This window comes from Canis lupus, unplaced genomic scaffold, assembly GCF_011100685.1.
Source record: "Canis lupus familiaris isolate Mischka breed German Shepherd unplaced genomic scaffold, alternate assembly UU_Cfam_GSD_1.0 chrUn_S2046H2245, whole genome shotgun sequence".
Classification (NCBI taxonomy): domain Eukaryota; kingdom Metazoa; phylum Chordata; class Mammalia; order Carnivora; family Canidae; genus Canis; species Canis lupus.
The window spans coordinates 1-56,045 of record NW_023330923.1 but is presented as its reverse complement, the minus strand read 5'-3'; the positions used below and the strand labels follow the sequence as shown (position 1 = coordinate 56,045).

At 41.2% G+C, this 56,045-nt stretch overlaps 2 long non-coding RNA genes across 3 annotated transcripts; one reads left to right on the top strand and one right to left on the bottom strand.

Annotated features, from left to right (window-relative positions):
• Positions 1-34,417: 34,417 nt before the first annotated feature.
• On the top strand, positions 34,418-35,181 carry LOC119878898. Its single transcript, XR_005387224.1, has 2 exons — positions 34,418-34,541; positions 34,820-35,181. It is a non-coding gene; the product is annotated as an uncharacterized LOC119878898 (long non-coding RNA).
• A 2,672-nt stretch (positions 35,182-37,853) lies between these two features.
• On the bottom strand, positions 37,854-44,174 carry LOC119878897. Of its 2 annotated transcripts, none has more exons than XR_005387223.1 (3): positions 43,975-44,174; positions 38,548-38,775; positions 37,854-37,986 (listed from the first exon to the last, which is right to left on the bottom strand). It is a non-coding gene; the product is annotated as an uncharacterized LOC119878897 (long non-coding RNA). The 2 variants fall into 2 exon arrangements; XR_005387222.1 differs by lacking the exon at positions 43,975-44,174 and adding an exon at positions 41,482-41,997.
• Between the last annotated feature and the right edge of the window lie 11,871 nt (positions 44,175-56,045).

Below are 56,045 nucleotides of genomic sequence, written 5' to 3'. Positions count from 1 at the left end.
ATATTCATTCTATTGTGCCTGCTTCTTTTCATTTGCTCTTTCAGCTTTCACAAATCCTGCCATTAGAGAGATCTATGACTATTTTTTTCATCTTTGAGGAAAAAAGAAAGATTTCACCTAACCTAGTGCTAAGAAAGAGCCAAATTTGTTTTGTCTTATTGACCCTGTATCTCACCTAAGACTGTGTCTCTTGGTAGAAAATGGTTCAGCACTAGCGATAGCATTTCCATCCCTTTCTCAGCAGAGGGCAAAAGAAGTTTCTTCAAGAGCCCTGGCCAGCTGTGGCCATTACCTTTAAGATGGTAGATGCCTCATCTTGGAAACATTTGAATAGAACTGTTTGTTTGTTTTCTCACATGAGGTCTGTTTTAAACTTAATAATCCTGATAATTTTAAACAAAATAAAAATTCAACATAGAAAACTGAGAATATGTAGAAAAGTATAAAGAACAAAATTAAAAACTCTTATAATCCCTTCAGCTAAAGAACCATTAATAACATTATGGCATAGTTTTCTAATTATTATGAATCAATTTTTATGTATCATACACACACACACACACACATACAGTACTTTTTAAAAAGTAGTACTTTACCAGAAATGCTTTTCGTAAACTGTTCTGTTTGTTTAAAATACATTTCTCCCATGGATTAATAATTCTAAAACCATCAGAGAAATAAGATTTAACCAGCCTCAATCAGGGAAAATATCTTACTCTTGCAGATAAAACATTTTACAAAGCTAGAAGGTCTCAAACCAAACATGTATCAAGCTCCTTTTTGAGCAGAGTCCTAAAATTACTGTTAAATCAGAAATCCAGTAGAGAAGCGAGGAATGAAACCATAAATTGTAAAACAAAGGTGTGGTGAAGAGATAGGGCAAGCTTGAAAAAGAACGATAAATCAAATAGAGGCTGGATTTCCTGGAATTTTTCGGATCCAAGCCAGAAATGTTGCTTTGTCTATCCGTGCCTACACTAAACTCCCGTTATCTGCTGCTCCTTTACCAAGATGAGGGCCTTACTTATTATCAACGCTGGAAATGAAGTAAAAGGGAAAGGATCCAGAGGTGGAACCCCTGACATAGGGAGTAATTTGTTTAGATCCCGAGTGTGGCAGTTTTCAGGAGAACAGATGGGGAAGACAGCTGTGGTCCACTGTCTCCATCACTCTGAGGATGGGAGCAGGGCCCTGGAAATGAACATTGACCACAATACTGACAGTGGTGGTTCATGTTGAATCTAGAAGTACCATTGCTGTAAGGAGCATCCCTTCGTGGACAATTCAAATACTGAAGACTGAGAATATTTCTGCTTCTCTTACATGTTAGAGCAGCATCTCTAAGACTTCTGATCCTTTGGAAACAGCCTTCATGATCTTTCCATATGTACTTATCATGAGCACGCTCATTAATGTTTCTTTAAACAAGTCACTTTGTTGGAACTCAAATACTTTATGTTGAGTACAAAAAAAAAAAAAAAAAATCATGAATTTAATGGGAAAACAGAATTGCCACAAACGGAATGGTAGGTGACCTCATGAATTCTATGACAACTATCACCCACCAAAAATAGTATTTAGTTAGGGATGGGTGCTGTTGTTTGTCAAAGGGTCTTGAGCCTGAGGCCTTGTTTTTTAGGAAAGGGGGGGGGGCGGACACAACACGAGTAATTGGAATTAACAAGTGTTAAAAACATTACAAAAAAAAAAAAACATTACAAACAAACTCAGACTGCCAGATGACTTCCTCAGAACTGCAAAGGAATTCAGTCACTTTCACTTCACTATGTGATTCAATGTTATTTATACCAGCTAGGGGATCCCTGGGTGGCGCAGCGGTTTGGCGCCTGCCTTTGGCCCAGGGCGCAATCCTGGAGACCCGGGATCGAATCCCACATCGGGCTCCCGGTGCATGGAGCCTGCTTCTCCCTCTGCCTGTGTCTCTGCCTCTCTCTCTCTCTCTCTCTGTGACTATCATTAAAAAAAAAAAAAAAAATACCAGCTAGCTTCCCGTCAGTGGTGTACACGCCTCTCTAGAATAAATACTGTGCTAGTGGCTGTCCTCTGTAAAGGGGGTAGAGAGAATATTCCAATGCCACTTGTAGGCCAACCTTACCGGGTACTAGGAATTGAGGACTTATGTAAAACCCTGTATAGTCCATAACTAAAAGATCGATCGGATAGAAAATGCTCTCATATCTTGTAAACGCTCCTGTTACTACCTGTAATTTGCTTTTGCCCTACCTACCCCCCAAATTCACATATTGAAGCCCCAACTTCCAGTATCTCAGAATGTGACCGCATTTGGAGACAGGGCTTATAAAGAGGAAAATAAATGAAAATGAGGACTTTATGGTGGGCCCTAGTCCAATATAACTGGTGTCCTTATAAGAAGAGAAAATGAAGACACACATTAAGACACATGTACATGGAAGACCATGTGAAGGCCCAGAGAGACAACAGACACTTATCACCCAGAAAAGAGACCTCAGGAGAAACCAACCATGCCAACACCTTGGTCTTGACCCTCCAACCTCCAGGTCAGCGAGAAAATAAACTGTTGTTCGAGCCTCCTAGTCTGTGGTACTTTGTTCTGGCAGCCCTCACACACTAATACATCTTCCAAGTGGGATGAAGTTTAAAAGAGATTTTGTACTACCCCCAGGAAGTATATATACCTATGCTGCCACACTTCACACAAGTGATTGTGTTAGCCATTTGTCAAGATAATTTCTTTTGTCCCTCCTGCTGATCCCCACCAAGATCAGGAATTTTTTAGTTGACTACTTTATCCTCAGAATCTAGCAGGGTGATTGACACACAGTCTGTACTCAATTAGTAGTTTTTGAAGCAACGATAAGAGCCAAGGGCATAAAGTAAAAGAAGAGAGCAGCTAGATTAACATCTCAGCCAGGTCATTCAAGCAGCTCTGAGACCTTGTGCAAGTTACTGAATCTTAAGTCACAGTTTATCTGTAAAATGGCTAGAGCAATATCTACTTCATGGTGCCGTTTTAAGGAATCAGGATAGCACAGCACCTGGCACATAAATGCCTAATAAGTATTAATATCATTATAATTATTCTAAGATAACAGAAAAACCAAATTTATTTGTTTAATTGACAGAGAATGGAGTGTTTAGGCAAAACTAGATCACAAAAATCATTGGTTTCTTTACTTTTTTGTGCGTACGTCTTGTAGGTTTTTATTTTTTAAAAAAATCTTGAGGGATCCCTGGGTGGCGCAGCAGCGTTTGGCGCCTGCCTTTGGCCCAGGGCGCGATCCTGGAGACCCGGGATCGAATCCCACGTCGGGCTCCCGGTGCATGGAGCCTGCTTCTCCCTCTGCCTGTGTCTCTGCCTCTCTCTCTCTCTCACTGTGTGCCTATCATAAATAAATAAATAAATTTAAAAAAAAAAAATCTTGAAATCCTGGGGCACCTGACTGGCTCAGTTGGCTAGGCATTTGCCTTCTGCTTTGCTCATGATCCCGAGGTCCTAGGACTGAGCCCCATGTTAGGCTCCCTGCTCAGCAGGGAGTCTGCTTCTCCTTCCTCTACCCTTCCTCCCCTTTAAATGTTTTTAAGATTATTTTGTATTGGGCAGCCCCAGTGGCTCAGCGGTTTAGCGCCTGCCTTCGGCCCAGGGCGTTGGAGACCTGGGATCGAGTCCCACGTCAGGCTCCCTGCGTGGAGCCGGCTTCTCCCTCTGCCTGTGTCTCTGCTCTGCCTCTCTCTTTCTGTGTCTCTCATGAATGAATGAGGTCTTAAAAACAAAACAAAAAAAAGATTATTTTGTATTTAATGGAGAATTTTGCATCCTTATCCATTGTTAAATGTCCATAAAGTATAATGATAATGTAAATCATTACAAAAACTTCAGATTATAACTGGTTTATATAAGTATTTAGACAAAACCCTTCTGTCACAAAAAGAAATGCAGGCAGTAAATGTCTTAGAATCGCCTGTGATCTAAAAGCAAGTGTGGGCGTGTGGGTGTATATTTCAGGAACATAAGACACTCTTGGGTCCTCTGAATATAAAGGGTTGTACTTAAAAAGGGAGACTAACAAAACTGGAAGTTCCAGTTTAGCTTTAGAGATAGGTCTAATGACAGCCTTTCATGCAAGAACAAATCCTGACAGTCAATTGGACATTTTGTTTGTTGTTTTTGCAGGAAAAATAAAGGTTTTTCATCATGTATTTGTACCCGGGAATCAAACTGTTACAAAATGTCATGTTCATATTCTTGATTATTTATCATCTCTGGGACTAAAATGGATTTTCTACCATCCTACGAAAAGCACACATACACACGTGCACACACATACACACGTGCACACACATACACATACATGATACACACAAAATATGTAATGGCCTATTTTTAGCAGAGATTCACTATACTCTGAAAAATATTCAATGTGTGTTTATTCACTTATTTTGAAATAAACCTTGCCTTGTAGAATTCTTTGATGGAGTTTCTAATATATTCTTCAAGGCACAATGCCATTATAACTAAACTGTGTCATGCCACTGTAGATGCTTTTAGCTCATTTGCCCAAAGCTTTGCAAAACAATCTATAATCAATTACTTGCTGTATGTTAGGAGGGAATACAAAAAACTTATGAGGTTAATCCCTGCCCAAAAGGAGTTTTCAATATAATTAGGAAATATGATATCCTTATAAAACCAGCAGTGACCATGTGAACAAGACAGGATTTTGTACACACGTACAAATTGCATTTATTCTGACTTTATATAAATGTTGGGCCCCCCTTCCCCATCCTTTTCTCTAAAAGGGTTAAGGAAGAAGAAAATCATACTTTCTTTTCATCTTGCATTACTTGTGGCTTGACCAGGTGAATGATCTTCTATGCCTTTCAAGGATCTTTCTTTGAATGCGTTTTGTGTCAAAGCCATACCATTGAGTGAAGGGCTCATTCTTTCCACTGAAAGGGGTGGAAACAGAGCAAGATTTAAGTAAGATGCTTCCTCTCTCGAGATATGAGCTAAGAAATTCACTTGCAGGTCTGTTTCTTGATGACCTAGAATTTAAACCTGAATCTCTACCCATTGTTTCCACATGAGAAATCTGCATCCATTGTCTATGGTTGGGATACATCCCCACATATGTTATTCTCCCTATTTTTTGACTCTCATTTGCAAACCTGGAAGGGTGGTTTCTGAGGCTCAGAGAGAATAAGAAAACCTTTCGTCTGCCTCCACATGGCATTCTTTAGAGCCCCTGGCACAATGCAGAAACCTCGAGACTTAGCTGAGCAGATGTCTGTATTTACCATGTTCTTTAGGAAAGAGTAGAGAAGCATTCATTTAGGGTGGCTTGCTCTCCTGACATGATGTGATGTGATCTCCCTAATTAAAGTCTAAATGGGGACACAGGTGGCTACACGATTTTCACAAAGGCAGCAGGACATTCTTCATTACGTTTGGAGTTTCAGGTTCTTTTGTGTAAAAGAGACAGAGAGTATAGATACTGCATCCTACCATTTTAGAGAGGCAAGACAAGAATTCATGGGGACCATAGGCTGTCAGCATGCAGATGCACACCTACGTTGGTTTTGTGGTTCTTCGATTGCCTTTTTATTGTTAGTGATTAGGTGAGTTGCTTAGATAATGATGATTCGAAATTATTTTTACTACTGTCATTTGAACTCTTTCCTGAGTGCAGAAAATAAAGCCTTTTAAAAGCATTTTGTCCTAGCAACGTGTTTTTCTCTTAGAATTCTGGTGGTTTGCCTGTACATGTAGGGATAACATTTTACGTTTGAAGCTTCCAAACAGAAATGTAGAAAAAGTAGCTCTTCAGAAATTCCATCAACTCATTTTGCTTAGTCTAATACATAGAGACATCTTCAGTCATTAAGAAAAATACTCTTTAATAGAAATATGGGTAAAGGACAAAATTAATACGAATGGCCAATAGACAAAATAGCCTTTACTTCAAACTTAAAGAAATGTAAGGAGATACAACATTGACATATACTTTTCACCAATAAGAACTTTTAAAATATCTATCAAATGCCCAGGGTTGGGGAGTTGGAGTGAAAATGCCAACTCTTTTGTAATACTGGTAAAATTTAGATAGGTACAAATCTCTTGGAAGGCATCTCTGGCAAAATACAATCACCTCAAAAATCTACATAAGCTTTAACTTGATAGTTACATTACCAGTAATATATCTTGGGAAGATAATAAAATAAATCCTCAAGAATATTTTATAGGACTATCACATCAAATACTTAGAAGTTTATAAAATAAATCAGGTTATAGTCATACATTAATATACCGTTCAAGCATTAAAAAAAAACAATTTTTAATTGCATATGTATTTAACACGGAAAGATATACAGAACACAAGGCAGATTTTATTTTATTTTTTAAATTTTTATTTATTTATGATAATCATACAGAGAGAGAGAGAGAGAGGCAGAGACACAGGCAGAGGGAGAAGCAGGCTTCATGCACCGGGAGCCCGACGTGGCATTTGATCCTGGGTCTCCAGGATTGCGCCCTGCGCCAAAGGCATGCGCCAAACTGCTGCGCCACCCAGGGATCCCCACAAGGCAGATTTTAAAAACCATATTACAGGATCCCTGGGTGGCACAGCGGTTTAGCGCCTGCCTTTGGCCCAGGGCGCAATCCTGGAGACCCGGGATCAAATCCCATGTCGGGCTCCCCGGTGCATGGAGCCTGCTTCTCCCTCTGCCTATGTCTCTGCCTCTCTCTTTCTCTCTCTCTCTCTCTATCATAAAAAATAAATAAATAAATAAAAAATAAAAACAGATTACAGTAGAAGCTATAGAATATTATTCTAATTTTATAAGCCTATATATTGAGAGACACCTGAAAGTATGTTACTCAAAATATAAATAGTGATTATCCCTAGGTGCTAAAATCTCTGGCATGGTTTTTGTCATATTCTTAATATTTTTCAGCATTCTTAAAATCATTACACTGAACATGCTTTGCTTTTATAATTTGAACAAGAAAGCAGATGATCTCCCCCCACTTTCAGGAACATTCTTCTTTAAATTAATGAGAGTGGTACTTTTTCAAAATGGAAAACACCTCACCTCTTTCACACTCTGTAAGGCACATGCATCTTATAATTATGTAGTTATTTTTAGTAATCAGTGTGAGTCTTTATGTCTGAGACTCTGTCTGACAAGAGTAACCAGTAACAGGTGTGCTAGGTGGGGTGACCATCTGTTTCTCTTCATAGAGATTTTCTTCAGAGGCTCGAAAAGGATTTAAAACTATATTCTCATTGGCTGAAAAGCTAGAAAAAGAAAATTAATACCTTTCCTACAATTCAGCATTACTTTCTGTTGCTTTTTCCAGTGAATATATATTAGAAACAACCAACGATGCCCTTTGCAAGTTTTGCAAATGCAGGCTTTGATTCAGACCAAAGTGTCAAAGTGTACTTGCCAAAAGATGTTAATTATAGCGTAGGTTAAGGTGGAAAACAGCCATAAATGCTAAGTCCTTTCCAGAAAGTCCCACTAGTGATTAAAGGTTTGTTTTATACTACAAAGTTATGGGGGGGTCTCTTGGAGTCAAGCAGAGAAAATCTCTGTTTTGTCCTCTCTGCTTTTGTTATTTCCTTCCACTGGCTCAAGAAAGAACCATAGCAGGTAAAATTCAACAGAGGTATTATTTTGTGCTTTTAAAAGGGATCACATGATAGCTCTCCTACTTGAAAAAAAGCCATATATGTATACAACCATTTTGGAAGACAGGTTGAGTTTCATACAAAACTAAACAACTCTTACCATGTAACCCTGCAAACATACTCCTTGGTATTTATATGAATGTTTAAACACTTAGGCTGAATGGTAACTTACCCAAATGAGTTAAAAACTGCAAGTGAATGTGTACAGCAGTTTTATTCATTACTGCCAAAACTTGGAAGCAACCAAGATGTCCTTCAGTAGGTGAATAGATAAACAGACTGTGGTATGTCCACACAATGACAAAAATTAATGAGCTTTCAAGATATAAAGAACCTTAATGCACATTGCTACGTGGAAGAAGCCAATGTAAAAAGGCTACCCATTATATAATTCCCAGTAAAAAGGCTACCCATTATATAATTCCCACTACATGAGAATTTTCTGGAAAAATGAAAATAATGGAGATCATAAAAGTCAGTGGTTGCCAGGAGTTTTTTGGGAAAGAAAGAAGAAGGGACAAAAAGGTGGGTGAAGCACAGGGGATTTTTAATAGCAGTGAAGCTATTCCATATGATACTATGATGGTAGATACATGTCATTAGACATTTGTCAAGACTCATTGAATGCACAACAGAGAGAAGTGAAACCGATATGTGAACTATGGGCGTTAGCTAATATGGGCTCATCACATGTACAACACTAATGCCAGATACTAATAATGGGAGAAACCACAGAAGGAGGAAGCAAGGATAAGTGGTATTTGTGAATTCTTTGTACTTTCCACTCAAATTTTCTGCAAACCTATAACTTCTCTAAAACCAAAGTCTTTTTAAGTCATTAATGACTTTTCTGTGAACTTCTGGATCCATCATAGAGCTCTGAAAAATATATGTAGTTTTGCTCTTAAAGGTACTGCCAAACCTGGGATATGGCTTTGTGTCCTACAGCATACAGCATATTGTATGAACGGTAGAATAAGAATTACAATGGGTGTATCCATGCATTATATATATGCAAGTTATTATATCAATTGTTTCACGTGATATATTACAATATTCTGGTCTCGAACCATATTTTCAAAAACTTCAGCCCTGAATTACTTTAAAAATATCTTAACATTTTTTGTATTCATCTCAGAGATTTCCAAGGATGAGAAAGAGGACTTAGAAGATCTACAGTGTGACATCAGTATGTGTAGATACCTATGTAGTTTGAACAGGGAGAGCATATAGTTTTTGTAGCTAACATTTTGTTTTCAAAAACAACTTGGCTGAAAACTCCAGTAGCCATGAAAATGCACCATTCAGATCTCTTGCTTCAGGATACATAGTTGATGGACAGCCCAGCATTCCACATCCAAGCTGAGGACACACTTGCCCTGGGCTGTTCTCAGCCAGTGACTAAGCACAGAGGGCTTGATAGGGCACACCTATTGCTGCCAGACATGGGACTCATTTACAATGCAACTTCCACTCTAGGACTCACCCTTGGGATGATACCAAGACTCACTTAGACCCCTACAGTCTGAGACTTCTCAATCCTCTTTCCTTCCCTTCACCTTTCATGGGGTTAGACCTACATTGTTGTTTGGTATCTCTCTCAGCCTCCTCCTACTTCCTCCCCTTTGTCCTGCACCAATAAAAACTTCCTCCTTGTCTAATCCTATCTTGGCATCTGATTCTCAGAGGACCTAAACTAATGAATACAAAGGCCAATCTCTGACACTCGGTCATTCTTATCCTTTGGAGCATAATCATGTCAATGAAAACCTATCAAGCTTTCACCTCAATATTTATGAATTAAACTCTGATATCCACAAACTGCAAAGCTCTCTGTGAACAGAATCACATATTCCATGTAATTTTTTAAATTAGATGATTATCAGTTTAATCATATGTGGTTTGTCACACAGTTCCCAAGCCGACATTGTATCTTCGGAATTCTCATGAGTATGACGAATAAACATAAAAGAGAGATTTCAATATAACACAAGGTTGCTTAGTGAGCATCATTGTTTCCTTACTTACATGTCATTTTGTTCTTTTCATATAAAGGCAAAATTCTCATTTTATAAGTTATACATTTTCAAAATTTTTTTTCAACTTTTATTTTGAAATAATTATAAACTCAAGGCAAGCTATAAAAATAGTACAGAGAGGTGCCACACAACCTTTATCTAGCTTCCTCCAATAATGAAGTTTCACAGCAAATTTTATACACAACAAAATATTTCAAGTTCTAGTTCAATGGCCAATTTATTTTTCATCAAGCAAAATGATATTTTTCAATAATTTTAACACCCCTCTGGAATTCACTCTAACTACCCAATAGGGCACTTTATAGAGGCAACCACCTCTCACCAGGAGCGCACATTTGAGCAGAAACTACTGGGCTTCTCTAAAATTTTGAATTCACTAGGTTTGGGGTAGAGTACTAGAAGTTGCAATTCTAATAAGTTTCCAGCTGATGTCAATAATGATGGCTAAGACAGTGCTCTCTGAGAACCAAAGGATGAAAACCACAGAGACCACAGCCAATTCCATGTCTTTAGAAAGTAAGGTGGAGCAATCCTGAACTGAGAGTGAAAACACAACTTGCAAAACTAGGTGTTTTATTATCAGTAAATGTGTGAAAGAGAAGATCAGTAAACAACAAAGTCCATCCAACGTGCAAAAGTTAGTATTTTCAATGAAACAGAATTACTAGAAAGTGACAGTGACATAGAAAGTAGAAACCTGATTAGTTGAATTGCAATCTGTCTGAAGAAAAAAAGCCATCCACAGAGAAGACATGGATGCCTTTTTTCTTCCAAGGGACATTTATAGTGATTCTGCATTATCAGAAGAGAGAGACCTTGACTAATTGATATGAATAGTCAACCTGGAATATAACCTAAAGTGCTCATTCATGTATCAGACTTGATCACACTGACCCTTGAGAACACTTAATTATCTCTTTAAATAGTATATTTGATTTGCATATAGAAGAGACATGGCACTTAACCTATCTTTTCCAGCAAACTTTTGATCTGCTTGGAAATATTTTTTATATAATTAACCAAATCAGCATTACAGACTATATCTCAGACTCAAAGGAGTTTTGTTAGTTCCTCAGCTACATCAACTCTACAGACCCAGATAGAATAGAATTTCTTAATCTGTAAGAGCTTATTGGTTTGGTCAGTTAGATTTTATACATACACGTGTATCTCATCTATATTCTATACATCCTGAAAAATTATCCATTTTAAACACATGAAATTTTCCTTACCTACCCAAACAGAGACCAACCACTATGTTTCCAAGGTAATTACCAATGTGAATATTGTCGAGAACAGTGAAGGGTCTGAGATCTACACTCTACTTGCTAGCTCACAAGTTAGCTGCTGTGGTATCATGGATGCTGACAGACAACAGGAGAGCCCCAGATCAGACCTTAACAACAGCAATAACAGGGCAGCGCTGGGTGGCTCAGTGGTTTAGTGCCACCTTCAGCCCAGGGCCTGATCCTGGAGACCAGGATTCAGTCCCATGTCGGGCTCCCTGCATGGAGCCTGCTTCTCCCTCTGCCTGTATCTCGCTCTCTCTCTCTATCTCTCATGAATAAATAAATAGAATTTAAAAAAATAAAAAAGAACTGCAATAACAGTGGCTAGGGTGTTAGCATTTTGGTGCGATCTCTCTGAGACCCTTCTCCCACAGGACAACATGAAGAGGACCAGGTGACAGCTGTAACGCACAAGTGGCTATGTTATAGGAGAAAGACTCTGAGCCTAGAGAGCCAGAATCTTTTATAAAGGGCAGTAAGCCGGACAGTCCTTACGCCTGGAGGGAGGAGTTATCTTTGTTAAACTGGGTATTACTCATGCTTGCCTGTTGCTCTAGAAGTTGATATTATCCCTGTCTTTTGGGCTGTAAGGAAACCTGCTCTTTGCTACAAAGGGCAACACTTTGTCTTTTTCCAAGTGTGTTCACTATGCAAATATCTTTGAGACTGTCCAGAACAAAGATCCACAGAGGACTGTCTCCCAACAAGTCTATATAACAAAATTCTCAGTCCTGAAAGCATTAGCTAATAGATTAATGGTTTTCTTCTAGAAATCTTGTCCTTCCATGATGCTATTCATATAAATTAGAGCCAGGTAAAACTTACTACTCAGGATAGTCTAACCTCTAGATAAAAAGGTAGATTTGTTACAATAATGTAATATAAAATGGCAGAAGTATACTTTTTTTTTTTTCAGGTCATGCTCTTCCAAATACAGACGCTTTTTCCTTTGATATTTCTAATGTTCCTATTGTTGCAAGTTTTCATAGTAATTATTTTGTTTCTGTTTTTCTTGCCTTTAAAAATGGTAGAAAATATTCTGATGCTAATTTTACCAAGCAAAATGACTCAATAGCTTAGAGCCACTCCTGAATCTTCGGCACTTTGAAAGGTTAGTAAAATGTTACATGGCTTCTTTATTACCATTGTGGTTATAGTTTTCTTCTCCCTTCTGCTTGCTGGGTTTTTGTTTATGTCATGCTACAAAATACTTCTGATGCTCCCTTAATAACTTGTACCAGACATAACTTCTCCTATCAGAGATCTGAGAGGGTAGTTGAAAAGAAAATCTCTATTGTCTTTTATGATAATTGGAACATACGGTCTTGTTCTCTTTTTCTCAATGAGATTAGAAAATGGGAATTTTATCTTGTTTCATTTTTTAATAGCATTAGCCATTTTATAAAGAAAAGTGTAAATCTTAAAAAAAAAAAAAAAAAAAAACCGGGGGTAACCTTGAAGAAATTCATTGTCATATATGGTTATACTCTAAGGGAAAAATGACGATCATTTCTAATTTTTGCAACAGTAATTGTCTGTGGCAGGTTCATTTGATGTGGATATTAGCTTTGACTCTCAACTAGAGGTCAGTTATTCTTTCTTTATAAGCAGGCTGCTCACTGTAAGAATAAAAACAGTTCTGCCTCTTCAAAAGCTCACTATTTTGAGGGGCAGGCTTTTGGTTTCATAAGTAGAACCAATTCTGGCTTGCGGCCAGTTTTGTCTCCTTCTACACAAACATCCAGTGGTTAACTTGGATCACAGAATGGTAATGTGGAGGATGCATTAGGGAGTTCCGGTGCTTTTCACCAGTTTTCATGGAATAAATGCGCACGCTTCAGGGTCTCATCATACCAAGAACAACAAAACAAGGGCAAAAGACACAATTTTCTTGGGAGGTTTTGTATTATCTGTCAGGATGATAACGCCTTATAATTTGTTTGGAAAATGCAGGCATGCCATCTATAATATGTCTTTGTTTTTCTTGGTTGAGAACCACTGCTAGTTTCAAGATAAGGGAATAAGCCTGGATGGGCCAAGATCATTCAGCTGGCTGGTGGCAGAGCCAGGAGTAGGAGCAACTTTTCTTCCCTCTCAGAGGTTTTTCAGTAACTTCCCTCCTGAGGCACTGGCTAGATGCTCAATTGCCCCTGCAGTGATCTACCCTCCTTTTCATACCTGTACTCTGGGCAGAACTTCATCTGACCAGTTCTTAGCCTCAAGCATAAATTAGGCAGTTTTCATTAATGCTTAAAGGTCATTAGGGTGCCATTAGCAAATTAGAGTTTTAGTTTAACTAAACGCGTCCTAGTAGCTTAAAAGAATTTATGTTCCTCAAAGCACATTAAACCAGAATTGAACATTTTAATTTTGTGATTTAACAAATAATTCAAAACTTCTGTCCACCTCTAAATTATTTAAGAACCTACACTTTTCATTTGATAAAAATTCCATCGTATTATTGCTTCACATATTCACCTTGATGTCCATTAATGAATCACTGATTGTGTAGTCATTCATCTGTGTCACATACTTCTACTGAGTGACACAACTTGAGAATCAAGAAAAATCCAATATTCCCTGAACATGAGACTCTCAAAATCAGGGAAAGAATAAAAAAGACATACACAAAATGTCACTTGGCTTGAGTGGGAGTGCAGACAGTCATAATGTATTCTCATACTGAGATCATCAAGATTATTAATGAATATTAAAACTGTGTATTTCAATAACTGCTTATTAAAAAAAGATTTTTATAGTTTCTAGGAACCTACATGTATATCACCTCCTTTAATTTTTAAAACAACTGTGAGAAGTAGGATATATAATGCTGCCATCATTTTATGGGTGAGGTGCTCAGAACTCAGAAATTTGGCACCTAGTGTATTGCAATGGATTAGAACTTCTGATCTCTCCCTGGTCAATGTCCTCTGAGCAGGGACTCAAACTTAATGCAGGCTGTAGTCTCAGGCCATGTTTCTGGCCTCAGAATCCTTTCCTCTTTTGCCTATGATGGGAAGCCAGTGAGCAGTGTAAATTCACTTTGGCCTCCACCACTTAAGCCTGCAATAAAACTTAAACAAGAAAGTAGCCCATTGTATGTTCCTGGCACCCTTGATGAAGATCAGTTGACTGTATGTGTGGGCTTATTTCTGGACTCTCTATTCTATTCCACTGGACTGTCTTTATGCCAGTACTGCATATATATGCATTTGACCAATGAATGGACAAAGAAATGTGACATATACATACCACAGAATATTTATTATTCAGTCTTTAAAAAAAAAAAAAAGGAGGAGGAAATCCTGCCATTTGAGACCATGTGGACGGACCTGGAGGACATTATGTGAAGTGAAATAAGACACACAGTCCCAGGACAAATGCCTGATTACACTTGGAAGAAGTATCTAAAAGAGTCAAAATCAAAGAAGCAAAACTACAATAGTGGTTGCCCAAGGCTGGAGGGTAGGGGAAATGAGGAACTAATATAAAAAGTTCCAGTTATAATCAGTGAATAAGTCCCAGAGATCAGCTGTACAACACAGCACCTATAATTAACAATATGGTACCATGTACTTCAAAGTTTGTGAAGAGAATCGATCCCATGGTAAGAGCTCTTAGCGCACACAAACACACGCAGAAAATGTAGCCTAGATGAGAAGGCTAAAGAAGACAGTCTTAACCCGACAGGTTAAATTCTCAAAGACCAGAAATCAAAGCCAAAACAAAACAAAATGAAACACAACAAAAACTATGTCTAAGACACATTGCTAACTCTAGGTCCTAATATTCAGGCAGAAAAGAACTTTCCTCAAATGCACATCCCATCCTCAAGCTGTAATCCTTTTTTCCAAAGGAAAATTGCCCAGAGTTTGGCTTTATTCTATAGCTCTCCATCATTTCCTAATTAGCTAACTCCTATCAACACCGCTTACAAGTTTCTGGTGATGGGGCGGGGGGGGGGGGGGGGGGGGGGACGACACAACACTTCTTTCCTTTCTTATCATCTTGTAGAACAACTCAGTGAGGAAATTCAAGTGAAAATGGTAAAATGTGTAGACAAAGAATCAGTATGGGACTTGTCTTGTCTCACTTCCATTTCACTCCATACATAAAGCTTCCTCAGCAAACCTCTTTATATTTGAAATTTTCCTTAAGTGATTTGAGGGTTATTCATGAGTATTTAGATAAACTGCTCAAGTTAAGAATTAAGTAATTCCAGTATTTATCTATGTTGATTAGCCACCCCAGAGAGTTAAAGAATCATTTATCTTTCAAATCAAACTATATTTAGAAATCTTTCAACACTGATTAATATTCTGTAATATAAGCAGTTTCTAAGTTTTACACATAGATTTTTAAGGACCAGGGAATGTTCTGAAAATATAATAGGTGATCATATATGTAACCTCAATGTTCTCGACTGGGGGTTCATATAATAATGAGAGTGGAATATGGGGCTCCTGAGTGGGATAGGGGATCAAACCGACTCAGTGGGGCCCAACTGGGACACTCCAACTTATGTACTGTGTGATCTTGGGCAAGTCATTCAATTTCTATATGCTTCAGTTTGCTCATCTAAAAGGATTCACGGGGGGGGGGGGGGGGGGGGGTGAGGAATCCCTGGGTGGCTCAGGGGTTTAGCACCTGCGTATGGCCCAGGGCACGATCCTGGAGTCCCGGGATAGAGTCCCACGTTGGGCTCCCGGCATGGAGCCTGCTTCTCCCTCTGCCTGTGTCTCTGACTCTCTCTCTCTCTCTCTCTCTCTCTGTCCATCATAAATAAGTAAATAGATAGATAGATAGATAGATAGATAGATAGATAGATAAATAAATCTTTAAAAAAATAAAAAAATAAAGGATTCATGGGATAGAGAGATAGAGAGAGAGAGAGAGAGAGGTAGATTGATTCATGGCAGTGCCTGGGTGGTTCAGTTGGTTAAGTAAGCATCTGTCTTCTGCTAGGGTCAAGATCCCAGGGTCCTGGGATCAAGCACCACATCGGGCTCCCTACTCAGCAGGGAGCCTGCTTTTCCCTCCTTCAGCCTGCTGCTCTGCCTACTTGTGCTCTACTAGCTATAATTTTCAAACAATGGGTTTTATACAAGGTAATATAACTTTCTCCAATACCTAAGTTCCCATCTTTGTACCCTGCTGCAATACAACAGTTCTCCCAGGTCTTGGGATCCTCACTATCTGCTTCCAGACTGCTCTGATGCCACCTGTCCATGTAGGATTAGAAAAAAGAAATCTTTGAACATCAACTAATAGTGAAGACGTGGGCAAGGCTTACTCTATCTGTGCTTCTTTTGATATTTATAAAATAAGATCAGACTACATTCCTAAGGATACTCTTACATTATCTACAGTATTAAAACTGCCTGTCGAATCTGATGACAACAACTCTTACTACATATAATTTTGTGACCTCTGAAACTAGTACACTGCTGAACATGTAGGTAGTCAATACTATTATATAGATGTTTAAATGAGTTCTTTCCATCTCTAAACATTTCCAGGTTTTAGTTGTATGCTTCTGACTTATCACAAGATGTCCTAAACATCAGGCTCTTCATTCCCCTGAAATACCTCGGTGAGCATCATTCACATATGCCAACCATGGTGCTACCAGTGTGCCCAAGAATTTCCTGGATGACAAGGCATTCCCTTGCCTTAATTACTCTGTTAACAGTGTCAGCATTTCTGCCTTCTGTAGTGATTCATCCTAACACCAAAGAAAAAACAGGTCTGAAACTGAAGATACTCTTTCAAATATACCTAACAGCAATACATCATGAGTCACAAATACAAGTACCCAACAAGTAAGGCAGGTAACATTCATGAGTGAATTAAGCAGAGAAGAAGACAATACGGAGGACTGGGGACTACAGCAAACTGAAAAGCAAATACCCTATGTAAAAGAGCAGCTAGGGCATCCCAGGTGGCTCAGCGGTTTAGCGCTGCCTTCAGTCCAGGGTCTGATCCTGGAGACCCGGGAACCAGTCCTATGTCGGGCTCCCTGCATGGAGCTTGCTTCTCCCTCTGCCTGTGTCTCTGCCTCTCTCTCTCTCTCTCTCTCTCTCTCTGTGTCTCTCATGAATAAATAAATAAAATCTTTAAAAAAAAAAAAAGAAGGAAAGAAAGAAAAGTAACATAGAAAGAAATAATGCTGCATTAAATGGAATAAACAAAGACCAAGGACAGAAACCATCTGAAAATGTAAAACAAAACTAAGACAACAAATAAGGGAAAAGAGATAGAATGAAGCAAACCAACACCTCCAATTTCCAAATGATACTTGTAATTAATGCAGAGGACAGGGAAAATTAAGAAAAAAAATTTTTTTTCTGAGCTACAACAGAAAGGGCCTACAGAAGGCCGATCATGAAATATATCCTCTATTTATTGCACCATTATTTATAAAACAACCAAATTATGGTAGCACCCCACCCCAGTGTCTATTGATAGATTGATAAGGAAGATACAATATAAATGGCAATGGAATATTATTCACTCATAAAAAAGAATATACTCTTGCCATTTAGAATAACACAAATGAAGTGAGAAAGTATAAAGCTAGGCGAAATAAGTCAGAGAAATAGAAATACCACATGATCTCACTCATGTGGCATTAAGAAATAAAACAAACAAACAAACAAAAAAAAACAAAAGGAAATAAAACAAACAAACGAATAAAAGGGAAAGGAGAAACACAAACCAAGAAAACATTCTTAACTACAGAGAACTGATAGTTACCTGACAGGAGGTGAGTGGGAGGATGAATAGGTGAAATATGTGATGGGGATTAAAGAGTACACTTATCATGAAGAATACTAAGCAAGATATAGAATTGCTGAATCACTATATGGTACACCTGAAACTAAGAGAAAACTGTATATGAATTATACTGGAATTAAAATAAAAAACAATAAAAAAAATTTAAAAGATAATTAACCCTAGCATACTACTCGGTTCTCTTGTATGTCCTAACAGTGCAAGCATGGATAATTCATTTTCAGCTTTCAGAATCAATCTTACCCAAAAAATGCAAGATACATGTAATAGAAGATAATATAAATTTTTCCAACCACATGGGTGGCTCAGTCACTTGAGTCACTGACTCTTGATCTCAGCTCAAGTCTCTCAGGAGTCATGAGTTCAAGCCCCATATTGGACTCCATGATGGGCATGGAGCCTACTTAAAATAATGTGACGTGGAATCAAAGAGAATAGCATATGCATATTATTTTAAATTCAGAAAAAACCACCTAAAGCATTGAAAACTAAAATAATTAAAACTTGTTTAAAACATCCTGAGATTCAGAGATAGATTACAAAAGAGATTTGGGAGAGAGGAATCTAGAACCAGGCATGGGAAAGTTTATCATCCATATACTTAAGTACATCTCTCAAAACGTACTAACCTACTTTCGGGCTTCCCAATATTCCTTCCTGAAAAATATAAAAATGGCCCATTCTTTAATACCAAATCTTCTTCTATCTATGATCCTAATTAAATGATCCAGAATGAAGAAATCTTCTTTTCTCCTTTTATGATCTAATAACAGGCTTTTAACTCTTCCTCAAGGGGAAAAAATGGTTTGATCTTAAGGAAAAATACAAATACTAGAGATATGAGGTAATATGATATAACTTATACACCTTTCTCTAATATTTTAACATTCTGGCATACACCCTTTAATTTAATAAAAAAAATTCTACCATGAATAAATAGGTAGCAGTCATCCTAAAATAACTAAAAACACAGTCAGAACTTGGTGAGAGTACTTCAAGTTATTGAAAAGGAAACTAGTAAGTGCCTCTACAAATCATAGCTTTTGTTTTGGTTGAGTTTACTTTACTTTGAATAAAACTGGGCCCATTAATACTGGAAATAGTTGTGGAATTCTTTACCTGAAATCCATGGACCTTCTGAGTATTTTCTTAAGACACAAACCACAGCTCTCAGCAGATTCTTAGATTAGAATACTGTTAAAAAGTTAAGAACCACTGAATAGTGTATTGTACGCTCCCTAATTCATAGATACATTTGTAACAACAACCTATCCTAAAAACTAATATATGTACTTTATTTAAAAGCCAACCTTGTTATAGAAATGTAGGGCAGTTTACTATATACACACACTATTAATAATAATAATAACATTAATATTGTAAATGACAAATAATCATCAATAACCAAGTTGACGTCTATAAAAATCTAGCATGAAAGATGCAACAAGTGATAGAAAAGATTAAACTACCACTTCTTCAGACTAAGGATTTCTTCCTGCCCAGATCAAAGAGAATCCCTCTCCAATTTAAGTGCTGTAGCCTGAAGACAGAAAAACAAAATTGAAAGACACTTTACTTCCCAATATAAGCACCAAGGTTAAGGCTTTTCTTTTCTTTCTTTTTTTTTTTTTTTTATTTTTTAAGACTTATTTGAGGAGGACACAGAGGGAGAGGGAGAGTCTTAATCAGATTCCAAACTGAGTGCGGAACCCAACTGAGATGGGGCTCGATCTCACAGCCCTGTGATCATGACCTGAGCCAAAATCAAGAGTCAGAAGCTTAAGCAACTCAACACCCAAGTACCCAAGGCCTAGTTTTTCCAACAGATCGTAATCATCTGAGCAAGAAAGAACAGCTCCAAAACATAATGAAGACTGCATTCCCTAAAAACTGAGGCTCTCCTGAATCACACTCTATCTGATAGGTGTCTACAACAATGAAAATATCATGTTCAGAATTCATATTACTGTCATGTTATTTTGGTGTGCAACCAAATTGCCAAGCTACTTATTAAAAGTAATTCAATAAAGCAAATTTAAATATCAGGAATAGTTTTTCTTTTTTTTTTTTCCCAGGAATTGCTTATTAGCAGAACTCTTCTACATTGCTGGCGGGAATGAAAAATGGCATAGAGCTGCTTAGGAAAAGTTTGCACTTTCTCATAAAATTAAACATTTACCGGGCAGCCCCGGTGGCTCAGCGGTTTAGTGCCGCCTTCAGCCCACGGTGTGATCCTGGAGACCCAGAATCGAGTCCCACATCGGGCTCCCTGCATGGAGCCTGCTTCTCCCTCTGCCTGCATCTGTGACTCTCTCTCTCTGTGTGTCTCTCTCATGAATAAATAAAGAAAATCTTTAAAAAAAAAATTACTTAAACATTTACCATCTGACCCAACAATTCCAATCCTAGGAACTTATTAGCAAGTGAAATGAAACCTTAAATTCACCAGAAAGGAAAAACAACCGCACACAAACGTTTGGGGTAGCTTTATTCCTCATTGCCAAAAACTGGAAACAAATGCTTCAAGTGGTGAATGGATAAACATGCTGAGGTACATCCAAATAATGGAATACTGCTCAGTATCAAAAACAAACAACCAACACATCCTTCAGCAGGGATGAATCTCAAACACCCTACACAACAGGGAAGAAGCTAGATTCAAAAAGGCTACATACCACGGGGTTCAATCTATATGCTATTCTGAAAAAGGAAAAATTACAGAAACTGAGAACAACAGATCAGGGATTGCTAGGGGCTGGGAGTGGAAGAAGGGGATGAGTACCAAGAGGCAGCAGGAGGGACATTTTTGAAGCTAATGGAATTGTTCCATGCACTGATAATAAGGGGAGCAAATTTTAGCATGCAAAAATTTAAAAACAGGAAAAAGAAAAAAATTGTATCTAATACAAAAAAAAACCTTACAACAAAATCACAATTGAAATGCCAAAAATATTGAATACTTCCTTTAAATTTTCTGGCTAACCCATAAAAGCATTTAATTTCAACTTCTGCCATTTAAAAAAAGAAAACCATCTATAAAGTATCTCTCTACTTTTAACCCTGAGTAACTAAGTCAGATGCTTGTGTTTATGACTTTATTTAAAGTAGGACCAATTGGGGCAGACCCGGGGGCGCCGCGGTTTGGTTTGGCGCCGCCTACAGCCTGGGGTGTGACCCTGGGGACCTGGGATCCAGTCCCACATTGGGCTCCCTGCATGGAGTCCGCTTCTCCCTCTACCTGTGTCTCTGCCTCTCTCACTCTCTGTGTCTATGAATAAATAAATAAAATTTAAAAACTAAATAAATAAAGTAGGACCAATTTATTTGTTTGAGATATCTCATACATACACACTAAATTGGTTTGGAGTGAGCACAGCGCCTCAGGAGGCACTTAATCAAGGTTCTTCCATGTTAATTCTCCCTAATAAAAAAGATGAAATGATTAATCCATTCATCCAACACACAAGTAATCAGGAGAGGCCTATCACGTGCCAAACACAGGAAATGAAATGGCACACAAGACAATCACAATCTCTGACATCACACAGCTTAAACAAGAATATAAAATACGATATATACAAGAGAATTACACTTCTTTCAGAGCACACAGCAAGTGCACATACCCTAACTATGTAAGCTCTAAATGTACCATTAGTATCTACATTGTGAAATGCCTACTATCTTGGTGAATTAAATAATACACCCAAGGTTGCCTGGTGTCTCAATCGGTTAAGCGTCTGCCTTTGGCTCAGGTCATGATCCCAAGGCTCCTGGGATCGAATCTCCCATCGAGCTCCCTGCTCTGCGAGGAGCCTGCTTCTCCCTCTCCCTCTGCCCGCTGCTCCCTTGCTTGTGCTCTTTCTGTCAAATAAATAAGTAAAACCTAAAAACACAACTGAAAAATAAGCACCACAGTGCTTACCACCTCATGACCCCTCAGTGTTTAGGGAGGATAAGGAAGCAAAGACCTCGTACACAGAACACCACCAAAGAGTACAATCAATAATCACTCCTCTATAGTAAGGCCCTCTTCAGGGTAATAACAGAATATACAGATTAATCTGTCACCTTTTCCACCAGCAGGGCATTTTTTTCTGACTCAGAATACCAAATCATGAACTTCCCTTGTTTAGAAATAGTATTTTAAAGGGTTTTGTTTGTTTTTTTTTTTTTTTGGGGGGGGGGTAATAAAAGGAGAAAAGAAAAACAACCAGAAAAGATGGGCGGGGAAGGGGGGGGAGTCAGTTAAGTATATAGATATTTTGCAGTGAAGTCTTAAAAACAAATTAAGCAAGTTTAAGGAAACTAAAACAGAGACATACAACCACACCCTTGCTTCTTTCTGTTATGAAAAAGGAAGCCAAGATATGTAAAAAGAGGACTGCCTGCAGGTGCTTTGGGATGAAGTTCCCATGTGCAGAGGTAAAATTATATAACCCAAGGACTAAACAGAGTGTGTGATGAATACTCGGCTACACCAGTTACCCGAAACATTTTCCATCCCAAGCATCCTAATTACACGATGCTCCTGGGACCACACTGGGGCCCACAGGACCAGGGTTAATAATGCCAAAAAAACAGAAAAGCTTTCAACAACTGTTAAACAAACACACATTAAAATAAAGTGCCTCTTGGTATGTATGTATTTACAAGAGAAAACAAGCTCAAGAAATTTACTAGCATCTTACTGAAACTCCATTTCAGAGGCATAAGATGAGAGTAGTTTCTATGAAGACACAAGTAGAAGCAAATCAATGCAGTTCCACAGGCCCTTTTCCAAAGTTCTTGCAGTCAAACATGTTTTGGAATCCTGAACTGTACAGCATTTTTGACAGGTGATACAGTGTGTATGCAACACATATCGTATGCATAAAAAGGCTGGGATGACACACAGAAGTCTGCAACAGTACATTATAATCAAACATTTACTATTTTCTGCAGTGAAACCTACAAATCCATGAAATACACAACAGTTCAGGACAAGTTTTATGAAAAAACAAAAACAAAAACAATCTGCGCCAAACATACAAGAAAATATTTTTGGTTTTCAGAGCATTCTGGATGTTAGAATTGCTGATAAGGAATTACAGTCCTATAGAATAGTACCTAGTATTCAATGACTGTGTGTGCAAAGTGTTACTGAAAGCCTCATTATCAAATTCTATCTTTTTCCTCCACCTTAAAAAAAAAAAAATGATTATCATGTGCTGATTTTCTTGGGGCATTTTCAGTGAACACAAAATAATTCTACAAGTCTTCTCCAAGTTCACATAGAACATATCATCTACATTCTAACCACTCTTAAATTTCTTTACCCCAAATTGTCCTGCCAGGGCAGATTATAAAAGTCTAATCCTTGAAATTTACAGAGGAAGTGTCAAACCCGATTTGGTCACCATGTAAACATTTTTTGAGTGGAATTTAACATACTGAACTCATTCAGTATGTTATAAATATGATAAGTACAATACATTTAAGACTAATAAGTTTTTAAATAGCAACAATTCTTGCACTATGACAGTTTATGTAACTTTAAAGATACAACTGTTTTTATCACTTAGGCTTCGTAAGATTTTCAGAGGCATCTGAGATGATGCTTAATTTATTCTTGATAAATGTGCCTTGAACGAATATTCCAAACTTCAAAATTCCTCTCATTTTGGTGCTATCTGTAGCAAAAACTGCTAATAAGCAATGAATATAGTGGCATTAACTAAGGATTCTGGGTACAAAACTATAAAGAGAAGTCACTTCATAAACCCGGTCTTCTTGCAAATGTTTCCTGCGCATTTCTTGTCTCACTTTTACACTCCTATCCCAATTAAAAAAGAGAACTTCAAAGTTAAAAGCTAAGAGATGTGTAGAAAGAGAAGAAGCAATCATTTTCAACCCTGCAACACACTGGAATCACCAGTAGAAAACCCTAAAAGATATCAATGCCCCAGCCTCATCCCCAGATTCATATATCAATTAGCAAGGGGTAGAGTCCCAGTATCCATCATGTTTGTTAAGGTCCCCAGAAAATGTTAATGTGAAGTCAGGGCTAAGAACCACTGGTACCTACTGCCTTCTCCACAAACACTTTTCTCTTATTTTTAGTCAGTGGTAGCACTTCCAGCCCTACAGCAAGTACTGTGAGGATTATCTTTAAAATTATCAATTTCTGTCCTCATTTACTCTACCACAGAAAAAAATTTACTAATTTTGAATTGGAAGATTTTAAACAAGTGCATATAGTAACAAACATTTTGACTTATCTCACATTCTCATTCCCAATTCTCACAATTTTATTTTTCGATCCGTCTTCAAAAACAACTTCATCAGTGGTTGGTAACTAGAATGTGGATAAACAGCAGAACACACAACAAATATATATAATATACACTCAGTTACCAACTTTCTTTTGCTTTTTAAGATTTTATTTTATTTATTCATGAGACACAGAGAGAGAGAGAGGCAGAGGGACAAGCAGGATCCTTGCAGGGAGCCCGACCTGGGACTCGATCCCGGGTCTCGATCCCAGGTCTAGATTCCAGGTCTCCAGGATCACACCCTGGGCTGAAGGTGGCGCTAAACCACTGAGCCACCCGGGCTGCCCTCAGTTACCAACTTTTAACAGATCATCAGAAAGTACTCAAAGGGCCATCCCAGGTGGCTCTGCGGTTTAGCACCGCCTTCAGCCCAGGGTGTGATCCTGGAGACCCAGGATCGAGTCCCGCATCTGGCTCCCTACATGGACCCTCTTCTCCCTCTGCCTGTGTCTCTGCCTCTCTCTCTCTGTGTCTGTCATGAAAAAATACATAGAATCTTAAAATGAATAAATTAATTAATTAAATAAATAAATAAATAAAGGAATATGAGCTACAATATGTCTGGACATTCATATGACAGAAAAAAACTCAGTAAAAAATCTACTATATTTTTAAATAAAAATTGACATTCTAAGGACCACATCTTTAAGATGTATACTTTTTTTTGACTCAACTCATCGTTTTGAGATCTCTAGAACAAAACAATATAAGATAACGTCTTATAAAAATATGCATCTACAAATACCAATTTTTTAAATGTCACCAACAACTGACATCTAGTAGTTTCACCTCCAAAACAATATTGGGTTATGTCTACAATTCAAATAAGGATTTTATTAAAAAGCCTTGTAGGGCAGCCCAGGTGGCTCAGCAGTTTAGCGCCGCCATTAGCACAGGGCATGATCCTGGAGACCTGGGATCGAGTCCCACATCGGGCTCCCCGCATGGAGCCTGCTTCTCCCTCTGTCCCTGTCTCTGCCTCTCTCTCTTTCTGTCTCTCACGAATAAATAAATAAAATCTTTAAAAACAAAAAAAAAAAGCCTTGTACCCATATATTTGCACATCATAAAACGAGGAATATCAGGAATTTTCTCTCTTCTCTACCTTTGACACTATCTACTATATTTGCCCGCCATTTCAAAGTATTCATTGCTAGAATATAAAATAAGTATTTCACAAAAAAAAGAAAATAAACATGACACAGACTGGCTGTAAGGGAAAAAATTTTTTTCGCTTCCTTTTTTACTAAAGGAAACTCTGACGACAACTTTGAGTCTAATACAGCGTCCTCTAATACACGGCCAAGTATACCACCTGAAGGCAAAACCAAACAAGTTTTAAAAACAGGTAACACAATTAGTGACTACAAAACATTCAGAAGTCTACTACTTTTATACAGTACACTTGTATCAAAAGGTATCATATGGGATCCCTGGGTGGCCCAGCGGTTTGGCGCCTGCCTTTGGCCCAGGGCGCGATCCTGGAGACCCGGGATCGAATCCCACGTCAGGCTCCCGGTGCATGGAGCCTGCTTCTCCCTCTGCCTATGTCTCTGCCTCTCTCTCTCTCTCTCTCACTGTGTGCCTATCATGAATAAATAAAATAAAAAAATAAAAAAAAAAAAAGATTGGGACTGAAGTAGTAAAAAAAAAAGTATCATATGGCCAATTTTAATTTAAAATTTCAAGGTAAATAATTTTAATAAGTGCATTCTAAAAGTAAACACAATTACAAAGTAGCACTGCATTCCAGGCATACTTTAAAGGTATGCCTTTAGAAACAAAAGAATTGTATGTTCAAATCGAAATTGGCAGAAAACACCCTCGCCTAGGTTGTTTTTTACCTCCTGCTTTAAAAAAAAAAAAAAAAAAAAAAAATTACTATGTTTCCTGACAGTAAAAATAATAGAGAAGCATAAAAAGTGTAAAAACAAAAATCATCCCGAATCTTACCATTTATAAAAAACTATCATTAACAAACCATCCTTGCAGAAGACAGATGGATTTATTCTATATACGTAGAACTACAACAATTACAATTGAAAGAATTAAAACAGCTAAAATCCTGTATTATACATATATATTGATATGTGTGTACACACACACACACACACACACACACACATTCCTTACATATAGTACAGGCAGAGAAATCGTTAAGATAACAACTTCCTTGAACTGAAACATACATAAACTGTTCCAAGCACTTATTCTGCTTCGGCATTTTCATTTCAGCAGGCCACGTTTGAGGTTACTTGTGTGTGTGTGTGTGTGTGTGTGTGTGTGTGTTGCTGTGCTTGAGGGAAGATTAAAAAATCTGTCCATTTGTTTGCTTAACTTAAAATAAAACAAAAAACTCTAGCTAAAATTTTCCAGAGCCTGGAAATATATATCTGTACTAATGACAGTTGGCTGACAATTTTATAGAATTAGCCCATGATCCTAAGCAAAACTGCAAAGCAGACCAATCTCTTCATGGCCTCCCACCTCTTTGGGTCAGGAAGAGCATCAGACCAGCAATTAGAAGAGGAGAGTCTACCCAACAGGTGTGTGACATGAGCCTTTCACTCAACCTTCCCATGATTCATTTCACTTCAATTCCAAAATTCTATGATTCTCCCCTGTCCGCCCATTCCTCCACCAATTTTTTTGCTTCTCTTAAAATGAGTAAAAACTCTCCTTTCCTCCTATCTCACTAGGATTCCATGGTTCAAAATAAACTCCCTCTGACCGACAAATTCCCATTTCCTAAACTCACTCACTGTCCTCTAAGAGTAAAGAAGAAAGAAGTCTGATGACAGCCAAGGCGTGGCTAATTTTTGGAAAGGAGGGAGGGCAGCAGCTCAGAAAAAAATTACAGCAAGTTCACAGGTACAAATTTTTAATTTAAAGTTACAATACCTTTATGAGTTTCATGGGAAAAAAGATAGAATCTCACAACTTGGATAACTGATTTTATGACCCAAACTCAGTCAATAGGAAAACTAACAGTGTTTCAGATCCTAAAAGATTCATACCTGAGCGTATTTAAGAGAGAGCAATATAGAGACAGCTTTCTAATCTTTCATCTGCTACGTCTGTACAAACCTTTAAAGTTCAAAGTGCATTTACGTGCATTATTTATGTTCATTCTCAAAACAAGTAGATGTAGTGGTCACTATTGACTACCTTTCTAATAACATCCATTTCCCCCAAATTCTTCCTTCCCACAATTTTTTAACATATCCTCCCTCCACAATGTGACTCGGGAAAATGTGACTCCATCCCCAACTGCAGGGGACATATCCTGATTAACAGAAATCAACCATGATAACCCTATTCCCCTTGTCATGACTGGTTAGGAAGTACACATGACCTAATTCTGGTCAATAAAACATGAAAGGAAAAGTATGCTGGTAAACTTGTGCAAAACATTTCCTGGCCAATGCATGTCTAGATGTGATCTTGCTACCAGTCTGAGGATGAATCCAACACAAAGAGGAGAGCACAGCCAAAAAAAAAAAAAAAAAAGGAAAAAAAAATCACAGAAAGGCAGAGCAAAGCTCTGTAAAACTAGTCCTACATAAATATTTCACTGTTCCATACCAGAAACTACTGCCATTTCAGGCATTAAAATACAGTGACACCAAGATAAATAGTACAACCTACCTAGCTTTCCTTCGCCAACCTGAACCTCCTTTCCTATACCTAAAAGTTCTAAAAGTTTTCCTTTTCGCTCTAGCTGAGCTAGGCAAGACAAGAGGGCAGCTCCTCTAAGCTGTTAGACCAGCATGCCTTGCACCAAGCCCAAATGCTCCTGGTACACATCAAGAGTATGGCATTTCCTCTTCCAAGGGACAATTTCCTCTGCCAATGCACTCCAGCAGCCCCTACTCAGGTTGAGGAGATGCTGGCAGTCTAAGAAGGATCCCCTCTATGTAAAAACTGAAAGGTAAAATACAAAATCATATCAGGGGCCATGCAGGAAAATTTGTGAGAACCAGAGGTTACTCATCTGACAAGACAGTGGAACAATTCACCCTAAGGTAGCAATGAATACAGTCAGGAATACCAGAATTTATTTCCTTTTTTATAAGAAGACACTAGTAAATCAATCTCTAAGACAGAAGATTAAAATAGATGGTATTTTAGAAACAGATACTCTCTTTTAATATATAATTAACCAAGAGTTCCCAAGGCGGTTTAAAAGGGGAATCACTGGGGCACCAGGGTGGCTCAGTCAGGTAGGCCTCTGGCTCTGGGATTCAGCTCAGGTCATGCATGATCTCAGCCTTGTGAGATCCAGCCCCACATCCGGCTCTGCACTCAGCATTGAGTCCACTTGAGATTCTCTATCCCCCTCTCCCTCCACCTCTCCCCCTGCTCCCTCATTCTCCCTCTGTTTCAAATAAATTTTAAAACTCTTAAAAGAAGAAAACTCAGGAAGAGTAAGTAACAAATCTACATATCTTAAACATTTTATTGCAACCTAAACATAAAAAAAGGTACAATCCCAAAACAATCTTTTAATGCAAGACCAAGTCCTTTTATTAACGAATGGGTCTACAGATCACAAATCTGTCCTTGCAAAACCACACCTATCGAACATCGCCTATGACCTTTCATTTCAGTTAAACAGGGAAAGACATCCGTAAAACTGAAAAGCATCTTACTGCAGAATGTTTTTTGGTATTTAGGATTCAATGAGGGTTCCCCTCATTATTTCAAATTATCTCACCCACACTTATTTTAACTATAATTTACTGGATGTACTCACCTGTTTCCAAAAGAGCCTGAGGTTCTTAGACAAATGACTTTTTGCATCCATAGTGCACTGAACGTTTCGTCAAACTGTGTAATTACAACACCAAATACCAACAACTTGTTGGGGGCAAACACAAATAACTTTTGTAAGCATAATATAACAAAAGGGAATAAAAATTCAAACACAAACTAGAGAGCGGTCTACTGCAACTTAATATAGCATGCGCATAAACCAGTAAATGAAGGAAGAGTATCAATCTTTTCAGTGAACAGGTGAGTTAAACAGAATCTCCTAAGGTATTCTGTTCTCAAGAGTCACTCTTTATTCTACCCACCGATCAACCCTCCAACGACTCATAGGTATCCTAGGAAAAGGAGTATCAAAGATTTTACTAAATTGCACTGAAAGCTATAAAATATGTGGATGCAGATCTAGGCATATGCGGATAGAACTCAACTATAGACTTGCGTCAAATTAAATTATAACTCTATGATCTATTATTAGTCCAGAAAACGTCCAAAGGGGCTGTCTTCTCTACCAAATCCATAAACACTTCAAGATCATTAAGAATCCTTTCTCATTACAAAGATGATGGGCAGGGAGCAGCAGGGCAGAGTATAATGTAACCAAGCACCTACGATAGTTTAAGAACAAATCAGTATTCACCTCAATAATAGTAGGAAAACCTACAATTTAGGATACACTTATGATTTCTAAATCCCAGCTTTAAGAAGGCAGCGAGAAAAGAAAAAAGAAAAAAAGTGTCTATTAGCAGCCTCTCATGTGTCTGTAGACCTTATCTGTCTTCCGACCTCTCTCACTTCGTATTTCCTGAGTAATGCAGTACCTCTCCAAAGTCACTTCACATTCATGGATAATACACACTTGATTTCTACACAACGTGAAACCCAAACACGGTTCTGACCTGTTGATCAACACGAAAGGATACGCTGAGGTGTCTTTAGTCACGTAGAACCATACTGTCGTTCCTATGGAATCTCTACAATTAAAGAGCTACAGATATCCACCAAATGGTCATTTCCAAAAAAGGTCCATCTTGAAGAACCAACACCCAAACACATACGAACACTACGAATCAATATCACAAAGTGCCAACCTCGGGAAAACGCGAAAGAGGAAGAGAACGGAAGATCAGGAAAACAAAAAACAAAAACAAAAAACAGATAACTTCAGAGTCTTAAACACTGAAGTCGGGGGCAAAAAAAATAATGATTTAAAAATATACCCCGCTACGGGACGCCTGGGTGGCTCAGTACTTGAATGTCTGCCTTTCCCTCAAGGCCTGATCCCGAGGCCTTGGGATCAAGTCCCGCACTGGGCTCCCCACACAGAGCCAGCTTCTCCTTGTGCCTATGATTCGGCCTCTCTCTCTGTTCTCTCATGAATAAATAAAACCTCTTAAAAAACAACAAGAAAGCAGGCACTTAATAAATTTTAACAGGTATTAGTGCTGTCATTGGAAGGTTCACCATAATACAAAATCTGTTACGGAAATCCTTTTTGAACACCTACAGGGGAATAGTTGGCAAAATCCATCACGCAATCTTCCTTGTAATGTGAGTCCACACGGACATAACCACTGTTACCGTGAGGGCGGTATCTCTCCGAGTACTTCTTTGGTAGCGATAAAGTTTAGGATTAAATGATTTTAGGGTCATTTCACATTTAAGATAACTAAAGACCTTACACATATTATCCAGAACTGTGGAGGTTTCCCATTTTATGATCCCACTGTTATGGTCAATTCTCCCCTCCCTGTAGGTAGATTCCTTACATTTCACTTTATCCGTAGTGAATCTCACATTAATAATAATATAATTATCCAATGACCCGTGTTTTGTTTTGTTTTGTTGTTTAGTATTTCAGCATTCCCTCTGTTTAGTTTGAAGTATCCCTTGCCGGGATCCCTGGGTGGCTCAGAGGCTTAGATCCTGGAGACCAGGGATCCAGTCCCACGTCGGGCTCCCTGTGTGGAGCCTGCTTCTCCATCCGCCTGTGTCTCCGCCTCTCTCTCTCTCTCTCTCTCTGTCGCTCATGAATAAATTTTAAAAATATATCCTTTGGGGAAACCCTCTGACACTTGAACCACCACTTGTTCCCTTCGAAGAAACTCTGAATCAATCAACTACACCAGAAAACTACCCTACTGCCGGGATGGAGGGGATTACAGAGAAATAGAGAGCTTCTCATTTCTTCTGGAGGATCATCTTTACAACCCGGATTCATGTCATATACAACCAATGACCAGATTACCACACACACACCCATATTCAAATTCAAGTACAGAAACAGGACAAAGCCAGGTATGGATTGTTGCTGATTAGGAACTTCTCCACATTCCTGCATTAGCATAAATGCTAACAGGTTGATTTCTCGGTTATACTTTGTTTCCTTGAACCTACTATCCTTACTTGTTGCCTACCTACTTCCTCGAAGCATAACATCTGGACATTTGGAACTTTATGCCTCAAACTGACTCATTTTTAAATACAAGGCATTCTGGACTTCCATGGCCTGATCTCCACCTATTTTCTCAGCTTCCTCTCTCACAAAGACCTCCTTGGCACAGCCTCGTATCCAGCTAACACGCCCCGGTAAGACCCAACCTACATGCCTGTGCTCCAGCTGTTTTCTTTGCCTAGAACACTAACTCCCTACACACGTACATACACACACACACACACACACGCCAAATCCCATTAGGCACACTATAATATTTTAATGCCCAAATGGAGTGTTGCCAACTCCAAAGTAATTCAGAATTCCCCAGTCAAAAAAGATCTGTCTCTCTGTCTCTATCTCTCCCCTCCCCCCTCTCTCTCACACACACACACACACACGCATACAGACACGCATACATACACACACACCGGGCTTCCATGCACCTGTAATAAATCCCACAGGTGTCTTGTGTTGCAACTATTTCAGTGCATGTCTGCTTCTCCGTTTAAGATGACGGCTGGGTCTGATTCATCTTCATATTTTAACCACTCTTCCGTCCTCACAACAGAGTAAACATCCCTTGCACATGCTAAAGCTACTACACTACACCTAGACTAGAATTCCTGTCTTTTTAGTTGAAGGAATAAATGAATACCGTCGTGGAGATTTTGTTAACAGGCAGTGCTCTGGGAAGTGAACAATGAAAATATCAATAAGGACATAATGTACAGATTCTTGAGCTGATGAGTGGCGGGAGACATCACTGAGCACACTAAAGCAGCACTGAAGAGTATCATTTTCTGAGTCCCGCCCACAAAGTCTCAGACCTATCAACATTAAAATGAACCTTTCTGTCCCCCATCCTAATACGAACTACGAATACCTGATGCATATCCAGAAATGCAAGCTCCCCTGGAAGCCGTGGTGTCTGTACATTCCAGAGCAGCCATGCCAAAGCCACACAGTTTGTCTGATGGCAGGTTTCTTTCAGTGCCTATACAATACAATTTCCACCTGATGGGCAACCAGGAAGGCTAATATAGACAAAACGTACTTTATCTGAGCTCAAAACACAGCTGAAGCAAAGTCTGGAAACAGTCATGAGATGACTGCTACCCAGAACTCTCCGCCCCACCCCCAAGAAAGGTAAGAACAATGTCCCGAACTACATCCGATTTTCGGTGGAAAATGTTCTCCAAAACCGGCCTTACGTCTTTCGAACCCTAACTCATTCTTACAACCTGTGCTTATTTTTCTTCCACTTCTCCCTACAGGGAAAGCATGTATTCCCCAAAACATGGAGGCACGGACTGAAAAACTAAAGACTTCTAATTTTAAAAAGCGTTCCAAGTTCCATGTTCGACGTACTTCAACATCTTTTGCTGTCAGCAAGTGTCCTTTCACTAGGAACTGCTCAAGGAGCAAACATCAAACTTCTTTTCTCGACCTCTTCGAAATCCGTAGGTTTTTAATTTTCCAACTCAAGTCGACGTGCAAACAAAAGGTTAAAAGGGGGTCCCTCGCCGGCTGGCCAGCCTCCACGCTCCTTACAACCGGGTCACAACTAACTGGCACGCTGTAGCAGCAGCAGCCATCTCCCACGCCGACTCCCGGTCTCGGTCTGTCTCCCCCATTAACTTTCCCCCTCCCCGGAGGCCTGGAAGGATCCCACTACAGGCCCGACCGCCCACGCCCCGGAGCACACGCACACATCCCCACCACCGCCCCGCGGAAAAGAAAGGTAGGAGCTGAGCTCCAGGAGCGCCGACGCCTCGGCGTGTCACTTCCCCTGCATGTGCCATAAACAACACGCCGGCACCTTCCCAGCAGGCAGCGGAGGCCGCTGACCCCCGATCGCGCCGCGCTCAAGTTGTGCGCTAAGGCCACAGCCCTGCCCCATGGGGAAGCCCCGGCCCCCCGCCCCACACGCCCCAGCGGGAAGCGCGGCCCCCCCGGCGCGCCGGCCCCGACCCTCCTCCGCGCCGCCCTCCGGCCCCAACCCCCTCCCTCCCGGGCTAATTGTCTGGACGCGGTCGCGGTCGCGGTCGCGCCCGCCCGCCCGCCCTCCGCACCCCTCCCCGCCGCGGCCGCCGCCTCCCCCGGCTCGCCCGCCGCCCCGCCGCCCCGCAACTTCGGCGCCCGCCCGGCCCGCCGCCCGCGGCCCCCTCCCCGGCCGCCCGGCCCTCCGCGCCCCCGCCCCCCCCCGCGGCCGCTGCCCCTGCCCCTCCCGCCAAGCCCCGGCCCGGCGCTCGCTCGCCGCCCGCCCCGCCCCTCCCCCTTCCGCGGCCCCCCCTGAGGCGCCGCCCCCGCCGCCCCCGGCCCGCCCCGGCCCGCGACCCCGGCCCACCCAGCCCCGCCCGGGAGGACCGAGCCGCCGCCGCGCGCCACGCGGGAGGGGGGCTTTACCTCGGAGGCGCGGCCGCGAGCTGGGGTCGGTCCCGGGCGCGGGCGGCGCCCCTGCTCCGTCCGTCAGCGGCGGCGGCGGCGGCACATCCCAGCCGCCGGCGACCGGAGGAGGAAAGCGAGCCACGCAGGGAGGGAGCGGGGCGGGCGAGCGAGGCAGGGGGGAAGCAGCGAGCGAGGGAGGGAACGCAGCTCGGCGCCGACGCGCTCCCCGCACGCCTGCCGGGGCCTCCTACCCGCCGCCTCTGGCCGGAGAGTCGCCGCCCGGGTCGCTGCTGCCGCCACCGATGCGGCCGGGAATGAATGCACGGCGGCGCCTCGCTTATCCGGAGGTCAAACATCCTTCTGCCTCGGGCATCCGGATCGGCGCCGGACCCGGAAGTGAACACATGGAAAAAAAATTAGAAAGGAAAGCGTCTCCCGAGCGGCCGCGGCCCCCAGGCTCCCGCAGCAGCGAAAAGAGCCGAGCGGAGCCGAAGATGACAGCGCCCAGCGCGGATTGGCCGGCTCGCCGACCGGAAGGCACGCGGCACGCTCATTGGCTGCCGAGGCCTAGAAGGGCCAGCCACGCCCCCTCCCCGCCTCCGCGCGGGCGCTGCGTGAGGGCGAGCGCGGAGTCGTAGTGGCCGCGGGGATGCCTCTCGGCGCGAGGCCGGGCGGGGCCGGGCCGGGCCGGGCGGGGCCGGGCCGGGCCGGGCCGGGCCGGGCCGGGCCGGGAGAGGGTCGGCCGGGCCTCGGGGGACGACCGGAAGCAAGCGCTCCCGTGCCGAGGGAGGGCGACTGACAACTCCGCGGCGCGGGTGAGCGAAGAGCCCCAGGGCGCCGTCGTGCCAAGTCTGGGTCCGAGGCTTGGCCCGGCACAGCCCTCCAGGTGCAGACTTTTAGGGCCCCGCGGACACACGCTCACACACTCCCTTTTTGGTGTGACCCCAGTGCTACAGCAGGGATGCAGCTGCTTGGAGCCGGGGCTTGTGGCTGCCCTTCGCATCCCATGGATGGTCTACGGAGAACCCCGCTCGTGGGTTCAGCTAATGCCCAGAACCGTATGACCTGATACTTACTGTCTCGGTGTTTCCAGTGAACCTCCTGAAGCTTCCAGAGGCCAAGCATCGCTCAGCTGCTCAAGCTGTAGGACCCGGAGCAGAGCCGGTGCTTTCTAACTCCACCTGCCAGTCCCGTCTGCCCACGCGGCGAAGGCAGGAGAGTCCCCACTCTCTCGGGGCAGTCGCTTCGGCGGGATGAGCACACGTCACCTTGGAAAACCGCTGTGGGAGTCCATCCACCATGAGGGTGTCTGTGGAGCACTCTGCAAATACGGCTTCTTAACTGTTCATTGTTACCCAGTGTTACTTTTGTCTAAAGCTCTTTGAAAAGTCAAACGTGAAGGTGTGCATGAAGAAAAATCACAGCCTGGCCCTGATTAAATATTCATTTATCAAACATCTTTCTGGTATGATACGCTTTACCCAGAAACTTGAGTCTCTCCGTCCGTTTTTTTTCTCCCACCCTCAGGAACAACGCAAAAGTCTCCAATGAACCAAATGCCCTTGAAAGTAATGGAGGATGTCTCTTTTTTCTCCCTCCCTCCCTACTGGACTGATGATAAGGTTGGTGTGTAAACCTCAGAGGTGTACTTACATGCAAAGACGCTGGTTTTGTTCCCCTATTACAGTAGGGTTCTTTACTCTTTTTTTTTTTTTCAACCTCTCTTTTCACACTCTCTCCTGAACTGGAGCTGAAGAAGTGACGGCAGATGATAAGAGTACTGGTGCAGATGGTAAGAGTAGTGTCCCTGTGATTGCCGCACCACCATCATTTCTCAGAGACTCCGAAGCAACGAAGGTTTTGGCGTGCTCAGACGAGAGAATAATTTGCCTAATCAAAGTACATATCCGAAAGTGTCTGATCTCTCGCAGGGTCCGATACCAGACGGGAAACGAAGCTAATCCATCTCCACAAGTGAAAGAAATGTCTGACATACAAGGAGCTCTGAATATTGTCTTCCACAGACAACAAACCATTTTATATTCTCCGCCTCAAAAAACACAGTTTCGATGAAGAACGCCTCCTACCCACCCTTCAAACTTCCCATAGATGTTTAAGAGATATAACATATATACATATGTGATCAAAGCACATGTTTAGATATGAATAGGAATAAGGGTTTACAGTGTTAAACACTTAGGTAAAGACTCCTGTTATTTTTTTTTTTTTAAATTTTATTTATCTATGATAGTCACAGAGAGAGAGAGAGAGAGGCAGAGACACAGGCAGAGGGAGAAGCAGGCTCCATGCACCGGGAGCCCGATGTGGGATTCGATCCTGGGTCTCCAGGATCGCGCCCTAGGCCAAAGGCAGGCGCCAAACCGCTGCGCCACCCAGGGATCCCAAGACTCCTGTTAAAATTAGGCCTAGAGATCGCTATAGACTAAAACGGGCCAGTAACCCAGGTAGGAAGCCAATGAGATTTTCATATCATTCGATTGTAAGAAAAATTTGGCAATATGAAAAAAGATCACACTAATGAAGAAAAAAACCACAGGCGTCTCAACCAAACTCGTCCTTCTGTATCCTAATGTCTCAACATAAGCAGAAAAATCACACTTCTTCATCTGCTATGTTATACACCAAGTACATTTAATTTTTAGGTTTCCCATCACTGCCACATTTCAGATGTTTATATTTGATTAATATTTTTCATGTTTCCAAAGCAGTGTGACATTCCCCGCACCCCCCCCCACCAGAACTTTATTCTGTTCAGTATTTATCTCTGTTGATGCAAGTAAATATTTGTTCCACCATTTAGGCTTGCAGCAACTGTAATGATGCCTTTGAGAAAAAGAATGTATATTTCTATGAAAAAAAAAAAGGATCATATATTTCCATTAAAATGAGAGGGCAAGTTATTTCAAAATGACGGCAGTCTGAGGCTAACGTACATTTCATAGAAAAAAAAAAGAAAAAAATAAAAACAGGATTTATCCGGTGGGAGTTTGAGGGCAGAAGAAAAAAAAAAATAAAATTTCTGGGGACCTTTAATTTCATATCTGAGATAGAGTAAATATCCCAGTGTCTCCCTTACATGTGTTAATTCTTCTCTCACTCTGCGTGTTCACCTTGCATACCTAGCCCCACTTACACCCATGCGTGTGCATGCAACACACACACACACAAACACACCCCATGGAGAAAGTGTAGAATTGAGGCCTTCTATTAGAGTTTTAAGAAGGAAAAGTATTCCCTTTCCTTCTTTCCCCACTTGAAATCTTACTGCTTATAAAAATAAAAAATACAAAAAAGGAAAAACAGCCAGCTTTTCTCTCCACAAAATACACCTATATTCTCTCAAGCAAAGTACTCGTAAGACATGAAAAGAAACCGTTTTGTTGGGGCGCCTGGGTGGCTCAGTCAGTTCAGCATCCGGCTCTTGATTTCAGCCCTGCTCAGGACCTCAGTGTCCTTAGATCAAGCCCTGCCTGGGGAGTCTACTTGAGATTCTCTCTCCCACATCTGTGCACTCTTTCTCTCTCACTCTCTCCATCTGAAATTCAAAACAAAACAAACCTTTTTAAAACAAAAAAAAGGAAGCACTTTGTCAAAAGAAATTTGAAAGTTCCAAGTTCCTAGCGTACCCTTAGAGATTATGGGAGCACTATCCCGTAGATTTGTGCTACACTCATTTACTCCCGACATACATCATTCATACTGTTAAAATAAGCCAATCTTCTTTTGTACAAAGTGATCAAGAAATAATCCCCAAATGCAAACAGGCATGGAAGATGCACCTACGCCTCTACTTTGGTGCCATGTGTCAACTACGTGGCCAATCTGGCTAAGTTAATACAAGCAGGTATTCCCATCTAACAAGATAACAACCAACACTTGTACAAATTCCAGTTTTATTATTCCATCTGAGTCTGACAGTCCTGTGAAGTAATGCAGCAGCTGCTGTTATTTTTTCCCGCTAGGAATACGGAATGATGGGCTCAAGGAGGTTAATTAACTGGCTCAAGATGATGTGACCATTAATAACCCGTTAGATATAAAATGCAAACTTATGAGATTAAGATGTTTAAAAAAGCTTTTCAAAATAGGAACAGGAAACGTGCATTCTCTTCTTCCAAATATTTTATTGAACTGTAACGGTAAACCTAGCTTGGTGATTTACCAATTGACAGAGGGTAGAGCCTGAGGCAATGGCACAGCATTTGTTTCTTCTTCCAGGTTATCCTTAAGGTGAACTACCTGGAAGAAAGATAGAGGGAAGAAAAAGGAAATGCTCCAGGAGAAATAGGAAGGATACAAAATGACACACTGTAACAGTAGCCAGAGCCTGGGAGCACAGCAAAGTCTTTTTACTCAGATAACCTGAACTTCCCCAGTCAAGCCTGGAGTCAAGGGGAGGGAGAAGAAGGATGCCAGGAGAAAAAGACAACCGCCAGGTACAAGAATCACACAACTTCTCTAAAAGGCGTTGCTGTCTTTTATAACAATAATCTTAAGTAAAGTTTGGGGCGCCTGGGTGGCTCAGGGAGCTAAGCGTCGGCCCTTGGCTCACGTCGTGATCTCAAGGTCCTGGGATCCTACCCCAACCTGGGTTCCCTGCTCAGTGGGGAGTCGAGTCTGCTTCTCCCTCTGCCCCTGCCCCCGCCCCCTGTTCACGCACACTGTCTCCCTCTCTCCCAACTAAATAAATAAAATCTTTAAAAAAAATCTTCAGTGAAGTGTAATAACAATAACATTGTTAGGACTCCCTTGTTTCAGCTCCGGCTGACAAAACGAAATACCATAGACTGGGTGGCTTACCAAACAGAAATGTATTTTCTCATGGTTCTGAAGGCCAGAAGTCTGACAGTAGGGGCTAACATGGTCAGGTTCTGTAGAGAGCTCTCTTCAGAGCTTGCAGATGGCTGGCTGCCTTCTCACTGTGTCTTCGTAGGACTTTCCTCAATGCAGGAGATCTCGTTCTCTAGCTCTTCTTAAAAGGGCACTCATCCCATCATAAGGATCCTCCCGTCGTGACTTCATCTAAACCTAGATGTTAAAAAAAAATTTTTTTAATATATAAAATAAAAAATAAAAACAAAAACAAAAATAAAATAAACCTAGATGTTTCCAAAAAACCTCTTCTTCAAATACCATGGTTCTAGGGGTTAGGGCGTCGACATATGAATTGGGTTGGTGGAAGGGGGCACACAGTTCAGTCTATACCGCTCCTCAAAGGAATACTTCCTCTGTAGGGGATGCCATCTGTCAGTAAAAGAGAAGTTAAAGACACGATATTTCTTATAGTAGACAACTTGTGGACAAATTATTTTATTTCTTTAAGATTTTATTTATTTATTCATGAGAGACACAGAGAGGGAGACAGAGAGGGGCAGAGACACAGGAGAGGGAGAAGCAAGCTCCATGCACGGAGCCTGACGTGGGACTCGATCCCAGGACTCGATCCCGGGACTCCAGGATCAGGCCCTGGGCTGAAGGCGGCGCTAAACCGCTGAGCCACCGGGACTGCCCTGGACAAGTAATTTTAAGACTTCGTATGGGAAAAGATTATATTCTCTAAGAGAAAGAACTCCAAAAAAGAAACCTGCCTGTAGAGGCAAGCTGTAAACACCATGGAAAGTGTAAAAGAGTCTTGCCAAACAGAATGGTGAAATCTCTAGCTAGGCAATTTTATTTCTGGTTTTTTCCATTAGGAAGCCTGAATTTGGCAGCTTTTAAGGAAATTTGGCTATCTGAAGATTGTTTTGTGATAAATGGAAGAGTTAGCTAAAACGGTGATGTTTATTTCTCCCCCCAACCCCCCTACCAGCAACCCCACCCCGCCCTTTTCTTTTTTGGTGCTGATTTTAAGCACAGCTTGAATTCTGGGTATTATGTGAAGCTAAGGTTTAGAGATGCTTGTAATGATTGGCCCCTGCTCCATTTTCCATCCCTTGGTATTCTTTAGCTCCGCAGAGTTATCGTTTCTCCGTAACTACCTCAGGAGCCCATCCCAGTGCATGAGCCAAATCGGACCAAGACTGAGCGTCTGTCTCATCAGCCCTCATCCATGGGAATCATGCAATCCTCTGGCTGAAGATGCAGAGCGCCACTCTGTATAAGAGTGTATAGACTTCCAAGTGTGCCACCTCCCTGTCTTTTGGCCCCCTATAATGTTGTCCCGGTCTGTAGCACCAAACTCCTCCTCGGATGTCCTTTTCTGATTGAAACTATAGGCTTTCCCAGAACCCCATCCAATGTGGAAAATTGTTCTGACTACACCAGTTCTGACTACACCCTAGGTCCCTGGCCCGGGACCTGCTACGATGAATTACCCTCACACTAATGAACTGACTAGGCTTACTGGATAACCGTATCTCTCTTCTGGACAAGACCACATTGGTACCAAAACTTAGTCTAAGTCGTGTCTGACCTTCACATGCCCTTTGCACAGGGAACAGAGGAGTAGCTTGTGGGGGTCAGCATCTGTGTCTAATTATGTTTCTTACACTCTGTCATGTTTGCTCTTAAATTCCTCCCTCTCTTCACCAGGCGAAATTCCTGACACGTCTCCTCCTCCCACCTGTTCCTATTACCCTGTTGCTGTCATCTCCAACCGAACAAGATCCCTGGGTCAACAGAACTCAAAACTCCCGTGGGAGGATACATCACTTAGAGCCTCGCTGCCTGTCCTTCTCATCCTCCTTCTCCTATGAGTAGGATTATATGGTTTTTCTGTTTCCTCCTATCTTCCTGCCATACGCCATCTGAACCATCTAAACCTCAATGGGCTCATCTGTAAAATGAGTCAGTATTTCCTACATCACAGTGGTAGCAGGAAGATTAAAGGCTATGATACATCAGTAATGCACTTAGCACAGTGTCTGGCACAGAGGAAGCAGTAGGTAAATACAAGTGTGTTGTTACCCACCACGTGACCCTGAGAAACCTACATTCTCTAATCCAACGTGAGCGGTAATACACAACAGAAGATGTCAGGTCGCAGGCTGTTCCCTAGCTTTATCATTTTCTTAAGATCTTCTTTATTTACTTGAGACGGGGGAGGGGGGGAGAGCAGAGGCAGAGAGACAGAGGTAGAGAATCCCAAGAAGGCTCCCCTCTCCACCTGCTGAGCAGGGAGCCCGACCTGAGGATTGACCCCGCGACTCTGAGACCATGACCTGAGCTGAAATCAAGAGTCAGAGGGCTTACCTGACTGAGCCACCCAGGTGCCCATGTTCCCTGGCTTTGAAAGTCTAAGGTATATGGAATGAGATTTGTGTCTGGAGGCAATACATGATTTAAATTTGCCTCAGGCCCCCATGTCTCTTGATTCTCCCATGTCTGGTTGGACATGTACGGTAGAGTGGCTGTCCAGCACCTGTTTACCCCCCACAGTTGCTTTTGATGAATTTTCTCCCTCTCCCTGTCGCCCCTGTCCCGGGGCTCTGCCTTGCTGTGAGTTGAGTCTTAGTTGAGAGGGGACTGATGGGGAACACCTCACCTAAATGCTGCCAAATGGATACTCTCTCCCTGGACCGGAATACTCTTGAGCAGAGGGATGCGGAAACTGAAAACATTTGGAATGACATTCCATTCGCAGAGCAGCACCTTAACCACACAGCTCCTGCCCTACGATGGTGGCTGTGACCCCACATCCTAGTCTTTGGGGCTTTCTGGATCCTGCCCTGCCCCCCAGGAATCTCCGGATTCCTGTCACTTCTGCAAAACCTCCCGCCTGCAAATGCCTCTTACCCAACTCTGTTTCGCTTGCATTCTCCACAGCAAATTTCTCTTCTTTGCAATAGAAGAATCTGGATTGCCATGCTTCCATCCCGGCTTTTGGTTCACCTCAGCGCTGTCCCCTGCTTGTATCCTTTCTTGTGTGGCTTGGTTCTGTGCCCACATGGACACTGGAATTCCAAACTCTGGCTCAGTCCTGCTTCGCTTCTTTGGCTCCCCCCTAATTTGGTTCTGCCCGCGTCGGGGACCTGACGTAACTGACAAGAAACTTCCACCAAATGCCACAACTTGCTGCTTTCTAGAACCGCTGCTCTCATTCGAATTAGTGTATGTTTGTCAATTCATATTCATGATCCTAAAAGCCAGTCTCGTCCTGCATCTCATTTCCTTTCCATATATTAGCTGCGTTCCTTGGATCTTGTTGCACATGAGCCCAGACGAATCCGATTGGTCTCTTTGCAATGGAACATGTCCTATATACTGAAGTCCCTATCGCCGTTTCGGTACTTAGTGATGGGGTGGCCCCTCTTTCTGCAAGCTGCCTTACCGACTTAGTTCTGATCTTGGGATATTGAAGAGAATCCACGTGTGCACTGTGTGAGCTACAGTCCTCGGTTTCCTCCTTCACGCCTGTCAACCAGACATTAATATCTTGCGAGCAACCTGTCGGTGGTGTTGCACGAGCTACCTAGTCATGATCAGGGTTGCCGAAAAGAAAGTAGAAGCTGGCTTTAGAACTCCTATCCAGGTAAGGACAACCCACTTGCATGTGATCTAGGAACTGTTCATAATAATGACCGTTGTCAGCAGGAAACTCAATAAACGGAAACGTTGTGCACAGCAACAGAAATCATCATCTGGCACATACGGGAGATGATGAGTGCTCAGCAGAGAGACAGAAGTATGCCTATTCTTTACCTGCGCACGTTCAAGGATATTTTAAAAGACTGTGATTCCAAGTGGCTTTAAAATATGGTGACTTGCCTATATATCCTTCAAGGGATGTATCCTAAGCGCAGAAACTAACCAAAAAAGGGGGGTGGGTTTTTGTTTGTGTGTTTGTTTGTTTGTTTGTATTTCTCAGCAGTCACATTGCAGTGTCGATGTTGTTATTCTGGGAGTGGTATCTATATAAGTGGCATAGAGCAAAACGAGCAATTATGGCATAGTTCAGCCCTGCCATCTCTGATGTTGATATGGGGGTGGGGGACGCCAACTAAACAGCGTGGTGTCCTACATTTGAATTGGAAAATCACATAGACTTGCCCGAGGTCACACCCCAGAAAATCATCATGAACTCCAGGTATTTTCTCTAGATACCTTTTAGCTCGGTGCACTTGAATAGGCTCCAAAACAAGCTCAACTCAGCTGCAAAGAACACGGTGGGCCCCCACACTTTACAAATAGGAGAACCTTAGCAGAAAACGGCACGCTGTTAGTTTCCAAGTGATGCTGTAACGGATTACCCGAAATTTGGAGGCTTGAAACAACACAGATGTTCACGTTACCCGTCTGGAGGTCAGAAGACCGAAATGGTTGTCAACAAGCTAAACCCTCGGTGTTGGCAGGGCTGTGTTCCTTCCGAAAGCTTTCAGGGAGGATTCAGTCTCTTTGTGTCTTCCAGATTCTGGAGGCTTTCCTGCATTCCTGGGTAAGGCCCATGTTCATTTTTAAGGCCAGCACCACATCACTTCGAATTCTGCTTCTCCCCTCACGCTCCTCTGCCTCTCACTCTCCTGTCTTCTTCTTTCACTCATAAGAACTCCCGTGATTGCATTGCGTCCACTGGGGATAATCCAGGATAATCTCCCTGTCTCAAAATTCTTGGCTTAATCTCAATGCAAAGCCCCTTTTGCCATGTGGGATAATATAGTCACAGGTTCTGGGTATTAAGGTATGAACATCTTTGGGGGCCATTATTCTGCCTTCCATAGGGACCAAGTGACACAGACGGGTTTGAGCATCTTCTATATTTTTAATTTGTTTATTTGAGTATAGGCGACACGCAATGTGACGTTAGTTCACCGTGTCGGAGTTCAGCTTCTCCATACGTCATGCTACGTATGCCATCACAAGTATAGCTACCCTCTGGCACCACTTAGTACTATCACCATATTAGTGACCGTGCTCCCTATGCTGTCTCTTGCATTCCTGTGACTTATTCCTTCCATAACTGGAAGCTCACATACCTCCCGCTCCCTCTCACCCATTTGCTCAACCCTATCTCTACCTTCTTCCCTCTGACAACCATCAGTTTGTTCTCCCTGTATTTCTTAGGCCTGGTTCTGTTTTTTGTTTATTTGTTCCTTTTGTTGAGTTGGAGGGGTTTTCTGTTTTTGTTTTTTCTTAAAGGTAGATCCTAACTAACCCCAGTCCCTGCAGGTAAGAACCCAATACTTAGAAACATCACTCTGTGAATAATTCTGTTACTCTCCCCTGGAAGCCTGATGCAGCCGGGATAGAGTGAAATCAGCCACTCCTGAGTGCGTAAAGAAAGCCACGTACTTGCCAGAAAACACGTCTTTGATTCATCATCGATCGTTTTGTTCTTTTCATAGGTGAGAAAATGGAGACTCGGACAAAGTTTAAGAGAAGTGTTCCGGTCACTCAGCTAGTAAGTGGCAGAGCTGGGATTTGAAGGCAGGTAGGTCTGACTCCAAAGTCCACGTATTTATGCTGCTCTTCCTGATGTAACAGGAGAGGTAAACAAGGAAACCTGGCGCACACTGTCAGACTGAGGAACCACTAGAATGCTACTCCTCCACATCACATCCAAACTGGCAGAGGAATGAAGAGGGAGGGAAGGACATAGACAGGAAGGGAAACGGGGCGGGGTGGGGGGGGAGGTCCTAAATTCGTCATTCATACCTCGCTGCTTTAGAGCAACTATAAGTACCTTGGGGGAGAGGGTGGAGAGGGATGGGCAGAGGGAAAGCTTAGATCTTTCTCTAGGCACAGCTTTGAGAATTGTAGCAGGTAGCCCTCCCAAGAAACGGCACCGGTCCGAGAATTCTTACGGTTTGTAGTCACACTTCTCATTCCACCCTTCTTCCAAATGTCACGTCCCAAAGAATGAGAGGTTCTTTAAACCAAAGGATCAATATTTACTTGTGTACAATAGGCTTCGTGGTATCTATTGCTCTTTTCAGCCACGTATGTACACAATAGCCAATATTGATTAATTTCTGCAAACATCCTCCAACTTTTAACGGCTTGAAGTTCTCTCTATCAGGTACTCCTTTCGACTAGTTTCTCCTCAAAGGCTCAATAGGAAGTTACATAATCTGAAATCAGTGTTGGTGCGAACGTGGCCTGGTTAGACTTGACTCTGATAAGAGGATGTCAGTGTATTAAAGGGTCAAGTAGCGTCAAGTAGCAAGAGAGGTGTTTGTTTGGGAGTTTCCCTTTAAACTGCCTCGTTACATAATACTTAGTGAAAATGAATCTGAAGATATCTTGCGGGGATTTTCTAAGATATATTCAGTGCCGTTTCTAGAGATACTCTCAATTTAGCATCGTATGCGGTCAGAGCTATCTGGCCCACGATATCGTGTATCTCCTCCGCTGCCTCCTAAAACATCCCTTCATAGACCAACCCTACCAAACCGTTCCTTTCTGTGAGGGCGTTGCTTACAAATCGAGGGACATTCTAAGGAACAGCCCTATGCAACTCATTGTAGTCAGCACTCTAAGGGTAACTTCAGGGATGACCTTCGCTATAGCGCATCATGTCTTCTGCACGAGGGCCCAAGGAACAAACTTCTCATTTTCGATACCAGGAAGAGCTAAGCTTCTTTTAAACAGCTGGTGGGCTTTCATCTGACAGATGTCATAAATCGCTGACCTCTCCTACTGACTTCCGGTGTTGATTTCTAGGAATCCTAGAAATAGGCTTCGTAGCCTATTTCTGAATGGTCCGCGTGCCTTATGACATGCATGTTGGTCAACCAACTCTGGAAGAATCTTGTTTCATAGACTCTTACCCCGCCTCCCCTTACTTTTATCTTGTTCTACTGTAAGTACTCGTAGAAACTGCCTTGGTCCTTTGGATAATGAAGCAGGGTATCGAATCTATGTGAACTAATTTTCTATTTGTCTCTTTGGCACATCCCAGGGAAATTATTCGTCTTCTCCCTTTCCAGATTTTGGAGAGTGTATTTGGGCTACACTGACCAAATATGACACTCCTAAATTTCACACTGGGAGTTCCAGAGAGTACCTCAAGGAGAAATGCATTTGTCATCGGAAGCAGCCAAAACTGAGGTACAGGAAGCCTGTATGACTGTCACTTACAACAATTGTGCCATTAAGATATTTTTCTAAGATAGAACAGTATTTTCAAATATAGTCCCAAACAAAGAAGCAAGGGCAGGCGATGGTTTGCATAAGAAGGTACTTTCACATGGGCATTCTTTATGTTATTGCTTCAAAATATTTAATGGCTGGAACTTATTTATTTGGCAGTGGCTAATGATTCTCCCAAGCAACTATCAATTGAACCATCACTAGTGATTGAGAAAACATATAACTAGTGTAACTCATATAACTCTCACCTCGTTACACACTGAATAAATATAATGCCAATACTACTAATAGCAAAGAGAGCACAAACATTTAGTGAGTACCTACCACATACCACGTACTCACTGGTACTTGCTGGTCATGTTGGAGGTGCAGAGATGTGTTGGATTCAGAATATAATGATGTGTGTGTGTGTGTGTGTGTGTGTCATGGCACACCATATTTCTCTCTCAAAGCCGATATAGCCTTTCTTTAGGCTAAATAAAGGTTATCTCGTGTCAGATGTTTTGAATTTCAAGGGCCCCTGTCATTCCAAGTCCCTGCAGAGGGTGAAGCCAGGGCCTTCTTTTCCTGATGGTTTGATGCTACCCATGTGGGCTGCCTTCCAACGAAGGGTTGTGATTTGGCTGTGGGGAGAGGAAGGGATAACTAACTGCCTCCTTCCTCCCTCTCTGTCCTTTTGGGGGAGGCCACGTCAGTTGTCTGTTGAACAAACCATTGTAACCACTATGTTGAGGAGCACAGTGTTAGGAAGACCAAAACTCAGAAATAGCTCAAGATCCCAAAACCTCTCAGTTATTTCTTCTCTCTTCCTTTCTCCATGCTTCCCCTGCCCCCACCCCTCAATAGAGTTTTCCTACTTGATGTAAACCACGCAGCAGTGACTCCTACAGCCTGGAAAGCTGAGGTGAAAAATGTGACCATCAGCTTCCATGTTTGTCACGGCTCAGCTGAAGAACTAGACTCCAATGGATTTGTCATGGGTTACCAAATCTATGCTGCTGAAGAGCAAGACCTGTCTCAAGATGATCTAGCAGGATGCTGTATGTGTTCCAGTTCCACCAAAGTTCTAATTCTTACCCTCTCTTGCTTCAAGCATATTTTCTCCCTTTATGATCTCCCCTTTGCGGTCTCACTAATAGGAGTTTCCCATATTATATGTTTTACAGGTTCTCTAATGTGGCGTTAGACTGCCACCATATCCTGGGCAGGCCCGAACAAGATCCACGATGGGGTGGGCAGTCACAAAGGGTGTCACCCTAAGTCTGTAGCTGTCCATGTTCTATTTGTATGTCTGTGGACTATATACCATATATACATATAATATTTGTTATATAGCATATATAGTGTATAATATATAAATGTGCTTATGTATATAGCATACAATAGAAAAATTGGTAGGTGCTTTGCTGTGGAGTATAGTTGCTTTTATATTACTCTTCAACCACCACCAGCCCAGCGCATATATACTTTGGTGACATTGACTCCATATTGCCTCATGAGAGCAAACAAATTGAACCACGTGATCTCCAAAAATGTCCTCGATCCGTGCCCTTTTCATAGTAAAGTTTTGTTGATCTCTGGTGAAGTGAATTTTTTACTCTACCTTTAATTCCATCTCTTTTACCACAGTAGACTCCAGGGTCACTTTTAAGCGGATCTCAGATTGGATTACGAAGACTGGCTCCTAAATAAAATGACTGGAAGTAAAGAACCAGAACTAAAGGGTACCACTGTCTTTGACGCCAAGTCAGGTTGAAGTGTTATGAAATGAATTTCACCTTAATCCCATCTCTAGAACTTGAGCTAATCCCAAAATCATTCTTTGTTTCAAATCTTCATCTGGGGCCTCTCTACATAAAGTCCCTACAATCATTTCTCTCCTTTAGTTACCTTTCCTGTTCCCCACACCAACCCGCTTCCATACATACATGAACCACCCCCCATTAACTAGATTCATGTGGGTTGCTAAAGCAAAATTGTAAAGATCAAATGACAACCCTTGACCAACAGTAGGTGTTTAAATATCTTCAAGGTTAGGAGTAGGAGCAGCTTCCTGCAATTACCAATTTCTAGACATCACCTTCCCTATCTTAACCACCAAATCTGTTGGTACTTTAATTTTTTTTAATGCCTTCAGTGAATCACCTGTGTTTGAAGACAGCTTTGCCTTTGGCACAATTCCTAGCCTTCTTTTGATATAGTTTTTCCTGAGCTATTCACTACTCAATTATCTGGTACTATTTTATTGTTCCCATCGTTGCTTGGGAACACTTTACCCATTACTGGAGTGGCAGTTCATGCTCTACACCCTGCTCCACCCAGATTTTCCAACCCAATCCAAATTAGCCTGTATGCCCAACTCCGTGCACTTTTACTTCTGGAACATGACATAGTAGACATTTCCTGAAGTTACCAACAGAAGATCTAAGTTTACCCATTCCGTCATTAGTGTATAACCTTGAGCAAGACACTAAATCCATTGGAGCTTCAGTTACCACACCTGTAAAATGAGACTAATGCTAAAACCTGCTTCCAGGACTGTTTGTAAAGAATCAAATGACACCAACTATGTTGAGAGCTCTGTAAAACTATGCAAGACTATACACACAAGCAATTACTGTGCTTTTCTTTTTCTTCTTCTTCTTCTTTTTTTTTTTTTTTTAAGATTTATCCATTCATTCCTGAGAGACACAAAGAGAGAGAGGCAGAGACAGAGGCAGAGAGGGAGAAGTAGGCAGGCTCCCTGTTGTGGGATTCAATCCCAGGGATCACACCCTGAGCCAAAGGCAGTCACTCAACCACTGAGTCACCCGGTTCCCCTTTACTGTACTTTTCTAAGTCATAGCTCACTATCAGATAGTCTTTCTGGGTACATTTCTCTACCTAACAATGTGGCCTAGTGATGACTGTAGCAGAGGAGTAGAAGTTATTTTAAATGGGGTAGGACCTTCCGCAGTTCGTCCTCTCAAAACCACAAATGTAAGTGACCACTTACTGCACCACTGTGAGTGAAATCCAGTGGTATGGTGGCCAATGTTTAATTACTGGCTCTCTGAGGGGAGAGAAGGGAGCTGTCATTTGTAGAATTTGCTGATTTCCATGGTGTAATAATATTCCCACCCTGGCCAATTTCAAGCTACCAATGCATTATTAACCGTCTTACAAAATTCCTTGTTATTTAGCAAGTGGTCGTCGAGCACATTCACCATTTCACTCTGCCTTATTACCATTCTAAGAATGCCTCTTGGTATCAATATAGGTCCTACAGAAGAATTCTGGATGTTATTGCTCACCAAGAGTAGATTTTTTTTCCTTTATTTTTTTTTTTATCATTTAGAAATCACAAAATACTCTTCTCTATAATATATCCTTTTAGATAGGAAATTCTTTTTTTTAAAATCCTCACTTTATGGAGTTCAATTGCCAACATATAGCATATCACCCAGTGCTCATCCCATCAGTGTCCCCCTGACTGCCTGTCACCCAGTCACCCCTTCCCCCCGCCCACCTACCCCTTCCACTACCCCTTGTTCCTTTCCCAGAGTTAGGAGGCTCTCATGTCCTGTCATCCTCACTGATATTTCCCACTCATTTTCTCTTCCTTTCCCACTTTATTCCCTTTTTCACTATTTTTTTATATTCTCCAAATGAATGAGGACCATGCAACGTTTGTCCTTCTCTCATTGACTGACTTCACTCAGCATGATACCCTCCAGGTCCATCCACGTTGAAGCAAATGGTGGGTATTTGTCGTTTCTAATGGCTGAGTAATATTCCATTGTATACATAGAACACATCTTCTTTATCCATTCTTCTTTCGATAGACACCGAGGCTCCTTCCACAGTTTGGCTATTGTGGACATTTGGTAGCAAAATTCTTGGAAATAAAGACCTCCTTTTATTTTCCTCATTAGCAGAATTGTTCTTTGATGTTTAGAATACTATTTCATTTTAATCTAATTAACTATCAAGGATTTAAAGACCATGGCATACATTTTGAAAGATTAACAGATAATGCAATGACTGTTAAAAGTGGAAATTGTAATCACACTTACCATGCCTATAAAATTCGTACCAACTCCAAAATATCTAATATTAATATGTATTTTAAAAATATCAACAAAGGTTTCTGTATTGTAAATATGGATATTGAAGTATCTCTTTGCATTTGCTTTGTCTTTCACAGGCTGATGGTTCTGTGATGGTTGGTGTTATAACAAGATGATCACCATGGAGAGATTGCATTGGCAACATGCCCACCGCTCCAAATGCACATGCTTCTGAGAACTGATGTGGTTTCCACTGACTCTTGGAGGTGGGAGTGCCAGGGGAATTCTGGCTGACTCAGACCATTTCCAAATTGAAGGGCTTTTAGGCATGTAATTTCTGGTCTGCTTACAGGTTTGAATTAACTTCACTGCATTCTCATACATTAATTTATTATTGTTGTTATTGTTTTGGGATCCTTACTGCTATCTTAGACCTACCCCCTTGATTGGACTTAAACCCTTCAGGAATTTTCTGTAGAGGAGGAATGAACTTTGGGAAGATCAAAACCTCAGAACTAAGTTCAAATGGAAATCATTTTACCACATTTCAGTGAAAACCATTTTTACATACCATGGTTTTTGGCAGACTGTCTGGTATAGGTTTATCTATTTGTGGGTCTGAACCATCCTAGATACTCATCTTATACAGAAAAAAAAAAGAAAATGAGCACAAATTGATATTTTCATCTATTTCCTTTTGGCTCTCTTCCAATCTACACCAAGGGGGATAAGAGAAGATAAGGTATCTTATAAATCATCATACCAAAATTCATGTTTGAAGGTTACTTATAGGAAGACTTTTGAAACTGTGTTGAAGGGAGCATTGGACAGGTGATATTTTATATATCTTGGAATGATTTATATTTTACCTTCCTCACAATGACCTTACTTATTATAAAAAGGATACAGTTGGTGGTGTAGAAAACTTCATATCTCAGTAGATTGTATTACAAATTGGTTCAACAAAAACATGGAAAATAGCTGTAGTATATGGCTAAGATATCCTTATAATTTATGCTTTTATTTAAAATTATATTTTCTTGAGGCACTTGGGTGGCTTAGTTGGTTAAGCATCTGACTCTTGATTGGGCTCAGGTTGTGATCTCAGGGTCCCGGGATTGAGCCCCACTTCAGGCTCCCCGCTCATCTGAGAGTGTCCTTGAGATCCCTCTCCCTCTGCCCCTTCCCCTGCTCATTTGTGCTCTTGCTCTCTCTCTCTCAAATAAATAAATAAATCTTTTAAAAATTATGTTTTCTTGAGAACACAAAAGTTGAGCATAAGGGAAGATTCTTCCTTGTAAATTAAAAATATTTGGAGGAATTTGAATTTATACAGGAATTTTTTTCCCCTCAAAAACACCTAAAAATATTGCCAGTCACTGATATTAGAATGGATACCACCCAGTTTCCAAATACTGTATTCTCCGTCAGAGGCACCAAGGAACATTTTTGAAAGGGCATGAATTCCCCTAAAGCTTAGGTGTAGTAATGAATATCCTAATTACCTAGAAGAAACCCTTATGGAAAAAAAAATGACCCTTATGGATGTGTCATTTTTTAAAAAAAGATTTTATTAAAAAAAAAAAAAAAAAAGATTTTATTTAGGGATGCCTGGGTGGCTCAGCAGTTTAGCACCTGCCTTTGGTCCAGGATGTGGTCTTGGAGTCCCAGGATCAAGTCCCACATCGGGCTCCCTGCATGGAGCCTGCTTTCCTCTGCCTGTGTCTCTGCCTCTCTGTGTGTCTCATAAACAAATAAAATCTTTTAAAAAATAAGCAGGGAAGCATTGTTTCCTCTTCTTATACCTGGAAGATATTGTGTAAAATTGGTATTAATTCATCTTTAACAGAGGTACCCGTACTGCTCACTCCCCACCCAACCTCCCCTTGTTGCCCTGGGTGTTTCTGAATGAAGGAGTTGAGTTTCAGGCCTGTAAGGGACAAAGAGGTCTCCCAGATCGGGCTACTGGGTCTCTTCTGCTAGCTCTGCTTATTTACATCATTATCTCTCTCTGGAAAAGAATGGAAAAGTAGATTCTCAGATCCAGTGAGAAAGACCTCTCTGGTCTCTTACTTCTGGGAATGTTCCCAATTCATTCCCCTTTATGGGTGGTGTCACACTCATTTGGTGTCAAAGAGGGACTCCAGTGTAATCTGGGGGAAGGAGTAAGCCCACTTGAAGGACCTTCAACTGCTAGGTTGAAAGCCAAGAAACTCTGGGCCCCTGTGGCCTTCTGTTGGATAGAAGTACATGCCACACCCTGAAATTATGTTTTTCCTACAGTCTTGGGATCCCAAACCACCTTTTCCTAAACACATCGTTACATTTCTCCTTTAGTTGTCTTTTGTTTGCACCATTTCCAAGGTTTACAGTTATACTGAGCAGGAAGGATCAGGGAAAAAGAGGTCTACACCACCTTGTCTTGTTTGGAAGTGACCTTCACTTTTAATCATAGATGAGCAAGGACTGACTCAGTTCCAAAAGGTCTTGAATTACTTGAATTCTGCATAATCGGACAAGGATTTACTATGAAGATGAAGAAGACGAGGAGACAGAACCATTCATCATTGGAATTGACCTCAAGCTGATACAGCACAAATGAACAAAGAGGAAAACACAAACCAACAACATGAAACAGGGAACAAAGGTCTTTTCTTTGTAATAGCTACTGGCCAGCTTGTCTTTCCTTGGTATTTACCTCTCTGCTTCATGTTTTCAATGTAAAGCAAAGTTGTTTATGTCTGACATTGTGTGATATGGACTGTGAAAATTTTGTGAAAGTTGTAGGGCAGCTGTAATGTTCAATCAAACAGGCAATTCGAAAAGTTTAGCTCAAACTCTTGGGCAAGCACAGAACATTTTATCATCCACCAGCCATAAATTAATAAGATATCAGGATGGTGATTAGCAATGACATGTATTTATTCCTTCTGTTATTATCTTCTTTCTTTTCTTTTTCAAAAATCATTTGTGAAAACCTATCTTACTTCCTTAAGAAGCATTCATGGATATTATTTCCTACCTAGGAGAGACGCTATTTTAGTTTCACACACTCGTTATTGATTAACTTCTGCTGTGAAAATGAAACCAGATACTATTTATTGAAACTCCTTATTGAAATTTCATTTAAATAGGCCAACATTTGAGCTCCTAAAAAAGAGTCACACATCCTATTGCTCAAGTGGCTTGTCTTGAAATAACAGAGAAAATTATTTTAGGTACAGCTTGTGTTCTCGTGCTTGTTGTTTTTGAAACAAGCCTAACTACCACATTGGTGATGTTTTCTAAATTCTTTGTTGATGCATTCTAACTTTTTTTTTTTAAAGATCTATTGATTGATTTAAGAAAGAGAGAGAGCCACACTTGTGGGGCAGGGCAAAGGGAGAGAAAGAGAGAATCTCAAGCAGATGCCATACTAAGTGCAGAGCCCGATTCAGGGCTCGATCAAATGACCTTGAGGTCATAACCCAAGATGTAACCAAGAGCCAACCATTTGAGCCACCCACGGGCCCTGCATTCTAACTTACTTTTAAGGATGACCCACTTACTTCAGGGTTGGTGCGCCCATATGCAAAAAAATGACATAGCAGAAGAAAATTACTATGATCAACTTTGCAAAGTTACACTATGCACATAGTTACAATACCCAATTCAGTGTGCTACTACTGTAAGAAGTACTTTAGATAGAATCATTAACAATATGCAAGGTAGTATTTCCCAAACTTCAAGGAACAAATCTAACTCACTACAAAGCCAGCTGACTTTTAAATAATATTTGCTGATAAGTATTACTACTCTTAAGAAAATGCTTATAATAGAAACCGTGTTTGGGCTCTAAAAATAGTATTCTCTCACTCCAAAAACACTAGCAGCAGCAGAGTTTCAACTGGAAATCTTGAAAAGAATGCTTCTGTGTTATGAAATATCTACAGAGTCTTTAGAACTGTGTGAAATTTGCTTAAATAGAACATATTTGAAATTGTGCTGTACTGACTTCAGAATCCTTCTGAATCACAAAAGAGAAGAATGTTTGTATTTTTAAATGATAACCAAGAGAAGCTATAGCAGTTGCAGGAATTTGTGAAGAATTGAAGATCACAGTTAAAACCTGACATTGATTCTATGCTATTTGTAAGTTTCTTTCTTACTTTCTTTTTTTATTTTTAAAATCTTTTATTTTTAAAGATTTTATTTATTCATGAGAGATAGAGAGAGAAAGAGAGAGAGAGGGAGAGGCAAAGACACAGGCAGAGGGGAAGCAGGCTCCATGCAGGGAGCCCAACATGGGACTCGATCCCAGGACCCCAGGATCACCACCTGAGCTGAAGGCAGATGCTTAACCGCTTAACCACTGAGCCACCCAGGCATCCCTTCTTCCTTTCTTTTTTAAGATTTATTTATTAGAGAGAGGGGGGAGAGAGGCAGAGGGAGAGGAAAGGGAAGAGTATCTCAAGCAGGTTTCTCACTTGATCCAGGGCTTGATTTTACCACCCTGAGATCATGACCTGAGCCAAAACCAAGAGTCAGATGCTCAGCTGACTGAGCCATCCAGGCATCTCTATTTGTAAGTTTCTAAAGAAATTATTAGACTGTCTTATTTATTATAGTTAATATATTCAGCTATCAGCATTCTAGTCAATATTTCTATATTCATGAATGAACTTTTTAAATTCTGGGTAACCTAACATCCTATTCCAGATGAAAGAACCTAGTCTCTGTTTGCTTACATTTTTTTATTGATAGCCAATCACTTAATGAAAGACTAATATATATCAGTTAGTAGTTTCTGAATTCCTGAGAACAGGGATCCAGTTTTATTTATATGCCTAAACCTAAAACTTGGTGCCATGTCTTACATATAATGGCATAATGGGTGTTCATCATATATTTGTTAAATTAATTTTTGTAAAGGAACTACCATTGCTTGAAGTTATATATATATAGACAGAGAGAGAGAGAGAGAGAGAGAGAGAGTGCATTGTGCCAGGCCATAATCTTCCGAAAACCCACAAGAAATTCATATATTGGTCAGCAATCTTTTGGTGCCAAGTAACAGAACATAAACCAAACCCAGCTTTGGTCACAAAAGGAATTAATCAGGGACACCTGAGTGGCTCAGTGGTTGAGCAGCTACCTTCAGCTCAGGTGGTGATCCCAGGGTCCTGGGATGGAGTCCCACATTGGGCTCCCTGTAGGGATCCTGCTTTTCACTCTGCCTATGTCTCTGCCTCTCTCTCTGTGGCTCTCATGAATAAATAAATAAATAAATCTTTTTTAAAAAACATTAACCTAAAAAAAAAAAAAAAGGAATTAATCAGCTTGTATAACTAAAGAGTCCAGAGGTAGATGAGGTTTCAGGTTTAGTACTCTGGCTAAATTTCTCTATAGTTTTGTCAGCTCTGCCCCCTTTCATGCATCAAATTCAATTGACTTCCTTCTGGTAATATAACGGCTGCAGTCATTCCAAGACTTACATCAACACATGGCACCATATATCAGGATAGAGTGTCTTGTAGAACAAGAGTTTGCCCATATTACAGGAAGCCCTCCCCCCCAATGTCTTTCTATACAGCTTTAACCTAAATTAGATGAAATTATTGGCTTGCACTCATCAAAGTCAACTCTTAGAGTTAGGATTGGGTTTACTCCTTGCCAAAGTTCCACTGGCTGGGAAATATAAGATTTTCCTAAGACAGCAGACAAGAGAACTGAATGTTGGGTAGGTAATCAACATATGTCCACTAGGCATATTGGTAGCTCCAGTAGGTCTTAGAGAATTTAAGTCTTACCTGAGGTGAAGAGTGGTTTAGAATTGGATGCTAATTCTGAAGCTTGTGTTCTTTTTTTTTTTAAGATTGATTGATTGATTGATTGATTAATGATAGACATAGAGAGAGAGAGAGAGAGGCAGAGACACAGGAGGAGGGAGAAGCAGGCTCCATGCCGGGAGCCCAACACAGGACTCGATCCCGGGACTCCAGGAGGATCGTGCCCTGGGCCAAAGGCAGGTGCCAAACCACTGAGCCACCCAGGGATCCCCAGAAGCTTATGTTCTTTTCACTTCAAATTTCATCAAGTGTTTGGAGAAACTACCAGATAGCATGAAATATCATCCTTGCCCTAACTTTGGAAAACTAAAACTAAAATAGTTCCTTTTTTAAAAGATTGATTTATTGGGATTCCTGGGTGACTTAGTGGTTGAGTGTCTGCCTTTGGCTCAGG